Source organism: Gossypium hirsutum, chromosome D11 (assembly GCF_007990345.1).
Source record: "Gossypium hirsutum isolate 1008001.06 chromosome D11, Gossypium_hirsutum_v2.1, whole genome shotgun sequence".
Taxonomy (NCBI): Eukaryota; Viridiplantae; Streptophyta; class Magnoliopsida; order Malvales; family Malvaceae; genus Gossypium; species Gossypium hirsutum.
The window spans coordinates 58,520,211-58,592,299 of record NC_053447.1 but is presented as its reverse complement, the minus strand read 5'-3'; the positions used below and the strand labels follow the sequence as shown (position 1 = coordinate 58,592,299).

Below are 72,089 nucleotides of genomic sequence, written 5' to 3'. Positions count from 1 at the left end.
GAACTTCATATGAAAATCATATAGTGAGAAAACTTATTTTTAGTGACTAGAGGTCAGGGCAGTCTGGTGGTGACACAGGGGAGACTTTAACTAATAAACTGTACTAATTTGCTGAACCAAAAATTCTAAAAATTTTATGGTGAGAAGATATATGAGTCTAGTTTCAGGGAAAATTTAAGGGATTAAATTTTGAGTTCTGTAGCTCAAATTATAATTAATTTAGTAACTGCTGCGCGATTAGACAGATTTGCTGCGAATAATGAAATAAATTTTCAAACCTAGTTTTTATGCTCCGAATTGGTAAGATAAGCTAAGTAATGCCTCGTGCTCGACTTCGGAAACGGTCTCGGGTAAGGGGTGTTACACCACCACCACAAGCCCTGGTTAGATTCAGGCATGATACACTTTTTAGTTATTGGGAGAACCCAAGCACTCTATTTCGGATCCAAGAAACAACTTTTAGAGATATTTTTTCCTTTTATAAGATACAGGAGCGAAACAATCAACTTATATTGATATTGGAAGACCCAAAAGATTCTTCTAATGTATCATTTCTAGGTCCAATAGAATTCATAGGTATAGGAAGAAGCCTTGTCAAATAGAGATTTTTTCTTTCAACCATATTTCGATTGTTATTACAATATATAAGCCAGTCTTTATCAAAAGAATTTTAAGTTTATTAATTAAATTTATATTTTTAAAGAATTTTAATGAAATTTACATTTTTAAATAAAAGTAGGGATTAAATTTGAAATAAAAAAAAGGGTAGAAAACTTAATGTCGTTACTTTAAATTTTGTATTCACTTTACTATACTTTTCATTACTTTTTAGTATTTTAATTATGAGTAAATTACTTAGTTAGTCACTTAATTTTTAGAATATTTGCATTTTGGTCACTCAAGATGAAATTCTTGCAAATTAGTCACTCAAATTTTAGGAGAGTTTGCAGGCTCAATTCGTGGGTATCCAGAGAGCTTACATGTAGCGGTCAACGAGGTTTGGCAGGCGACTCAGAACGGTACACGTGTCTGACATGCCTGAAGTCTGCTCAGAATATCAGTCCTATGAATAGTGGGGTCAAGTCAATGAACAATAAAGTCAAATCATGAATAATGATAATATGTATAAATGTTCGAATGTTCCCTTTAATAAAAGACAAAAAAATTACTCAACAATACCAAATTTCAAGCGAATCTAGTCTTGTTTTCAAAGTAGAATCTTTTCTTCTGATCGATACTCGACCACCTCAAGCACTCATTATTTAACCTTCAAAGAACAATCCAAAGAAGAGGTGATGATTATTAATTTCACTTATGAGGGAAGATATTGAAGAGGATATTGCTACAATCGAAGCCTTCACAGGCGGTAAGCGATTAAAAAGGTTTAAGAACCAAGACCATTCTTATAATAGAACTGGTCGAAGATGCCTTGATTACTTGTTTCCACAGTTTAGGTATTGAAAATTGTCAAGATATTATTTTGTTTATACAAGCCCTAATCCTTATTTTAATTTTATCTAGATCTATGGTTGGTCTATCGTAATTTGATACATTAAATGAAGCTCTTTAAGGCTTGATGATTTTTCTTAAAGAGCTTGTTCTCAAGTGTTTTCTAAATCTTTTTAATACTTTTTACAATTCTTATAATTTATACTATATGTTAGTTTTTATTACATTTTTATGCTTTTTAGAACCGAAATGGAAATTTTATGTTATTAGAAGTTTAATGGTTGATTTGACCTTGGTGATTTGAGCTATTCGAAATTGCAAATAATGAATGCCTTTGATAATTTTAAAATTTAACTATTCAAAATATTAAAACTTTTATTTGTTTATAAGATAGTGATTTTTTCACGACACAGTTATTATTTTATTTATTTACACATTATTTATTTATCTAATCAATATAAACGATTTTATTTTACAGTAATATATTTTCTACAACGAATACTCTAAATATGTCAAGAATTCTTAATATGTTCCTAACATGTCACCCATAGGTTATATTTTGTTTGTTTTATTAAAAACATTGATATTTATGTTGCAAGAATTTATAAATTCTGATAAAATGTTCGGAACATTTCAACCATAGGTCATCCTTTTTCCTCTTTTATTAAACACAGTAATATTTATGTCGCAAAAATTTATAAATATTTAGGGATAATATAATTTTTGATCTCTTAACTTGACAACTAGATCTATTTTGGTCCCAATTTAGATTTAGTTTAGATTTAATTATGTGACTAATGTTACTGGAATAAGACCGAATTGAACGGATTAAGAATTGATCGATAAAATAGTCCAAACAAAGGGATTGAATGATTGATTGGGAAACTACATGAAATTGGTAGAAATCGAAAAGAGGGACAAAATCGACAGTTGAACTAGTTTAATATGTTTTTAAATTTTTATAAATTTTTAATTATTGTTTGTGTTAGATTTGATTTTTCAAATGATTTGATATAACAAGATATTTTCTTAACCAAATTTTGTAAAACTTCGTGTTAAACATTGGAAATTATTTTCAAGTAATCTTCAAATTTAATGCTTAGAAAATTTTACTAGTGTTAAAACCTTCCAAAATTCCTTTAAAATCTAATTTTGATAAAACTTGGATTATGATCTAATAATCTTATTAAATAACACACTTGATCTTTGACACAATGCACTCAAAAGAAATGTTACCCAATGAATAAAAATAAGTGCTTTCAGTTCAGTACATCACATTTACAAGTCTCTTCAATTTATAAGGAACTAATACTTGCTAACATGCTATATCAATTATTATCAATATTCCCTCGAAATAAGCAAGATGGTTAGCATAAAGAATATCTTCAATCACCTTAGGATAAGCCTTGAATTTTCAGGATATACTTCCAAGTTTTACCCGATTTGGTCTAATCCATCGAACTTGGGAAATTGATTGTTTCGATCCAAATCCAAATCAATTTTAAAGATATGTTGCTATGTGTAGTTTTAATATTAAAGATGGATTGACTAACATCCAAAGTATAAGCAAAAATCAAAGCCCAAAGATTTTTTGTTGCCAAAATTTACTACTTAAACATGGTAAGTTTTCTGAGCAAGCAATCCCAGTTGATATTGATCCAAGTACGGCTAAAAACTACCTCAACAATATTGGTAATAAATTTTGCAATATAAAGATCAATAAGAGTAAAATGATAATGCATAATGAATAATAATAGTAACAAACTATTCAGGACTAATAACAAAAATATAAATTTGACATATGATTACTCCATTATTTGAGATGTTTATTTATCGAATTATCAAATTGATGAATTTAAGCACCAAAATTAACATTGAACATGTTGGTGATTCATTCATTAGTCAATAATAATATGATAACATATCGATATAACACCATCTATAAGATAGTATGTTCATAATATTTATTATGTCACATAATATATGATGTTTTTGAAAATGAATTATATTTTTGTGACTTAATATTTGAAAATTTATAAAATAAATTTTTAAACTGAAATTAATTTATTTATGATATTTATTTCACGTGGAATTCATCTCCAATGTCAGCTCAGCCTCCAATGCCTGCAATTTCTGGAAGTCTTTGATTTTTCTTTTCAGCTTTTTTGTTAGCTTCTTTCTTCTCATCTTCAGACGCTCTAAGCTTGCCACACTCTCTGCAGCATCTCTTTCGGTTGCCATCAACGATTCAACCATTACTCCTTTCTCCTCTATCTTATTGGCTAATCCAGTTTTCATCATCTTAAACTGAAGAATTTCTTTTGCTTTCTGCATTATTCAAAACCAGCAACAAACTATTTCACAATTAAACAAAATGTATGTTGAGAATGTAAATCTGTTATATTGGTATTTGTGCACAGTTAGTTAGGAATTTGTTAATAGTGTGTAATTAGCAATAGGATTAGTTACATTCTTTTGTATATATACCACACTATTTGTTCAAGTGAAAAAGCAGTTTTTCTCATTGAATGAATTCACTATTATTCAATCAATTCTTTCAATTTCATTTTCTTAACATGGTATCATGAGCCTAAGATCGGTTTTCCTCCGATCATCTTCGATCTAGATTTTTTTATTCTTTCATTCCTTCATTTTTTCTGTTACCCAGATTTTTTCATTATTTCATTTTCTTAACATGGTATCATGAGCCTAAGAATTCAAATAAATATATGGTTTACCGAACTTATATTATAATTAATGTAATTATAATTTTTGGATTAAAATATTATTATATTTATTTAATTCTTAAAAAAAAACCCTAAAACAAAAGGATATATATAATCCCGTTTTTCTTTGTTTGAGTCTAGCAGCCTTCAAAGAAAAATAACTCTCAAAACTATTTTGGGGATTCCTTTCGTTCGTAGTCAACTGGGTGGATTACGTAGAGGCCGGAATCACAATAGATTGCGGTTTGGTTCGACAGTAGATCAGACTACTCGTTGTTGAGGTGTTGCTGTCTACTTTGAATAAACATTAGGTAATTTCGCAACCTCTTTCACCTCGATTCGTTCCTCACACATGGATCCCTGATTAGGATCGCCGAATTTTTATTTTTCGCTGCGCCATAGGGGTGCCGGCGATCCAACAATCGCCTCACTGGTTTTCTTGCTGACTTCGAGTTCACCAAGAAGAAATCACCAACTGCCAATCATGTTGTTGATTCTTCTGATTCTCCTGATATGCCTGCCTCTTCATCATCAATCATTTCTGCTCCTACATTCACTTCTGAACAATATCAACAGCTCTTGAACCTATTAAACAAGGAGCAATTTGTGCAACCTGTGGCTCACATGGCAGATATATCCCCTGCATTAAATCCAATTCACTGGATCCTTGATATTAGGGCTTCTAATCACATGACTTATATTTTTAATTCTTTAATTCAACCTGTTGCATGTGCTATCAATTCTTTTGTTAAATTGCCTACTGGTAACACTGCCACCATCACTCATATTGGTAATCACAACCTTACACCTCATCACACCCTCAAAGATGTCCTTTACATACATTCCTTCAATTTTAACCCTATCTCCATTTCAAAACTCACAAAAGATCTTAACTGCTTTGTTTCCTTTTATCCTACATTTTGCATTTTGCAGGACCTTTGCAGTGGAAAGATGATGGGGATTGGTAAAGAATAAGATGACCTCTATCTGCTTCTACCTCAACCTTCACCAACTCATACATCTCCAATTGTATCTTTTCTTGTAAAAAGTTCAGATGTTACTTCACTATCTGTTTCTAAGCATGTTTATTATCCTTTGTGGCATGCTAGACTTGGTCACACTTCTCTTTCAAAGATGAATAAAATACATTTTTTACATAATGTTTCTACACATCCACATGATATTCAAACTTGCACTGTCTGTCCATTGGCAAAACAAACAAGACTGCATTTCCCACAAAGTGATTCAAGGGAATCAACACCTTTTACCCTTATCCATATTGATCTTTGGGGTCCCTATAGAATATCAACTCATTCTGGCCATAGATATTTTTTAACAATTGTTGATGACCACACTCGAATGACATGGATTTATCTTTTAAAACTTAAGAGTGATGCCTTTCTTTACCTTAAACAATTCATTACATTAGCCAAAACATAGTTTTCTAAGGTAGTTCGGGTTGTTCGAAGTGACAATGGTCATGAATTCTTCACAAAAGAAGGAACTCCATTTTTTCACTCACTTGGCATCATTCACCAATCCTCTTGTGTCAACACACCACAGCAAAATGGTGTGGCAGAACACAAACACCGCCACCTTTTAGATATTGCAAGAGCATTAAAATTTTATTCTCAAATACCAGTCAAGTTTTGGGGGGAATGTGTCTTAACTGCTTGTTATTTGATCAATAGGTTACCCTCAACAGTGATTGGATTGAAAACAACTTTTGAAATGTTATATCATAAGTCACCAAACCTTTCTCATCTCAAAACTTTTGGTTGTCTCTGTTATGCAACAGTCACCAATTATCATGACAAGTTTTCTCCAAAAGCAACACCATCTATCTTTATGGGATATTCTCAAGTACAAAAAGGGTATTTACTGTTCAATCCTATTTCACAAAAATTTTTTGTAAGCCGAGATGTCATATTTCATGAGTCCATCATTCCTTTTAAAACACCATCAAAAGATCAACCACTCTTTCCCTTGAATGTCAATGCATTTGGTTTCTTACATGATCTTGACTTTCTCCTTATAACCACCTCAATGTCATCACCACCACCACCACCTTCCATCTCTACTTCTCCTGCACCACAACCACCACCATAATTACCCTCTAATCTTCCTAGAAGAAGCACCAGAACCACCAAACAACCTGCCTGGATGCAAGATTACATTTGTCCTGCTTCATCCCCTTCTTCATCATCTTCTACTGCTGCACAAGGTTCGTATTCTATCTCTAACTTCATTACATATCATCATTTACCTTTACATACTCAATGCTTTGCTGCTTCCATCTCTCACATCCCTAAACCTAGAACCTACCAAGAGGCAATTAAACATGATTGTTGGAAAGCTACAATGCAACAGGAAATTAAAGCTTTAGAAGCAAACTCAACTTGAGAGGTTGTTCCACTCCCACCAGGCAAACACCTCATTGGCTGCAAATGGGTTTTTCGAGTCAAGTACCACTCAGATGGCTCTGTTGAACGCTATAAGGCCAGATTAGTAACTAAAGGCTACAGTCAGAAAGAAGGTATTGATTTCCAGGATACCTTTTCACCGGTTGTCAAGCATGTTACAGTCAAAGTCATCATTGCTCTTGCTGCTCTATATGACTGGCCTCTCATTCAAATGGATGTCTATAACGCCTTCCTTCAAGGTGACCTTAATGAAGAAGTTTACATGCAATTACCTCAGGGATTTGGCACTCCAGGGGGCACAGACTGCTCAAATCCCTTTATGGGTTAAAACATGCTTCAAGGCAATGGAATTTGAAACTCAATATGGCTCTCATCAACACTGGTTATGTTCAAAGTAAGCATGATTACTCTATGTTCATCAAATCATCAAGCAGCAAGATTGTGATCATGTTCATTTATGTTGATGATCTCTTGATCACTGGGAAGGATAAATCCTTAATTGAAGACCTACAAGCAACTCTTCATCAGAACTTTAAAATAAAGAACTTGGGTACTCTCAAGTACTTTCTTGGCATTGAAATTGCAATATCAAAAGAAGGTATCATCATGAGTCAGAGAAAATATGCTCTTGAACTCATTGATGATCTTGGTTTAACAAATGCAAAACCTGCAAATACACCCTTGGAGCAGAATTTGAAGCTGACAAGTTTGGAACATGATGCAGCACTAGGTATACAAAATGCAGATGCAGAATTAGAAGATGCAAGTGTATATCAGAGATTAATAAGGAGACTCTTATATCTCACCAACACTAGACCAGATATTGCTTTTGGAGTGCAACACCTTAGCCAGTTTATGCAAAAGCCAAAAAAGGAACATTATGAAGCTACTTTGCGTATTGTGAGATACATCAAGAAAAATCTTGGCCAAGGTATTTTTCTTGCAGCTAAAGGCACAACTGATATACAAGCATATTGTGACTCTGGTTGGGCTTTATGCAACATGACTAGGAAGTCAGTCACGGGATATTGCATCAAATTGGGAAATTCCTTGGTTTCTTGGAAATCCAAGAAACAAAACACAATGTCCAGATCATCTGGTTAAAAGGTTTATTAGCTGAGTTGGGAGTCCAAATTTCAAAGCCTATGTTGCTACACTGTGATAATCAAGCTGTCATTCAAATAGCTTCGGATCCAGTCTTCCATAAAAAAACAAAGCACATTGAAATAGATTACCACTTTGTTCGAGAGAAAATTCAAAAGGGGCACGTTGAAACTAAACACATCTCAACAAATGAGCAAATGGCAAATTTACTCACTAAAGGGTTAAGTATTCCTCAGCACAAATACTTAGTGTCCAAGTTGGGAATGAAAGATATTTTCATCCTCCAACTTAAGGGGGCATGTTGAGAATGTAAATCTGTTATATTGGTATTTGTGCACAGTTAGTTAGGAATTTGTTAATAGTGCGTAATTAGCAATAGGATTAGTTACATTCTTTTCAATATATACCACACTATTTGTTCAAGTGAAAAATCAGTTTTCCTCATTGAATGAATTCACTATTATTCAATCAATTCTTTCAATTTCATTTTCTTAACAAAATGTATGTGCAAATTTATCAATCAGTAATTAATCTCACTATACCAGAATGCTGGATTTGTACAGCTTTTCTCGAACAGCCAACCTAGTATTTCGCCGTTTTCCTTCTGTTTGCAACATCAGACAAAACAAGGTTCATTTAGGATATGTATTTGTACAGTATTTCCAGGGAATTGTGTTCGATTCTGCTTTGAATGTTGTTGAATGATCTGTATTATCTAATATCAAAAGAATAAATTGGATGTCGAAAACAAAGAATGTGACTCACCAGGAATGGGTGCTACATCATCTCCTTGATGAAGAACCCAAGCAAGTGATAGCAGTGCAGGGGTGCATCCATACTTTTTATCCAACTTCTCCATCTGCAAATACAACTTTGTGTTCCTGTCAAAGTTTTCTCCTTGAAACCTTGGGTGAAATGTCTTTAAAGAAGTCCATCAGTAAAAAAAAGGGTACTAATTAGAAGGATTGTTTCCATGCACAATTGAGTATAGATTAAAGCCAAAAAGAACTTGACTGGCCAAAAGAAACAATCGATAAAGAGCTTAGTTTCCGTACCAGAAAACTAATTCCAGGCACAGTTTCCGCAACAGTCCTGCCACCGAAGAAACCACGACCGAGCAGGCTATATGGAACTATCCCAATCCCAAGTTCCCTGCAAACGGGGACACATTAAACTAATTAAGCATTCCTTTTTGCTTGAATTTGAGAAGTAAAAGGAAAAACAAAATCTAAATAACATTTAACAAAGGATATAGTTCACCTTCACTACAATAAGAGATAGGATAGAAATAGAACAACAAAAACCAAAGTTCAAATTCCTGTCAACTTATACTTTTAATGATTCAGTATACTATTTTTCAATAAAACTAGTGTTGGGTTTTTGAGGAAACCTGCAAAGGGGGATTATTTCGTCCTCGCTATCGCGAGTCCAAAGCGGCCACTTCATTTTTATGGCAGACACAGGATGAACAACATGTGCCCTTCTTATGGTTTCAGGGCTAGCTCCAGATAAACCAATGTACTTTATCTTCCCCTCTTCTACCAGCTTCGTCAGTTCTCCCATCTAAAATTGAATTAAGAAAAGCAGCTTAACATCATATTTCCACCGCACAGTAAGCAGTTACAATATCCTCTATTGGTGTTTTAGTGTCGACCCTGTGCTGGTAGTAGAGATCAATGTAATCAACATCAAGGCGCTTCAGGCTAGCCTCGACCGAGGCGCGGACGTGTTCAGAGATACCATTTATTGCAATCCCAGTCGCAGGATCCGACTTGACAATATCAAATTCTGTGGCTAATTGTACATTCTCTCGTGGTAATTGCTTCAATGCCTGAGAAAAGATTGGTTTTTACGGGTAAATACTTATGAAATCATGTCAATAATTTTTTTCAGTTAAACTCTAAAGCCTACACAGTAAAACTCTGCTGGAACTGTGGCAAATATGCTACCTTTCCAACCAATAGTTCATTACTTTTGGGTCCATAGATATCTGATGTATCAAAGAAAGTGATTCCTATGTCGAATGCTTGCTTGATGATGGAGATGTCAACATCTTCAGGGACAGGATAATTGTATATTCCTGTAAGCCCCATACATCCAAACCCCAACATGGAAACCTACAAAATAATAGAATTTACAACAAAAACGAGACAGGAAGATACTGTTTTGAACAAGCAATTGGTTTAACTGAACAAGAACTTGAATAGATCATAGACAAGGGGATCCAGCATCTCAATTTTAGAAGTTTTCTGATTCAAAGTATGTCTCAGGTGTCAGTTAATAAACATAGCTGTACTCTACTCATAAATAACACCTCAGTCTTGAGAGAGTTCACACAGAAGAACAGAGTCTTACCTCAAGCCCTTGAGTTCCCAGTTTCACTCTAGGAATCACACCGCTCTGATTTTGCTGCTCCTCGCCCATCGCTTCTCTCTTGTTCTTGGCTCAATGCTTTTCCTCAGTGTACGGTTGAAAAAACAGGAACTAAAAACTGCTTAAAGGAAACACACTGATCTACGCCATTACGTATGCAACTTTTCTTCTTTTTGGACAAACATTTGCGTAATTATAAATATATTAAACCCCTGTTTGGCAATCAAGATTTGGATAAAAAGTGTTGGAATTCGAATTCCAAATCCAAATCTTTTGCTTGGATATCCCACAAAAAACTGGATTTGGGTTTGAGCTAATCCAAGCTTTATTGCCTCACCCATCACTTTTGAATTTTAAAATTAATTATAAATTTGGAATTTTCAAAATCAAAATTTGATAATAGAGAAAGACAAATTTCTTTCAAAGTACCAAGTACTATAGTATACTAATAAGCGTATTATTCGTGGCTACGTAGACATAAAAATAAATTTATGAGAAATTAATAAAGGTTTTAAGATGTGTATCAATGTCATTTTCTCTAAGATTTTATTTGTTTTCTCTTATATTATGATGTGCAAAAAGGTTATTGGCAAATAAATTTTGGAGATACAATGAAGCACGATAACTGTTTACGTTTTGCAATGACGAAAACAATTCATTGAGTACTGAGCGGAACATAACAATGATATTAATTTTTACAAGAAAAATTTTCAATAAATATTTATGGAACAATCTAATAATATAAAAGATGGTGAAAATAAAAAGGAAATTTGTATATATATTTGTGTCGTACAAATGAAAATTCATTCTTAAGATGTCTCATGTTTCTTCATAGGGATATAATTACAAAAAATAGATAGTTATATTATTAATAATAAACATAATTATTCAATAGATGTATCATTGAATAATCATGATATTCATTATTAATAATAAAGTGATATAATTTTTAAATTTAAAAAACTCATTATTATAAATAGCAACAATTTTTGGTTATAATGAAGTGACATAACTTTTAGTTATTTATAACTTTTTATTTGCAATTATTTGAACACTATATATATTTTGAAGATATTTCAATATTATTTTTGTGTATGTGCGGAAGGTGTATTTCGATGTACTATTTCGAGTTTACGAAATAACTTGATATGTGTAGATGCAATAAGTCTAGTTGCAACAAATTGTTCTTAAAATAGCATCTTAATCATTGCTCTTAACAAACATATTTATAGTAAACTGACTTGCTTCCTTATTTGATTTTATTTTTGGTAATGCTGAACTGACTTCGGGTTTCAATGAACCCTCTATTTATACTTCTAATCCTTCAATAGCTTCAGTGGGTGGAGAGTCCATGGGCTATAAGCATCATAATATTCTGCTGCAGGTTGCGCAATCATTGTTACTTTTAACTTTCAATCTTCTTCTCCTTTGTGGGTGGTATTAGCGAATTTCCATGTTAGGTGACTCAATCTATCTGGTGTCCTGGACCCAGCTATCTCATTTAAAGGAACCACGGCAGTTATCTCTTTTAAGTCTTCTTCTGTGAGCTTCAGTCGTAGAGCATCGATGTTGCTTTCGAGATTTGTTATCTTGGTTGTTCCTACAAGAAGGGTCAAAAATCATATTTCTAATGCAACATCAAAGAAAACAAGGGTCATACAGGATGTGTATTTATACAATATTTCCAGGCAAATCATTCTACTGTGATGTACTTGAAAGATCTGTATTATCTGATACCAAAGAAGCAAATTGGATGTTGGAAATAGGGAAAGACGGAAAGTGACTCACCGGGAATGGGTGCTACATCATCCCCTTGATGAAGAACCCAAGCAAGTGCAAGTTGTGAAGGAGTACATCCATGCTTTTGAGCCAACTTCTCTATTTGCAAATACAATTTCTTGTTCCTCTCCAAGTTTTCTCCTTGAAATCTGGGGTGAAATGTCTTGAAGAGGTTGGAAACAAGTACAAAACAAAAAAAGCTACCAATTTAGAAGAATTGTTTGTATGCAAATCGAGTATAGATTAAAGAAATAAACAATTGAGTTTCCATACCAGATAACTATTTGCAGGAACACTTTCCGCAACGATCCTGCCACCGAAGAAACCACGACCGAGAGGGCTATATGGAACTATCCCAATCCCAAGTTCCCTACATATGGGGACACATTAAACTACTTAAGCATTCCTTTTTGCTTGAATTTTAGAAGTAAAAAGGAAATAAAATTCTAAACAACAGGTAACAGAGGATATAGTTCACCTTCACTACAATAAGAAATAGGATGGACAGAACATCAAAAACCAAAGTTCAAATTGCAGGCAACTTATACTTTTAATGATTCAGTATCCTACTTTTCAACGAAACCAGTATGGGGTTTTTGAAGGAACCTGCACAGGGGGATTATTTCGTTCTCGATATCACGACTCCAAAGCGACCACTCCATTTGTAGGGCAGTGACGGGATGAACAACATGTGCCCTCCTTATGGTTTCAGGGCTAGCTTCTGATAAACCTATGTACTTTATCTTCCCCTCTTCTACCAACTTCTTCAGTTCTCCCATCTAAGATTGAATTAAGAAAAGCAGCTTAACATCATATTTCCTCCATATATTGAACATTTAAACCACGAAAAATAAAGGATGTGTTAAATTACAGCACTTACAGTATCCTCTATTGGTGTTTTAGTGTCGACCCTGTGCTGGTAGTAGAGATCAATGTAATCGACATCAAGGCGCTTCAGGCTAGCCTTGTTCGAGGCGAGGACATATTCAGGGGTACCATTTATTACAATACCAGCTGCAGGATCCATCTTGACAACACCAAATTTTGTGGCCAATTGTACTTTCTCTCGTGGTAGTTGCTTCAATGCCTGAAAAGAGATTGGTTTTTACTCATGGAATCATTATAAAATATGTTGTTGCAACTTGCAATTAAACTCAAAAGCTACACACTAAACTATATTGGAATTTTGGTAAATATGCTACCTTTCCAACCAATATTTCATTAGTTTGAGGTCCATAGATATCTGATGTATCAAAGAATGTGATTCCTCTGGCGAATGCATGCCTGATGATGGAGATGGCAACCTCATCAGGGACTGGATCATTGTAATTTCCGCTAAGCCCCATACAGCCAAACCCCAACTTGGAAACCTACGAAATAATAGATTTTACAGCAGAAATGAAATGAGACAGGAAGATACTTTTTGAACAAGAAATTGGCTTGAGTTCGGATGGAGTTAATAAGGAGTTCAAGCATGGTTTGAAGTGAACAAGAAGTTGAAAAGACCAGAAGGACAAACATCATACCTCGAGTCCTTGAGTTCCAAGTTTCACTCTAGGAATCTCAACACCCTGATGCTGCTCAGCCATCTTTTCGCTTTTATTGTTAAGGCAATGCTTTCTCTTGGCGTAGAGCTGAAAAAACAAGTAGATATATGTGTAGTATTTATAGTAGTCCAGAATCTTGGATAGAATTGATATATAAGTTGTATTTCTATTAGTCCAGAATCTTAGATAGAGTTTGACTGTCAACATTGTGACTTCACTATGTATGTCACCTCAGATGCATGCATCACCCCATATGCAATTATAAGTATATGGAACTATTTTTAAAATTGCAATCTTATTTGAAACTAAACGTTTTTCAATTTTTATTATTGCTGCCTTTAAAAAACAAAAATATATGTTTTAGATTAGGCTTGAAATCGTTGCTTTGTTTTTCATTTTTTATTTTAAATATTATTTTTAATTAAAACTTGGATTTTTAAAAAATTTAATACTATTTAATTTGAAATTGGTGTTTTGTCTAAATTATTTTTTTTCCAAATATTAAATATTAAAAATTACTTTTTTATCAAATCCTAAATGGGTTTATCTAATTTTCATTATAATTCTATTCAAAATCTAAAAAATAAAAAAATAAAATTGACTTTCATTATTAATTTAATTTAGCGGAAAATCACATCCATAATTTTTTAAAAAAATATATATACAAATCAAGGTTTGATTCCTATGCCCGTCTTATTTATTTAGTAGACAATATATACCCATTATTTATTTTCATTATCGATAGTTTGAATTTCAATTTGTTGAATCGAATCACATCAATAATTTTGGAGAAAAAATGTCAAAAAATAAAGATTCAATTCCTATATATATACCTGACTTAATTGTCGGGTCTAAGTTACAAGATGTCACATTTATTATTAGAGCAACTACGATAAAATATATTCAATTTATACTATTATACATTTAAATATGAGCAATGCATGCATATGGTATGATATACAATCATTTCTGGATCTTACACGAGCTTACAAAAGTTCTATTGCTAAACCAACATCAAATTAAGACCAAATCGTAAAGATTTCAAAATCTCGAGTTGACGTCTCAACTTTAAGATTCTTCATTGCAACAACAAGAGTTCGACGAGGCAACGTGAATGTCTATTTTTAAATGATCCATATTAGTACTTATTCCATTCATTCAATCAAGTCAAAATATCATAATTCCATATTCTTTCCTAAGCAATTAACACAACTTATACATACATATATATATATATTACTTCCATTTCACCATTTCTTTCAAATACACAAGTAAATATTATGTTGTATTCCCTTTAACCCTTTGTGACATACTTGCATATACATATGATCACAATTTTGCATCATCTCATGCATTTCAACTATACCAAACTCATCTATTCAACTATTCATTTTGCCCTTACCAAATTACCAATTCTAGCATCTAAAGTTAACAAATTCATACAATATACAAAAGCTAACCCAACCTAGGTACATGTCATATAATGAATAAAAAGAGACTATACAAACATTCCTGAGTCGAGGATCACTGACTGGATGCTAGATCGTGTCCTGAATTTCAAAATTTACCTATACTTGCGTATGGAGGAAACAAATTGTACGTTGAGTGCTAAAGCTCAGTGATACTTTTATGATTCAAGTCACAAAATGAATCTATTCAATATAAGAATTCAATCCAAAATATGCTACTATTCAACTAAATCAATTTGCAAATTCAATACTCAATTGTCATTCTTATACACCATTCCAATTAATAATTAAACTAAACATGTGATATCATGCATTCTATAACAAAATGCCACCATATCCATTTTTCTTTACATATACTCATATAAGAATTAATATGACATTCAATCTCAATTTTCATCTCATGTTATTTAGTCATTCATTTTATAATTCAATTCTCTTTCTCGAGTCTATTGACTCGTTCAATTTCAATTTAGCCCCAAGGCTTGTATAAACCGATCTGCACGATCTTTCACGTTGTATATCAAATTTCATATGAACTCAAATGTACCAAATCCAATCACAATTAATATGAATTACCATATATCCAATCCGTTTTCTTTAATAATAACAATTTGTATTATCAATTCAATTTCAATATCATTCTTCAAGTTCATACTTTATATTCCCTATTAATTGGACTCAGATTTAAGACAGATACACGGATTGACTAACCAACACACCATGTAACACCCCAAAATCGGTCCAGAAGTTTTAGTCTAATTTCGGAGGTCACATTGATCACCGAAGTGGTCGTAGAAAAATTATAGTTTAAAAAACCAAAAACCATTGCAGTACTTAAGTTACATAAAATTCTCAGTTATAAAACCCTGATATTTCAAAAGAAAATACAGTCTCAATGACACTTACGTGCGTAAAACACAAATTTTCGTACCACAGTTTTCAAAACAGTACTTACCATTCATAGTGTTTAATTATAAACTTAGAAATTATTAAAAATACTTTTAAAGCCTGTTTTTAACCGTGACTATCCGAGACCTCCAAATACCGAGTCCAGCATCAAAATTTGAAAATGTACCTGGAAGGGGAAACACTATGGGGTGAGCTAATAAGCTCAGTGTGAGTTCAAAACGCATCTAACAACAGAATTACAGATCAGAAACCAAATAATAGTTCGATAACGAAAAGTACTTACAGAGATACGCAGAAACATAAAGCAAACTTGGAACCAACGTCCCAAACAAACATAACAATCAAAGCACACCAAATCACACACAGAATACTCAATAGATAAACCCGTCAACGGGTCGATACAAAAATACTTATCATCACAATCTAAAATGTCACTACGCTAACACCTCAATGCACGCAGAATCAATCGTAAATTTTATGACGAATAGACAGATTACAGACAAGTAACTCACATCCAGATGCATATGAATGTAGTCAAGTATTAAAAAAACTCACCCATTCAGCCAAAACACCTCTCCGTCCCCCGATCACACCCCAAAAGAGCTGTTTAAACTCATCCAACCAAACACACTACATAGGACCTCGAAAAAAGACCCATCTAACCCTACACACCATGTATGTGGACTAAGCCACTCAGATAATAATACACAGTAAGGTTGGCGTATATACAGTACAGTGCATTATGGTAAACCGCTGTACAGACATGTTGCAGTTTAAACTGTCAGATCAAATAATAGTATGCAACAAAACTGACGTACATACGGTACAGTGCGGTAAACTGCTATACCGATAAGTTTGTAGTTTAAACTATCAGATCATATCAGAATCAGTCTTCCTTTGCTTCACAACCAACCCAAAAATTTACTTATGCAAGTGCATGTATGCTTACAACCTTACAGAAACAATGAACACATCGACAGACAGTCAGACAGAAACAAATATGCACACACTCAGCTAACTAGGTTTAGAATTAGATATCTCACACAACAGTCACAAATAGTACATAAGTTGAAGCTCATATCACAATCTTAACTACCCTTACTAAAGCCTAGTCAAGGGTCGAAACATGCAAACACATTTTCAGATAAAAAACATACACAAAATTAAAATTGGTAACTTAGGGCCACACGGCCATCTGCTCTGGCTATGTGGAAATGTCTAGGCCGTGTAGGGGTCAACACGCCCATGTGAGGGGGAGACACACCCATGTGACAGAACACACGCTCGTGTGGGAGGAGGCACACGGTTGTGTGAGTTAGGGATATGGCCATGCGAACAGGCCGTGTAACTCTCTGTCCAATTTTGCTAAAATGTGGTTTAGGGTGGACACACCCATGTGGGATCCCTAAATCACCAAATTAGCCATACGACCGTGTGGTCAGGCCGTGTAGCACCAAAACACCCAAACCCTAATTCCTAAATGCACACGCCCATGTGCCCAAGGGACACGATAGTGTGGATATCGACTAATTTCCCCAAATTAGCCACATGACCGTGTGGCACCTAATCTTGCCTGGAAACCCTAATTCCTAATTCCACATGGCTGTGTGAAAACACATACGTCCGTGTGGCCACCTGCGTAGTCACGAAACCACACCAGAACAGGCCGAAATTGCCATTTTAGCCATCAAATCAGTCCTCAACCTTTTCTATAACAAAAATATATCAAAATACACAATATTCCCCATACTTCATCAACACCTAAATACCCAAGATCAAAGATTTAGAGGACACACAAGAATTTTCGAAAAAAAATTCACAAATAAATTAGATAATGTTCGAATCCCACACCTGATTCGCAATCAAAATGCTTCGAACTCAATTGACACACGTCGATGACCTCAATACGAACCCGAAGCTTTTATCGAAATATAAATGAATCGATGCAACAAAAACAATCCAAGAAGAAAATGAAAGAAAAAATTGATTGTGTGAAAAAGAATTAAGAGAAGAAGAAGAAGAATAGCAAAAGAAAAATGTGTGACAGAGGAAAAAGAGAATGTGAAAAAAGAAAAACTTTTTACTTATTTTTCCAAAATAATAAAAATACAATTAAAAATAAATAAGTAAATATTTTTAATTTAAAACAAATTGAAGTTGCATAAAAATAATTCCTCAAAACACACATGAGAACTCAAACCCATAACCTTGAGGTACACTAACACTCAACCAACCATCAAACCAGAAAGCCCATTCTGACATTAAAATGTGGAAATTAACCCAATTGTCTGATCTAGTCACTAACCCCTACTTATAAATCTCAAAACTCCTAACCCTAAAATCAGGGGTGTTATACACCAACCTAGCACCGCAATACATCACCAGATAAACCAAAAGAAATATAGTGGCACACATAGTGCATCATTGGACAAGCCGAAGCAATTATATTGGCATACATAGTGCATCATCAAACAAGCCAGAACAATTATACTGGCGCACATAGTGCATCATCAAATGAACCAAAGCAATTATATTGGCACCCGCAATGCATCATCGAATAAACCAAAGCAAATATACTTGCACATAAGTGCATCATCGCCTATAACGAAGTATAAACTCATACACAATCTAATCCTATGGCATGTCAAATATATCCGACTCTACCCGTGTAGTTAACAGGGAAACCATTTTTTAATTTCATCACATAATTCAATTCACATTCCATCATTCTCAATTCACCATTCCAACACATTATAAAATATGTTTCAACTCAATTTCATACCAAATATTATATATCTATTAAATCAAGTTAATTTCTATTTTATTCAATTTAGTCTTCTATCTCGATATACAATATCAATCACCACAATTTGATTCATAAAACCATTATATACTTACCTTATTACTAAATCATGCAATTTAACCTGAATAAGAAATAATTAGATTGATATCGAATCATAGAAATACAAATTGAAATCTCGCGTCACTCGTCGTTAGATCTCAATTTTCTTTTCCTTCTCAACTATAAGATGTTGTTTTTAGGCAATTTATGGCAAAATGAAAAAAAGTTGAAAACTTTGGCTTTTCTTCTTCAATGTTTACAGTTGAATTTAGGAAGATGATGACAATATGTCATCTTAGGCTTGTATTTGTGCGGATGTCAATCATTTTACTATTGAATTGATTATTTTTATTAAATTAATTATAGATAGACATATTTATATTAAGGGTAAACTATTAAAATAGTCAATTTTATTTTTCTTATGTTACATTTTAGTCACTTATGTTTGAAATGTTATGTTTTAGTCACTTATGTTAACATGTTGCAACATTTTAGTCACTGAGCCTTTCATTGCCGTTAATGATGTAACAGTAAGTTGACGTGGCACGTTAAATAACCATTTCAAACAAAAAATTTAGGTTAAATTATATAATTGGTCGCTATACTTTTTCGTTTTGAGCAGATTATTTTTTTCTTTTATGTTCTTTTAACTTTCATTTCTTTTATTTATTTTCCATTCTCTTCTATTCTCCCTCTATTTTCCTCTCTTCTCCATCTTTTTTTAACGTAAAAGAAAAAATTTTAAATAGCTCAAAACGAAAAAAATAGAGACCAATTATATAATTTAACCTAAAATTTTCGTTTGAAATGATGATTTAACATGCCACGTAAGCTGACCGTTACACCATTAACGACAACGCTCAGTGACTAAAATATTACAACACGATAACAGAAGTGACGAAAATGTAACATTTCAAACATAAGTGACTAAAGTATAACCTGAGACAAACAAAAGTGGCTATTTTGGTAGTTTACCCTTATATTAATGTATAAATAAACTCTAATATAATGAAACAAAATAAATTTATAAGTTTTTTTAATACAATTTTTGTTATAAATCACTAATGAAGTTTTGTTAATATAATATTAATTAATATTAATTTAATATATTAGAGAAATATAATATTAATTATTTAATTTAAAATTAAGTATTTATCTAGAACTAAATGTTTGAGTAAATTGAGCTCTAATAAAAAATATTATTTTAAGCATTTTAATAAAAGATTATGATTAAAATAAAAAAGAATATGTTATCACTACATAGATTACCGTACTTAATAAATTTTGATATATTTTATATATGTATCTGGTGTGTAGTTGAAAGCACCAAAAAAAACCTATCCCTAAGAAATAATGAAAAAAATAGTATAAAGGAAGTACGGTCAAATCCTTAGGGACTGGATCGCTATAGCTTTTTGTTTCTCGAAATCCTAGGCGCAATAGTGCCCAAGCAAAACAATTGACCTAGGAAAAAAATAAAACAGAATTAAAAATATGGATGAGTTGAAATTAAATTGAAATCACAATTGTGAAAAGAAATAGAATTGAGAAAAAGGGGTTTTCTGATTAAGGGATTCTAGCCTTCGGTTATCTCGATCCTCCTTTGGTTCAATCATCAGCTTTTAGGTGATCCTTCTCATGATCGAATAAGCCAGCTCCACTTAGGTTATAACCTTACAATCTAAAGGAACCTGACTCTAGCCAACTGTCACTTTTGGGGGACCGTCTTACACTAGATCATCGTTTCTCAATAGCGAATGCCACGCCATTTCGTCTCTTGGGCTCGACAACCTCTGACACAGTAAGTTAACGAACCGGCTGTGCAATCTTCCCAAAACATACAAAGCGGCCGTTCCTTGCATAAGATAAAAATATTTCTTTTGGAAGGACATGGACGGAAGCGTCAGTCCTGTAATGTGGAGAAATGATGAATACTCGTTGAGAAGGCTAAGTGCAGATTCTAAGTCTCATGAACTCTTTTGGAGGAGTTTTGATAACCATTGGCTAGATGAGTTTAGTGACTCATGCTTTTTGGAAAAAAAAAACACAAGGTAATGGAATGAAATTTTATTGAAAAAGAAACAAAAAGGCTAGAGCCTTAGGGGGAAGGACTTTTTTACAGAAGTGATGAATGAATATTCATGTCACTCCATCCCCTATTTATAGTACATAAAAAACCTAGTTTATTCCTATTTAAACTCACGATGATAATGTTTAAAAGATATAATTTGAAATTAAATCTAAACAATATCATAATAATCCTAACAATAATCCTAAAAACAAAATTCAAATTTAAATAAAGTTTTATGTTCATAAATCTCTTCTTTGAAAATTTTCCCCAAGTCTTCTACACTTTGTATTTTCGGCACCATTTCTTCCCTATTTTGCATGCTGACCCATTTTGTCTTTAAATTCACGCTTTTTGCCCCCAAATTTCCTTTTGTCGTCAATTTAGTCCCTACAAAATAAAAAACCATAAACAACCCAAATTAGTAGCATCGTACTCAATATATATATGTAATTAACACATAAAAGTATGTCATTTTAAAGTATTATCAGTATCTTTCAATAATCAGAATTTATTATTAACAATAAAATGCTATAACTTTTTAATTTAAGAGACATAACTCATCACTATAAATAACAACTTTTGGTTAATAACCAAGTGAAATATTTTTTTTGTTCTATAACTTTTCATTTGCAACTATTGGAACATTGTATATTTTGAATATATTCCAACATTATTTTTATGTATATACGAATATCAGTGTATTATGATGTAGGTTTATGAAATGACCTGATATGTGTAGATACAATAACTATATAGTTGCAATAAATTGTTCTTAAAATAGCATCTTAATCGTTGCTCTTAGCAAACATATTCTTAAAAGAACCATACAGTTGCAAGCATTCAACGGCAACTAGCTTGCTTATTTGATTTGATTTTTGGTAATGGTGAACTGACTTCGGGTTTCAATGAACCCTCTATTTATACTTCTAATCCTTCAATAGCTTCAGTGGCAAGAAAGCCCATGGGCTATAAGGATCATAATATTCTGCTGCGGGTTTCACAATCAGCGGTACTTTTAACTTCCAGTCTTCTTCTCCTTTGTGGGTGTATTAGCAAATTTCCATGTTAGGTGACTCAATCTATCTAGTGTCCTGGACCCAGCTATCTCATTTAAAGGAACCACGGCAGTAATCTCTTTTAAATCTTCTTCTGTGAACTTTAGTCGTACAGCATCGATGTTGCTATCGAGATTTGTTATCTTGGTTGTTCCTACAAGTGTCAAAAATCATATTTCTAATGCAACATCAGAAAAACAAGGCTCATACAGGATGTGTATTTATACAATATTATAGGCAAATCATTTTGCTGTGGTGTACTTGAAAGATCTGTATTATCTGATATTAAAGAAGCAAATTGGATGTTGGAAATAGGGAAAGTGACTCGCCGGGAATGGGTGCTACATCATCCCCTTGATGAAGAACCCAAGCAAGTGCTAGTTGTGCAGGAGTACATCCATGCTTTTGAGCCAACTTCTCTGTTGACACCATTTTTTTGAATAAAAACGGGGTCGACTTGGGTTTGAAAATAAAAACGAAAAGGGAGTTGCCACCGATCTTTTTTTATAAGGTGTGATCATATCACCTTGAAAAGTGGTTGTTTTTAATAAACAATTTAATTTTATTAAAACAACGAATTTGGTTCACGAAATTAAAAAAAAACAGGTTTGGGAGTCGGTTACGTACGAGGAAGAATTAGCACCCTCGTAACGCCCAAAATTGGTACCTAGTTGATTAGTTAATGTTTTAACTTCGAAAATTGAGAACTTTGAAGAATTTTAAAAAATACGATCCTTGTATTAAAACGTTTAAAATTTTTAGGAAAGGGGGCATATTTTACGTTATTCGAGAAAGAGAATCATATCCAGTAAGTTAGGACACCATGTCTCGAATTCCCGATACGCGAATGAAAAATGCCTATTTAAAAGATATTTAACTATCTTGGATTAAAAAAAGGGATCACAACTAGTAAGTTAGGACATGATTCTTTTTTAATTCCCGATATCATTTAAAACTTGAGTTTGAAAAGATTCGTGTAATAAAGTTTAAAAGAATATTCCATTGTTTAAATCAAATGAAGAAATCGCAACCCAATACGTTAGGGCACAATCTCTCAAAATATTAAACTTGAATATTGCATTTATTGCAAAAAATCCTCGTCTCGAGAAAACAACGTCATATCCAGTACGTTAGAACAAAACGTATTGAATTCTCGATAACGAGCTTCTTATCATTTTAAAAAGAGTAATCTCGATTATTTAAGTTCAACGAAGAAAGTCGGAACCCGATACGTTAGCGCTCGATTCTTTCGAAGATCTAAAATACCGAATATTACTTATTTTTAAAATTTCTTTTTTGAAATCTAAATAAAAAATGGGTGTAATAGAATGATGATGATAATGTAAGTAAAATAATACAAGCACAACTAAAATGAGCAACAAATAAAATACATAATAAACAAATCAAAGATACATGAAATAATAAATGAATAAAAAATCTAAAGCATTTCATAAAAATAACGAACACTTCAATAAATGAATAAATAAATATCAAATAAAACAACGATAACAATACGAATTATAAAAATGAAATATTTATGTATGTGCATCTATATATTTAAATTATAAATTATAAATTATATGAATGTATATACATATAAAAAAAACAAATATGCATATCTATGTATATATATAAATTATAAAGCATAAAAAACATAAGTATGTATATATATAGATATAAATTGAAAAATATATGCATATGCGTACATAGATATGAAGTGTAAAGTATATATATCCTATAAGTATTTATATCTATATAAAATAAAAAAAGGTTATGTACGTATATATATTATAAATATGTATGTATGCGCATATATATAGATATAAAAATAAAGCTAAATATATATAAATATATTACTAATTAATGTATTAAATATAATAGTAACAAATAAATAAAAGGAAAATAAAATTAATAATAGTAACAACAATAATAATAAGGTGAAATAATAAAAATGCTAAAAAACACCGACTAAATTGAAATAAAACGAAAATACAGGGCTGATTTGAAAGTAAGAAGACGAAAAGGATCAAATTACGACACGCGCAAAAAGGGAGGGATTAAAAAGAGAAATTTTCCCTCGCTGACCAAATGACGCCGTTCCAGTGAAAAGCACGCACGTGGTCGAGGGACCAAATCAAAACAGACACGAAAATTCATGGCCAAAATTGTAAAATATGCGAAAAAGTTTCTTGAAAGCACTACAAAATCGGAAGGACCAATTGTGCAAATAACCCAAGAGCCGAAAACACGCTGATCCTCCCCCAGGGTCAGGTCACCACGCGGGTCAGAGGACAAAACGACGCCGTTTTGGCCTTTGAACCCCCAAAATCAAAACGAAACCGTTTTATGGGGTTATTTAAACCCAAATTTTTTTAAAATCTTCATTTTTTCTTCTCTTTTGAGAAAAAACTGAGAAAGCTCTCTCCCCCTTTCAAATCCGACCATGGTCCGGCCTAGATCGCCGGTGTGCCTCCGCCGTAGCACCACCGTGGGCGGCGGCCGGAGGTGCAAAACCGAACCTTTTTGGTTCTTCTTTTAGGACGGTTGCTTCCAGGCCGTGGATCTAGGGCCAAAACTCATGAAAAACAGACCAAAGACGCGAAAATGGGGGCTAAACCACTCGGCTTCCCCCTCCTCCGGCGCGACTTTTGTAAGAAAGGTACCCTATTTTTCTTTTATTTACTGCCTTTATTTATATATATGTGTATGCGTGAATGAAAATAAAATAGAATAGAAGAAACAAATTTACAAAATCGAAAGGAAGAGCAAACAAATCACCTCGAATCTGTTTTTGTTATTTTTCTTTCTGCTAATATCTATTTTTGTTATAAGAATTGAAAAAAAAGAGAAAAAAAGAGAGAGCCCCCGTTACAGTTCATATTTGGCTTATATAGCCGAAATCCCCCTTGTTCCTATTTTCCTATTTGTTTCTTTTTATTCTGCTACTGCGTGTTTGTAGGTGACTAGCGGCGCAAGTGGATGGGCGGTGATGGACGCGGATGGGACGTCCGGTGGTGAACGAGCGGCGATGGCAGCTGGCAGAGGGCAAGTGGGTGACCCTAGGTGCGGCGCACCTATGGTTAGGGGGATTAGGGTTTTTTGATAGTTTTAGGTTTTTTGGGCCATTAGGTTTTGGCATGTAATTGGGGTTTGGGTTGTATTTGGGTTTGTTTAATTTTGGGTCTACTGGTATGGGCCGGGTAAATTTGGGCTGTACAGCTGCCCCTCTTTGCTTCATTATCGTGTAACGGGAATGAGGCAAAGACTAAGAAAGACCAAATTTGCCCGGTCTCGCCAAGTCTTGACTTATTTTGGAGCTTCTCTTTTTCAAGTAACTTTATTCCAGTCCACTGTGTCTTGTTGCTTCAATCCATTCTACTGCACTTCAGAGAGTTCTGACTTGTAGCTTTAATCTTTTTAATTGCAATGTCAGGGAAGCAAGATTCGCCGTTGTAGCTTCAATCTGTTCCGCTGCACCGCCTGGGAAGTAAGATTCGCCGTTGTGGCTTTAATCTTTTAAATTGCTATGTCGAGGAAGTGAGATTCGCCGTCGTAGCTTCAATCTGTTCCGCTGCATCGCCTAGGAAGTAAGATTCACCATTGCAGCTTCAATCTTTTTAATTGCAATGTCGGGGAAGCAAGATCGCCGTTGTAGCTTCAATCTGTTCCGCTGTACCACCTGGAATGTAAGATTCGCCATTGTAGCTTTAATCTTTTTAATTGCAATGTCGAGGAAGCAAGATTCACCGTTGCAGCTTCAATCTGTTCCGCTGCACCGCCTGGAAAGTAAGATTCGCCATTGTAGCTTCAATCTTTTTAATTGCAATGTCGGGGAAACAAGATTTGCCGTTGTAACTTCAATCTGTTCCACTGCACCGCCTGAAAAGTAAGATTCGCCATTGTAGCTTCAATCTTTTTAATTACAATATCGGGGAAGCAAGATTCGCTGTTGTAGCTTCAATCTATTTCGGTGCATCGCTTGGAAAGTAAGATTCGCCATTGTAGCTTCAATCTTTTTAATTGCAATGTCAGGGAAGCAAGATTCACCGTTGTAGCTTCAATCTATTCTGCTGCACTGCCTTGGAAGTAAGATTCACCATTGTGGCTTCAATTTTTTAAATTGCAATGTCAAGGAAGTGAGATTCGCCGTCATAGCTTCAATCTGTTCTACTGCACCGCCTGAAAAGTAAGATTCGCCATTGTAGCTTCAATCTTTTTAATTGTAATGTCGGGGAAGTAAGATTCGCCATTGTAGCTTCAATCTGTTCCGCTGCACCGTCTGGAAAGTAAGATTCGCCATTGTAGCTTCAATCTTTTTAATTGCAATGTTGGGGAAGAAAAAATCACCGTTGTAGCTTCAATCTGTTCCGCTACACCTCCTGGGCAGTAAGATTCACCGTTGTGGCTTCAATCTTTTAAATTACAATGTCGAGGAAGTGAGGTTCGCCATCGTAGCTTCAATCTGTTCCGCTGCATCGCCTGGGAAGTAAGATTCGCCGTTGTAGCTTCAATCTTTTTAATTGCAATGTCGGGGAAGTAAGATTCGCCGTTGTAGCTTTAATCTGTTCTGCTGCACTGCCTAGAATGTAAGATTCGCCGTTGTGGCTTCAATCTTTTAAATTGCAATGTCGGGGAAGTGAGATTCATCGTCGTAGCTTCAATCTGTTTCGCTGCATCACCTGAAAAGTAAGATTCGCTGTTGTAGCTTCAATCTTTTTAATTGCAAACTATGATTTCTTCAATCTACTTCGCTGTCAGTTCAGAAAAACAAGATCTGCCATCTTCATTGATCTGTTCTTTGGGGAACATGACTTGTATAATCTATTTTATGACCCTATTTATGCCTAGAGATTATGATCAAAATGAATCAAAATATCATGGCTAAATGTGCGTGCATGAATGCAAAATGTCATGAAAAATGATCCCTCGATACTTGAGTTGTTATTGCCCATTGTTCAATAAAGCTTTATTGCCAGCACGTCAGAATGCTATCTTGTCCGTTTGGTAATGCTCATCTCTTACTTGGTCGGATTGCCCCCACTGTAATCTTCAAGGTTCAATCCACTGGATGCAAAATTTGAATCATCTTTCTCCCTCTGTAACCCAAGGATAGAAAGACCTGGCCTTTTCTCGATCCTCTGTTATTATCATTCAATGATACAGAATGTGAAACTCTTTGGTCTCCTACACCATTCCCAGGGTGTCATACCAAATGTTTATGCACCATTGCAAAAATTTTTCTCCAAGAAAACCTCTTCTCATTACTCGGTGATTATTGCTTGTTTGTTCATTGAAGCCTTGGCATCTTGTGATTTTGTTCAATCAATATTTGGACAACAAAATCTGAAAGGATAGTCTTTATTTAGACTATTCCTTCTTAGATATTTCACCCTTTAAACTTGGTGTGTTCTAAACAATAACTCTACTTCAGGTTCCTATATTATTTAGAAACTTCTAGAGTAATATGCAAAACTTCCATTGTGAAAGTAACATTTGTCCATTAATCATTATTCCAATGCAACATGCTTGCAAAAGGGGTTATAACAATGTATAAGAATAAAGATGGTTCTGAGCATAGCTCAAAATGAATAAGTTATCAAAAATAGTAAAGGAGGATAATAAAGAAATTGATTGGGAATGTATATCTTGGAAAAGAAAAAGTATTCCAAGAACAACAAATTCAATATAAATAATATGAGAATTGGGTGCCCTAGATATCGCAACTTGAACTTCTCTGTACAAACTTTCTGAAGACCAATTTTGAGTATGACATGTGTTTAGGAGATCTACAGTGCTTTGTTAATGCCTCAAGATGTCGCCTGCCCTTTCCTGTTGATTCAGGTATAACAAGACTACTACATGCCCCAATCTGATCACTTCATGCCTCATTCTGATCAATATTTGAGCCGCCCTTTTCGGGTTTTCAACTCAAATCCCCTTTGGCCTAAGGTGCCCTTTGCGGGTTTTCCCCTTAGCCTCTCCATTTTTACTTTTTCATTTTTATTTTTCATTATTTTTCATTTTTTGTTTGACTCAAAGTACCCTTTGCAGGACTTCACCTTGGTCCTTCCTTCTTCTTTAAACGAAGTGTTTCTTAACTGAATCCGAGTTTATAGGATTAGCAATCTCACTCAGGATCAGTGCTCCTCTGAAAATGGTCTTCTTTACAACATAGGGACATTCCCGGTTTGGCATTCATTTCCCTTTAGAATCCTTTCATTAAGGAAGAATCTTTTTCAACATCCAGCCCTCTCGTGGAATTCTCGTAGACGAGCCTATTTATTATGGGCTCATATAATTTATTTATGGTACATCCGACCTTGATGAATAGCTTTTAACCCTTTTCTTAGGGCCAACTGATCATATCGCGATTGGATCCCTCCAACAAACAATGAGGGGATTTTAATAGGTAAAACTACCTCAATCCTGTAAACGAAAAAGAGAAGTGTTGCCCCAGTACAGATGTTCGACAAGCAATGAGGGCAATGGTAATTTCTCATGCCAGTCCTTGTTCACCTCTAGGTAATTCGGTGACAAAACGTGGTGTCTGCTTCTGAATTAATTTCAGACCTTAGTTATCGTGCTATTATTTAAGTTCAATGCATTTTCCAATACCATCCTCTCTAAAATTCTGTATCGGTATAGGATGACCTTGATCCATGAAGTAGCCTCTCAAAAAATGATGCAATGCCCATTAGAAGTCTTCTATAATGGTGATGTCCATGCCCCATTTTGCTAAAAATTTGAGTCGCCCTTTTTCGGGTTTTCAACTCAAATCCACCTTTGGTCAAAGCGCCCTTTGCGGGTTTTCGCCTTGACCTCTCCTTTTTCTTTTTCTTTTTCTCCTTTTTTGACTTTGATTTTTTCAATTTTTTTATTTTTGATTTTTTTTTGAGTCTAAACTCATGGTATCAGGCAAGTCTTGGTCATGCTTTTTGATTATAATCAATGTTATTTTAAAGTCTTCCACATAAGATCTTCTACTTTCATCTTGTATGTGAAAAAACATTATTTGGTACCAGATTTCTTTTATAGAGCCCTTTTGAGACGCAGCTACGACAGAAAACTTTGGATCTTCCTCTTTAATCAGGATAAAATCCCCCAACATCTTGAAAGGATGGAAATTTGACTTTAAATGGGCAAAGCTATGCTGACTTAACGAGAGAGGCATTGCCCCGACAAAGAATTGCATCGTTCGCACTGCAAATTTCTGACATTGTGCTGTTGTGCAGGTTTCATTATAAGAATCGAGGCACACCCTGGTATGATCATACAAAGACATCTTTGAACTCTAGAGGTAACTCAACAAGGTCTTGCTTCATCTCTGTGGTCAGGTAAATTCTAGTCTTCACCAAGCTCACAATTTCTAATGATTCCTTGAGAGGTAGGATCTGTTTATCCTCTTGTTCTACCATCTTCAATAAGTTTGGAGATAAGCTACGATCTATGCATTTCCAAAGTCATGAGATCCGTCTAAACACATGCCTCACTCAAGTGGAAAATCTGAGTTTGCAGCAGTTTCATTCATGTCATTGATATCTGAGGACTCATAATAAGTACCAAAGAATATACAAAAGAATGTATAATTTTATGAATAATTATTTATACAATATGATTATGAATGAATGAATGATATGGAAGAAAATCCAAAAGAATGAAATAATCAGAAATAATTATTCAAAAAGAATGAAAGAATATTGGCTCAAAAAGGAATGCGAAGATGTATTTTATTAGAATAATGACGTTCAGACATTAGCCTATTTCACAAAGGAATTTCTATCACTTTTAGGCTAAAAACAACAAAAATGTTCTGAACATTACTCTAAATGAGCTCTAAAAACTACAAGGATTTCTACAATTCAATTGCTTAGAACGCTCCCAAATTTATAAGGGCGGACGTCTAACAAGGTCTTTTTTCGTTTGTGTCTTCATGTATGGCCTTGGTGTGAACGCTTCCTAACACTTCTTTGTATATCACACTCGTCTCGTCATCAATATGATTGGGTAGGGAATTTTATACATTGGAGGTCTCATTGAATTTGACAATGCCTATTTTAATGAATCTTTCAACTAGTTTCTTGAAGGCAATGCAATTCTCTATTGAATGCCTCGTAATTCTCGCATGGTAGTCGCGTTGTGTGTTCGTGTCATACCATTTGGGATACAGAGGCTGTATGGGTTTTAATTAATGAGGAGCAACAACATGCGCATCGAACAAGCTTTGATACAACTCCTTATATGACGTCAGAATTGGTGTGAACTGGAGCTTCTCGGTACCTGGTTTCACTCCAGATTCTTGCTTTAAAGGACTCTGATGTCTGGTGGTTTCTATCTTTGGCCGGCCCAAAGTGATTGGTTTTGAGTGGCCCTTGTTATATCTGTTTGCATTATCCCCCTATTCCCCTTCTTCCTTGGGGCCTTTATAGTATCTGGGTACTCTGCCCTCACCTGCTTCATTTCTACTGGATCATCACGAGCTACAAGAAAATTGTTCCTCAATTTGGATCTTGGGGCCCATCAAGCCACTCACTGGTGCTGTTGTACCAGTTTGATATTGTTGAGATCTTATGGTAAAGAGTGCCCCTTGTGGGTGCCCATCTGGACCTGGACACTTGTCGGAGTACAATCTAGGATATAAGCAAAATCCTCATTATCAATCCCAATGTGGTCTATCAAGTCCTTCCTTTTTTTTCTAACTCTCCAGCTAGCAATCGGTTGAACTGGCTCATCATAGTTCTCTGTAATTCTAGCATCTGATCTCTCATCTCCTGTTGAAATTTAGTCAATTGCTCCTGCATCTGTATCTGCATTCACTCTAATCTCTCCAACCTTTGGTCCATTCCTTTAGTTTCTATTCGGGTACCGCAAGAATGTTGGTTTTTCAGATTAGCTGAAATAATTTTACTCAATTAAGGTCTTTTAATGGTCGTTAATGCATATGATGTCATGTAATGCAAATGTATGAAATGAATGCAAAAAAGAGACGTTGATTTTTGGTTCAATTCTATTAGAAGAACTTTACTAGAAAACAAATCTCTTTACATAAAGCGACTATATATATATACAACTTTGCCCTTATATTCCAAGACAACGATTCTTTTCTTTATTCGCGCGTTAAGATAAATCTCACAAACTCTTCAAAAGGACGTCTCTTCTATCTCCATTTTGCTTGATTCGGGTCGCGACTCGTTAATCATTCATCCTCGTGACGCTCATTGGCTTCCCTTTAAGACAGTTCAGCGGCTCTCGAATAATCTTTGTCATCTTGAATTCTCGAGCAACGGAGCAATGGTCGTGTAGTCTTCTATTAAACTATCATCCTTCTCTTATCACGTTTTCTTGAACCATATTCGTACAACCGTATTATTATCCACTTTATCAAGAAACTCATTTCCTTATGACAAGCTCTCTATTTAACAACCGAACGTGAATCAACACCTCTTTTTATAATGCAATGCAATCATAACAAAAAAGAAAACAGGTTAGTACAAAGCAAAAGCAAGCAAGAATAAATAGAACACCGATTCGGGTGAATACTAGGGGTTTGAAGTGGTTCTACCTAGGGTGGGCTCCTAAGGTTCATTACATGAGGTTTGGCTCTAAAGTAAGGGTACCCGAACTAGTAGATTCCTCGATCTTCACTCATTATAGGCTCATATAGACCGAGTTCGGTTCAGGGGACTACATTTCCCTATGGCTGCACAGAGATGAAAATCTCACGAAGACATAGGTACGGATGTATCCCGAAAGCGATCCACTATCCTGCACGGAGGTGAAAAGCTCACGAAGGAGTAGCTTCTCACTCCCACTTAAAAGGGTGTGACCAAAGGTCATGCAATGCAATGTGCAGAAAGATGCCAAAATTTAAGCCAACACAGCAATCATAAACCACAATAATGAAAATTGTAATAAAGACGAATGAAATGCAATGAAAGGATCGTAAATTTAAACCAAATTTTCAATTTTCAGCAAAAAGACAAAAAGTAATCAACTCGTGGCTTGACTCTCTTATTTTGGGTCCCCAGCGGAGTCGCCAAGCTGTTGACACCATTTTTTGAATAAAAACGGGGTCGACTTGGGTTTGAAAATAAAAACGAAAAAACGGGAGTCGCCACCGATATTTTTTGATGAGGTGTGATTGGATCACCTTGAAAAGTGGTTGTTTTTTATAAACAATTTAATTTTATTAAAACAGCGAATTTGATCCACGAAATTCAAAAAAATAGGTTCGGGAGTCGGTTACGTATGAGGAAGGATTAGCACCCTCGAAACGCCCAAAATTGGTACCTAGTTGATTAGTTAATGTCTTAATGTCGAAAATTGAGAACTTTGAATAATTTTAAAAAATATGATCCTTGTATTAAAACGTTAAAAATTTTCAAGAAAAGGGGCATATTTCACGTTATTCGAGAAAGAGAATCATATCCAGTAAGTTAGGACACCATGTCTCGAATTCCCGATATGCGAATGAAAAATGCTTATTTAAAAAATATTTAACTATCTTGGATTAAAAAAAAAGGGATCACAACTAGTAAGTTAGGACATGATCCTTTTTTAATTCCCGATATCGTCTTGAGTTTGAAAAGATTCGTGTAATAAAGTTTAAAAGAATATTCAATTGTTTAAATCAAATGAAGAAATCGCAACCCAATACGTTAGGGCACAATTTCTCAAAATATTAAACATTGAATATTGCATTTATTGCGAAAAATCCTCGTCTCGAGAAAACAACGTGTCATATCCAGTGCGTTAGAACACAACGTATTGAATTCTCGATAACGAGCTTCTTATCATTTTTAAAAGAGTAATCTCGATTATTTAAGTTCAACGAAGAAAGTCGGAACCCAATACGTTAGAGCTCGATTCTTTCGAAGATCTAAAATACAGAATATTACTTATTTTTAAAATTTCTTTTTTGAAATCTAAATAAAAAATGGGTGTAATAGAATGATGATGATAATGTAAGTAAAATAATACAAGCACAACTAAAATAAGCAACAAATAAAATACATAATAAACAAATCAAAGATACATGAAATAATAAATGAATAAAAAATCTAAAGCATTTCATAAAAATAACGAACACTTCAATAAATGAATAAATAAATATCAAATAAAACAACGATAACAATACGAATTATAAAAATGAAATATTTATGTATGTGCATCTATATATTTAAATTATAAATTATAAATTATATGAATGTATATACATATAAAAAACAAATATGCATATCTATGTATATATATATAAATTATAAAGCATAAAAAACATAAGTATGTATATATATAGATATAAATTGAAAAATATATGCATATGCGTACATATATATGAAGTGTAAAGTATATATATCATATAAGTATTTATATCTATATAAAAAAAAGGTTATGTACGTATATATATTATAAATATGTATGTATACACATATATATATAGATATAAAAATAAAGCTAAAATATATATATTACTAATTAATGTATTAAATATAATAGTAACAAATAAATAAAAGGAAAATAAAATTAATAATAATTAATAATAGTAACAACAATAATAATAAGGTTAAATAATAAAAATGCTAAAAAACACTGACTAAATTGAAATAAAACGAAAATACAGGGTTGATTTGAAAGTAAGAAGACGAAAAGGATCAAATTGCGACACGTGCAAAAAGGGAGGGATTAAAAAGAGAAATATTCCCTCGCTGACCAAACGACGCCATTCCAGTGAAAAGTACGCACATGGTCGAGGGACCAAATTGAAACAGACGCAAAAATTCATGGCCAAAATTGTAAAATATGCGAAAAACTTCCTTGAAAGCGCCACAAAATCGGAAGGACCAATTGCGCAAATAACCCAAGAGCCAAAAACACGCGAATCCTCCCCCAGGGTTGGGTCACCGCGTGGGTCAGAGACCAAAACGACGCCGTTTTATGGGGTTATTTAAACCCAAAATTTTTTAAAATCTTCATTTTTTCTTTTCCTTTGAGAAAAACTGAGAAAGCTCTCTGCCCCCTTTCTCAAATCCGGCCATAGTCCGGCATATTCGGCTTATTTAGCCGAAATCCCCCTTGTTCTTATTTTCCTATTTGTTTCTTTTTATTTTGCTACTGCGTGTTTGTAGGTGACTGGCGGCACAAGTGGATGGGCGGTGATGGACGCGGATGGGATGTCTGACGGTGAACGAGCGACAATGGCGGCTGGCAGAGGGCAAGTGGGCGACCCTAGGTGCGGCGGGGCTGTTAGTTTGCTGCCTAGGGTTTTTATTTTTTGTTTTGGGCTGCGGGTATTTGGGATGATGGTTAGGTCTGGGCTTGGGAGATTCAGGTTTGGGCTAGGTTAGTTTTGGGTTTTTGGTTTGTAACTGGACATTTTTGGACATTTAATTATTTTTTGGTTTTTATTTCTTTGTGATTTTGGGCCGGGCAAATTGGCCTACTACATAGATTTTATTTGGTTAGTTGCCAAACTATGTTTTATCATTTGTATTGCTGAATTTTTTTTGTTCAAATAAATAAATAAATAATATAAAAAATAAAAATAAATTGACTGGGCTTGAATAATTAGTTTTATATTGTGTTGAAAAACTCATTTTTATTATTTATTTCTTGTTGATGTGAATTTTTTTAATTCAACATTTGATTTTTTCTAGTTTGGCAACTTATCAACTCAATTCTCGATTATAACCAACTTTTCTGCCTTTTCCATACCCTTAACCTAAGCCTCATTACAACCTTGTAAGGACATATTGATTGGTGTGTCATATCATTTTTATAGTGGTGGAGATTTGATTTTCATGAAAGCTTATGGTAATAACATTTCTCATTTGACTATTGAGTGCATTATATTTAAACCTTAAACACTTTGAGTGCTTTGAGTGATCTTAAATGAATATGTCAATCCTTATTTATTTTGAATTTAAGGTAATTATTTAGATAAGCGGAGACACCTACATTTTTGTGCTTTAAAAATTTTGGCTTGGACTGCTTGAATCTTTAGTATCCTTTTGGTTGAATTTCCAATGCATGATTGTTTTCAAATTATCTTGAAACATTATTGATGAAAATGAAAAATTGTGAGAAGTTAATTTGAATGTGGGTTAAGAATTTTGCTTGAAGACAAGAAAATGCTTAAGTGTGGGGATATTTGATAAGTGATAAAAATAACATGCTTTAGCCTCATTCTTAATGCGTGTTTGGATGATTATTCGATTTAAAATGGTGAATTTTTTGCTTCTAATCCTTTAAATTCATGTTTTTATACTTAAGAGAACATTTGGGAGCAAATGGAGCAAAAATCTAAAAATCGAAGCAAGTTTTAGGAGTCACACGTGCTAGGCCATTCCACATGAGCTGGACACACGACCGTGTGAGCCACATGGGATGCCACACGACCATGTGCTAGACCATGTAAAAATCACAAATTACACCCCAAACATGAAAAAAATGAAATTTTTAGGTTTTTCAGGAATTCTAAAACCTATAGATGACAAAGATAAGAAGATGAGAGTAAGTCGTCATAGAAGACTGAAGAAAACAACTTGAAAAACACCATTGAAGTCAACTCTGAAGCAGATATCCATCAAGATTGAAGATCTCCTCTTGATTCCTTTAAAGTTTATTATGAGTTTTTTTGTTTCTTGTGGTTATACTATCTTCTGAATGTTTTTATTTGTGATTATGAACTAATTTTCTAAATACCTAGGGGACAGGAACCCTATGATGAATTTTGTCTTTTGATTTCTATTTTACAAAATAAATACTTGAATCTTGTTCTCAATTATGTGTGCTTAATTCTTAGTTTAATATTTTTAGACTATTAATCCATGTTTGATATGCTTAAATAAGATAAGGAAAAGTCCCTATTTAAGAGTAGATCTAGCATAATTGAGTGGAGTTGCATGCAATCCTAGAGATAGGATGACATAAATCTACCAGGTTAGAGTCAAATCTAATAGGGGGATCCATAGATCGAGTTAAAGCTATAATAGGGGTTTTCATTAGAAAGAAATTTCAATTAATCAACCTAGAGTTAGTTGCTTTTACTCTCGAAAGAGATATTTTCATAATTTAGGGATTTCTATGGATTAAGATATTAAGTAAAGAAATTGTTTAATTCAGATTTATAACGATAGATGAAATCCAGGTGGATTCTTTCCTAGGTATTGTTTTGCTTATTGGTTATTAATCGTTTGTTTTCCTGATTCGTTCTTTGACGTGTTCTTTAGTTAATTAATTTAGTTGATTTCAGTTTTAATCACTCTCTCCAATTTGTCGGTTAAATAATAGAAAGACAGTAATTACTAGTACTTTTAGACCTTGTGGGAACGATATCTTTGCTCACCGTAGCTATACTATAATTGATAGTTGCACTTGCCTTAGTCAGATTTGTAGTTAGTTTACTATTGCAATCAAGATTCAACATATATATTATTAAAATACCAAATCTTATAAAATCTTAAGAACAAATCATTTGAAAATAATAAAAACTTAATCAATATATTCTCAATGATTCAACACAATGAGATTCTGATACCACTTATTGGAACCATAAAACTTTGATATAAAACTTAAAACTGTAAACTAGGATTTGTCATGTCAGATCATCGAAAAAGTTACATGTATGTGTAATTTGGGATTATAACCCTAATAGATAAATTTTCCACATTAACTTTATTTTCTAATCAGCTTATCATTAATTAGAAATTATTCAATTAGTCACTAGAGTATCTGCACATATTTGACCCATACTTTATTTAATAACTAAAGCCTAATAAAATATACCCAAATAAAGTCACTTTTAATTTGGGCTAATATAATAACATGTAATTAATCTTATTATATATATGTAACATTCATGTTTTTCCAGCAAAAATAATATAAAGAACTCTAGAAACAACCTTCAAATAATCTTCCTTAAATTGAAACTTCACCATGAAATAGGTCCATGCGTTCAACCGAATTTGACAGATTCCATAACGAGTAAATCTTATTCAATAAGGCGTTGAAGTCAATCTTCCGACCTAAAAACTTTATAATCACTGTTTTGGATCAATGAATGAACCCTTTCTAAGAACTTTAAAGATGGGATCCCATCGGACATTTCCATAATGAAGGGTATCTTTAAAGATGGGATCCCTTCTTGCACAACAATATCGTCCTCTTCCTTCTCAACTGGTTTTTCTTCATTGTTAGTCCCTGCTTGAAGAAGGGTATCTTTGAAGGAAAAGGTCCCAATAACAGATTGATCCGGTAACAAATCATCCTCGTCCGGAGGGTCATGTTCCCTTAACCGTGCCTTCTTGGTGGTGCATCTAGCCATGATCGACTGTGAAATTCCTTCCTTGAAAACCTTTTAAAGAGCGAAAAGTAAATAATTATTCGTCTTAGAGCAAAAGTTCAAAATTTTATCGTTAACTTTTGAAATTAATTTGGATTTTTGCTTATCCAAATAATTTTTTATTGAATTTAGTTTAGTTTCGGTAAGTGTTAGTGCATTTATATTAAATTAAGTAAAGTGACTTTGTTAGTAAAAAAAGAAAGAAAGAAAAGAAAAGTGACTTTGTAATATTTTTTATTATTTACATATTAAACATTTTAATTTTAACAGCCTGTTTGGTTGAATGGAATGAGCCATTCATTCAAGCTTAATATGTTTGGTTCATTGTAATATATTACAGTTGAGTTTGTTTACCTCACTGTTTTTCGAAAACACCGAATGTCATTCATTACTCCCACCACTAAATTGCAATTACACAAACTGAGGAATAAAGAAAAAAAAACATAACCTATCATTATTGCCCTTTACCACTCTCCCTCACCAAGCACCTCAAGCCACCACACCCCTTGTCCTATTTCCTTATTCCCGTTCGATTTCAGGTATTTTATCTTATTCTTTTTTTATCCTTTTTATATCTTCCATTTTTCTTCTTTATTATTTCTTATAAGATCTTTGATCTTTTCCATTTTCTATCAAAATAAAGATCTGGGTATCTTTCATTTTGTGATTTAGTGTTTGATTTTCACTGTTTTTTACTTCTGGATATTTTTTTAGCCATTTTTATTGTATTTGAATTTGTTTTGAGGAAAAAATGTAGTTCTTGAGTGACTATTTAAGCTTTGAGCATATCTACTTGTTTATGTAGATCTTTTCATCTTTTTTTTTGGTACTTTAGATTTAGTAAAACAAAATAGGAATTTACTGATTTCTATTTGGTTATTTGGTGACAAATTAGCCATTTTTAAATCTAGTTTCACTGTTTTAAGCTTGAAAGTATCTACTTGTTTGTATAGATTTTTTTTCCTTTTTAATCTATTTTTAGTAAAATAAAATGAGGCTTTACTTTTTTTTCCCTTCTGAACTAGGCTTTTCTTTAGTGACAAAATAGCCTTTTTTTGAAAAGGAATTTTTTTTTGAAAATATTGAAATCAACATTAGTTGAGCCTTTGTTTCAATTTATGATTTGGATTTTGCTTAGTTCTTTCATTTTGGGTGATTAATTAGAAATTTCCTTGTTATTGATGTAACACCTTAAACTCGACATAGACGTTATGGCTGAATCTGGAAGAACTATATTAATTTGTTTAAAACTTTTGTTTTAATCAAACTTAGTTGTGCCTTTCAAAAGTATAAAACTTGGAAAAACTCTCGTAAACGTTTAGAAAAGCTTAAGTCCGAAAACACTTATTTCAAATCTCGAAATTTAATTCAATTTTGCTTGCTTTGAAAATATCAATTTTGAGCAAACATTTTTTGGTTAATGCTAACATTTGTTAAAAACTATTTATTTATAGAAAAACACTTCAAGGTTTACTTAATTTGTAGCAGAAAACTTTTCAGAATTTTAATTTTGTAAACTGAAATTCATTTTGTTAACTCGTGTGATTTTGCAGTTTCAGGTTTGAGAATATCAATTACCGATGATTTAAACAAAAACCAAAACAAGCAAAAAAAAAACAAATTATAATCTCAAAAGTCCAAAATAGAAAACTATGAAAATCGCCATATTTTACTTAACTGAGAAAACAATTCGAGCTCCTGCACACCGTCTGATCCTAAGTCAGAAGACCACCTGAAATATATTAAACAAATGGGTGAGCTAGGAGCCCAGTGTGTAACTCGACCCACAAGTAGAATTTTTATTTAAAAAGCGCATATGTAAATGTCATCACAAAATTTTACTTATAATGTACAAACATCATATTAGAATGTTGTATTACCATAAACATATATCAGATCATAAGGTCATATTTCCAGTCATATTTCAGATCAAAGTATCATATTTTCATAAGCATATATCAGACCAGCATGCCATGTTTTTAGAAGCACATATATCATATCAAACCATAACAAATACAAAAAACGATCCTACCCCCATCCGCTACACATCAACTCCGTCCAACTAATCACACCAATTAGGACTACAAAAGTCCATCCATCCAATCACACCAAGTCATGATGGTAAGCCACTCATATAAGTGCAACTGAGCTGTCGAACAAAAATATTACGGTTGAAACCTCCCAAACCTGACATAGACGTTATGGCTAGATTAAGAAGGCTACATTAGCTACCAAAATGGCTAAGCTAAGTTACGTTACTTTTGAAGACCTTAAATAAACTCATTTTAGGGAAAACTATAGTTTAACTTTGAGTAAGCTTAAAAGCCTTCATTCATTAGGTTGTGTATACTTAGGATTCATTTTGTTGTTGATGGTGTTGTTTTAGAAAAATCGTTTGTTTATTGCTCTTCTTTAAAGAAAACTCAAAGTTAAACTAATGCAGTGAAAAAGCCATTTTTCAAGTCATTTTGGAAGCTTAGTTGCCTTATCGATTTGTTTATAAAAAACAATTCCTTTGTAGTGCGGTGAAAACTAGGGAACAATATCAAATTTTACTTAAGCTCGATATCATGCATTATCTGGTTATTATGCTTGAGTAATCCATGCAAGCAAAAATCCTAAAATAAAAGTTAGCAAGCCACAGGCAAGAAATAATTAAAAATAAATTTACAAACCAAAACTAATAGAAACTGATTAATACTTATTAAAAATAGTCCGAGGTCTAAGGTGATTCTCTAAATGTCGAGTCCAGTCCTAATTTCGAGATTCACTTGAAAATTTAAACAGTATTAGGGAGTGAGCTTATGAAAAGCTTAGTGTGAGTCGAACACTTATTTAAACAAACATAAATATCGAATACAGTGAAACAAATTATCTTTAATAGAAAAAACAAAATCATCATAGGAATTTCATATCATAATATAACCATTGTCAAATTGATGTCAAACGGTGTATGAGCATGAGTTATCATTCATTCGAGTAACAATCATTAATTTTGATACCATTCAATACAAAAAAATACAATACGTAGCATAAATCAATAACATTCAAATATTTCGTGCACATGATGCAATGCAAAAAGGTTCCTACCCATACCATTTGCTACAGACCACGAGTTCCCCAGAATCTGTCATTTGAACTCAAAAACATTATGGGCTTAAGCCCGTTGTGGTTAAAACCACCGATAACAATATGCAGAAAATTCTTCCAGTAAAAGTGCAGACAAGCTACCAGTAAAAATGCGATAAATTGTCATTCCCTTCAGTACTCCAGGTGCAGTGCACTAACTACGAATAATGCGGACTTTATATGCCGCCATTACTCCATGGAACTCCTCCATTAACCACAAAATCCCAACCCAATGCATATACAATATGTAACACAATCTCATACATAATTATATATCAATACTTTTCACATTCATTCAACATGCTGAACATTTTCTCAATAATCACATACTTTAAGTAAATGGAAACAATGTTCCAATCTTTCAAATTACCATTGTGTTGGTATCAATCAATATCATTCAATTTCACATACTTTACGGATTTTCATTGTGCATATATAACACCTTTTTCAGTACACAATATAACAAATATATCATGCATTTAAATCATACATAAGCTTAATATAGCAATACATGTATCATTCAGTCAAACATTCTCATATCTCAAAACTCAAATATGCAATTACAAATTCAATCAAACATTCATACTATCAAACTAGCAATTTTGCAAACATGTCAGTCTTTTAAAGCTCGAAACATACTTGGTTCAGCCACTCACAAAATCAATAATTTGGCTATTAAACCAATCCAATAAGCAAGCTAATTGATCAAATATAACATGTTATTTAACATTTTCAAACAATTTTATTAGTTTAGGACCCAGACCTTATTCTTCACTTCCTCACAGCACACTAGCGAATGTCCTAATTTTCCTTAATAATTTCTTAAACGAGCCTAAACCAAAATTCAGTATAAATTCAATAAATTTACCATTAAACCATCCCCCAAACACCCACTTATGAGTTCAAATCGATCGTTGAAATTATAACTATTTTATGAATCCAAACTAGTTAGATTCTTTACATTGTATCGATCCAAACCGTACGTACAATCGTTCTTCGCTTTTATGGATGATTTGGGGCGTTTGGCTCAGCACCTAATTCAATAATATACTGGAAAATAAGTAGCTAATTAATGATTAAATCCATTCATTTAATCAATTCATAACCTTTACCCAACAACTATGTTGAACTAACAAACTAGTTACCCTTAATTGCACTTATGCTTCACGATTTGTGGGTTTGAAATGGCCAATCGATCAAGAACGTTTTTACCTAATTTAAATGGGTTTAAAAGCTGATTAGGAAGGTTAAAGAACTCAAATTAAGTCTGGAAAAATATAACCAAGAACCAAGCAACAAAACAACCCCTTTTCTTCCCCATAAGTGCACGCACCACCACACACAGTGACTAAAATTGGGGCTAAATTTTAAAATGGTTTGAGATATCATTAAAATCTAGAAAAAAACCTTTGAAATAATTTAAAATCCACCAAATTCCATATATAGAAATTTTGGTTTTTAATTTTCGAGATTAATCAAGAAATTGAAAAGAAAAGAGATCTTACCCAAGCTAGTTGAGAGAAACGGTAATGACACTTTCTTGGCAATATTCAGGATCGATCTTTGGGTTTAAGATTTCATATTTGGAGCTGATTTAGATGAGGATAAATTGCAGCAATATATTAAAGGAGATGGTGCACAATCTTGATGCAAAAATAGGAGGAAAGAGATGGTAAAATGGGAGGTGTAGGCGACAACAACAATGGGAGAAATAAATAAAATTGAAGAGAAAAGAGGAGAGGAAGAGGGTGAATGGCTAGGGTAGGAAAAATAGAATTAAAGGCTGAAAAATATAATAAAACTTGTATTTATACTTAGGTTTCAATGGTATGGATGGCACACACATTAAAAAAATAAGGGATTTTGCATAATTGAATTATTTCGTAAGGGAAAGGATTCAAACTTGAGACCTCATTTAATTTCCATGCTCTCTCATATTTCTTTTAGCCATTAGGCTTTTTCCTCATTCTTGAAATAATTTTGCAATATTTATTGGCATGTCACATACTAGGGTTTAAGGCAAAATTTACAAAATAATAAAAATGATGCGAGAGAAGAGATTTGAATTTAGGTTTCAAGGAACATTTCTCTAACACTTAACCAACAAACCAATACCTCATTTATTTCCTAAAAATGCATAGATAACCTTAAAAATTAAGGCATCACCACTCTCTCTTGCTTCACCCGATTCTACTAAACCTCAATTTTTGGGATGTTACAACGGTAATCTGCCATAATCAAATATATGTGGTCAAGCCACTACAATTGCAGTCAAACTGTCATAACTGATATTGCAGATAAACCACCAAAAGATGCAGTAATACTGCCAGAATCACACTTCCTCCATCATATATCATATCTCACCCCAATGCCCATGCAAATACTAACAGACATCATATGCACATATGACATACATGTTTTTCACATCAGAACAAACTAAAAAAATTATCAGATTACAGATCATATACAAATTTCACATTTTAAACATGCAATTGTAACACATATCCTTATCACATACATTCGCAAAATATTAGATTTCATATTTTAGAATCATATTTAAGCCAAAGGGACCCCACGGAATGTCTAATTACGAATTTCAAAGTCTAACGAGCCTAAGTGGAATTTTTAGAAAATGGACCCACATGCCCGTGTGGCCCACATAGCCTAAATGGCCCAATTCGTGTGTCCCACATGGCCTGGAATACGATCTAACACATGCAAATTGGATTAAAAAATACATAGGTACTAAATTTAAAAAAACTATTAAACTTAGATACCGAACAGTATATCAAACCTATATTTATTTACGTGAATTTAGAAGCCTCCGCAAATAAAGCCCAAAACCTATTGATATTTAAACACATAAAATTCAAACATTTTGGAGTGATAATTAACTTTTTCAGAAGTCATCAAATAAGAATCTATTTTCTTGAACTTACGCAAATTAACACTAATGTTTATAATGCCATGAAAAATAAATCATTTATGCTTTATTTTAATTTCATGGTTATTCAACATAATAGTATTATAAAATTGACTCCATTCGTCAATATGTAGAATGGTTTACTTTAAAATATTTAATACAAATGTAAGTATAATTTCAAAAGTTTAAGCCCAATTTTGAATCAGTTGATTTTTTGTTTTTGATGAAACACATGGTTGTTTGTCCCAATAATACTTCTTCCTGGTTCCCCTGTATAAAAAAAGTAATGAATTTATTTAACAGCAAAAGAAACTTACACCGCGTGACACACACAGTCTGGCATATGACACACGGCCTTCCACACGATCTGGCACATGGTTGTGTGGCATTAGACAGGCCAGTTTTTGGCTTTTCTCCGTTTGTTATTTTTCGAGTTTTTTGTTACATACCTAATTTGATTTTGATGTGAACGCAGTCACGAGACTTCTAGTACTACTAAATGAATAGTAACTAAGCGAAGCTTACGTTGTTGGAGGAACACCAATTGCCTCTTAATCTTGTCCTAAAACGTATCAAATTAATTAGTCAATATAATACACAAATTTTCGCACCACAACCTCGAAATTCCAACAACTCAAACGCCCAACAAACATTTTCAACAAAAGAACTGAATAAAAACAATAAGGCCATACCTCTACGGATAGAAACTGACCAAACGGAAGCAATAGAATCAAAACCGATTGAAAATGATGGCAAAAGGAGAAAAGAAACCAAGAAACAAAAAAAAAAAAAAACAAAAAAACAAAAGATGAAGTGCAAAACGTGAAAAGAAAGAAAAGAAATAATAATAAAAAACAAAACAAAACAAATGGGAACATGGGAATAGGGGGAACTTTAGGAAAAGAAAAGAAAAGAAAATTAAAAGAATAAAATAATATACATCCTTTTTTTAATAAAATAATTAAAACAAACTCCATACTTATCCAAAAAAAATTTTCTTCCGAATTTAAAATAAAAACATAATTTCCACTTTGCACACACGGTAACTTAAATAGAGAACCAAAAGATGAGCTGACGCCCTACCACAGAACCATTAGGCTTATTTTTTTCTTAACAAAAATAATATATAAATTAGATGTTCAAAAATAAGAGTTTAAGGGAAAAAATAGAAAAAATACAAGGAAAATGATTCAAACCCAAAACCTCACACATACAACCACACCACTTAATCATTGAACCAAATTAATTCACTTAACAAAATTTTCACAATCTTAACTAAAAATCAGGACGTGACCACTTTTGGTTTCACTAATCCAATTTCTTCTAACCTGGTTTTTGGGATGTGACAATTGATTTTTTAATGATCTCTTGTAGAATCTGAGTTGTTTAACTTACCATGACATGCACATTGCGCAAAATAAATTTTCAATCCATGTTAAGAAACCATATTGTGTTTTGCATCAATATGCTAAAGATATCATCGAATGGATTTTTTTATTCGAGCTGACGGTTGGCATATATACAATTATCTTGGAATTTGGTATGAAGTGCGAATTTACTGGTTTCAGTTGCTTTTCAAGCTTTCATAACATACTAGTTTTATGTTTCTTTCTTTCATAGGGCTTCTCAATTTGCTGCAAGGATTAAATTATTACGTATGTGTTTTATAATTGTAAGAATGTTTGTCTCGTCTAAGACTAAACAAGTCCTTTGGATCTTTAGATGTTTGTTGGATTTAAGACTAAAACGATTGAACAATTAACATTATCTTTTGTGCATGTTTTTATTACCACAGATTTATGTTTAATGTTTAAAGCTTACACTATGCTTAATTTTTCCTATACTATCAACTATTGTCAAATCTTAGCTCAAATCAATCATTTGCTCTTTTTCTGAAGTCAAAGTGATTTATGCATAAAGTTTCAAGGCTAATTGCATTTTTAAGGAAAACATATAAAAAAGTTCATGTACTATTAACGTTTCGATCTACCTCCTTTATTAGCATTTATGGATGAATTTACTATTTTACCTTAATTGCCCTACTAAAATAGTTGTCTCACGTTCAGATATATATCATATCTTCCTTTGGCACACATTTATGAACGAGGTTATCAGGTTGCTTTAACATATTTCAGAGTTGTAGTTGGATTCTACCAAAGGGTATGAGAGTAAACCTAAACACCTTTCCTCTTATATAAGATCTTTGGTTGGTTCTATGTTTTTCCTTAAACTATTTTTGGTCCACTTTTGGATTGCATACTTCAAGCAGCTAAGTCAATGAAATCCTGTACGTCTTGCTTAATGTAAATTCTAGAAGAATTTTTTTTATCTATGATTGTTTAGATGTTTATCATTAATTTTGTGAATCCTACTTTCTCTAGTTTGGAACTTTATACTGGATGAGGGTCAACTTCTGTTTAAGAGCTAACTAGTCTTAACATAATCTATTAAGGCTTTTTCTTATTTCTTTTGTTGAAGATGTCATGTTGTTTACAAATCCACATTACTTATAACTCCATCTTATCAAAGACATCAATCTTACCATTTTTCTCCTCTCTCTATCTTTGGCTGAATTTTTTTTACAGAGCACCCCTTTTTCTCTTTGGGTGAAATGCAATAAATTTTAAACTTAGGGATTAAGACATATTGCAGACAATACATTTTATTTATTTGCAGTTATGGAAGTAAAAAGGCAAAAATGGGGAGCTTGGATGAATTGATGTTGGTTTATTAATTCAAAATCAGTAACTCTTTGTTGACATTTTTCTTTTTATAGTCGAGGCTATGCACTTTTGGGTATTTATGCTACGCCAACTTAATCTTTTTGTACTTTTAAGGGGCCATCTTGCTCATTTTTTGTAATGTACAAGGACCATTTTGTTTATTTTTCAAATAAAGGGATTGAAATGCAATTCAAGATATAAGACAATGACTTGTATAATATTTTTACCATTGGTAATTCATTTTACAACTAGTGGGATTAATTTGTTAATAATTATATGGTAATTCCCTGAGTATATATTTTATGAAAGAAATATTAATTTGCATTTAGCTTGTCTTTTTTCTTCCTTTTATATAGTAATCCATATCTTAGTTGCTAAGTTTTAAATCTTAAATAAAAACTAAATCTTTTAATTGGCCCCAAAATCGAGGGCCATCCCTGGCGCTAATAATGAGTGTAACCCAATCAATTTCATGGGCTATTCACTACACCAAAACAGGTTTTTAGCGGCGTTTTTTAAAGCCTTTAGCGGCGCTTATTAGCGCCACTAAAAGTATTTGCGGCGCTTCCTAAAGCGCCGCTAAAATTGCCGCTATTGACAATGCCACTATCATTTGCGGCGTTTATCTTTAAAAACGCCGCTAAAGGTCATGTTCTTTAGCGGCGCTTTAACACAAACGCCGCTAAAGATCATGTTCTTTAGCGGCGCTTTATACACAAACGCCGCTAAAGATCATGTTCTTTAGCGGCAATTTTTCACAAACGCCGCTATTTGTTTGGTTGCTTTTAGCGGCGCTTTTTTAAAAAACGCCACTAATTTTGGGGTTTTTGAAAAATTAAAATTTTTTTTCAACCCTCCTGTAGCAACAAATCAAAAGCAATCAAATCTAAACCAGCCAATAGCAATAAATATTTATATAATATTTCAAATTAAACGAATATTATAATATTAATATCAATATTTTATTATTTTCACAAAAATGTTAAAATGATAAAAATATTTATACAATACACTATGACGACGGAGGTTGGGAGTGCTGAAACATTTTCATCATACTCTGAAGCTGTTGTTGGAGTTCGTCGTACTTTCTGTTCTGCTCTGCTTCTCTCGCTGCAGCCTCTACTTCTCTGGATGCCGCATCAGCTTTAAGTTGTCGCTGGAGTTCTTCATATTTCTTTTGAACCTCTGCTTCTCTCGCTGCCGCATCCGCTTTAAGTTGTAGCTGGAGTTCTTCATATTTATTTTGAACCTCAACTGTGGTCGCTTGCATCTGAGCCATCTGGTCTTTTAACCTGTGAACTTCAGCTTGAGCCTGACTCCCCGAAGGCACGTATTGCTGCAAGCTGGATCCAAAATATTGGGTTGGGCTAACAAAAGATCCTTGAAATCGAACCCGGCCATACCTTTCAGGACCCATAACTTCAGTAATAATCCGGTTATCAATGTCTTCAAGATGAACAGAACTATCACTAGAAGCAATCGCTTCGTACTCCGCCTTTTTATTCTTTAGTTTCTCCTAATAAATAAATCACATATTTAAGAACACAATATATATGAAAAAAAAATGCAACACAAGTTAACAATAGTAGCATTACAAGCAATGAATTAAACTATTAGAAAATCGTATTAAATAAACGTTGGAGTTTATAGTTTTTGGTTCTTTTAATTTTATTTATTAATTCACATTATCTTGAAATATTTTAAAATAATTTAGTTATCTTTAAATATCATTTTTAAAACAACTATAATTTTTGTTCAAGACATTATTATTTGCTAAGTAAAGAGTCGATTTTGTTGAATGAAATTTGACAAAGAAATGAATTTCAAGTTTTTTACACGCAAAGACATTTTTAATTTCTATTTTGTGTTTTGCAAAGATTCTTAGTATGTATTGTTCATTTTTCTTTGGCAGTGTGTTATTGATTCCTCCACCCATAGCTGAGCCTCTTGTATTCATAGAATCATTGTAAGTTATTTTGCAATTAAATTCTTTAATTTTGTTTTACTATTATTGAGATTAGTATTAAAGAAATGTGACCCTTTTACTATGATTTAAAGATATGTAACACTTTAATATCTTCCACTAATGGCTCATCTGCCTTTAATGGTACAAAGTGAAAGGCGTAAAAAAATTGGTCTTGCATTGACAGAATGAATGAAAATCTGTATAGTTGTGAGTTAGTTCTTAGTTACATTGGGTGTCGTCCATAGCCTACATTCTTATAAACCAAGGATTAGATCATATATTTTAGATTTTTATACACAACAAGTGTAACACCCCTAACCCGCCTCCGTCGCCGGGTTAGGGTTATAAAGCATTACCGTTCAATTATAAATCATTTAACATTACAACATAAAATAAATTAAGTTTATTGTAAATTAATCATTCATATGCATTTTGTCCCTAAATCGATCATTCGAGGCTCGACTAATAGCTTAGAAGCAATTCGGGACTAATTTGAAACAAAATAGAAGTTTTAAGAAAAAGTTTCAAAATTTGGAAAATAAGGGCCACACGACTGTGTGACATCACCCCCGGCCGTGTAACATTCGAACAAGGGACATACGACCATGTCCAAGCCCGTATTCTCACCTGTGTAACTCACTGAGTTGCCTCACACGCTCATTTGTCAGGCCGTGTGCTAAGCTGTGTAACTCTCTGAGTTGCCACACACGCCTGTGTGACAGGTTGTATAACTCACTAACTTGAAATATTAAGAAACTTTTCAAATGACACATGGCCGTGTGACACCCGTGTCCTAGGTCGTGTGAACCCAAAATTTACCTAAAATCAAGCCATTTCAAAACCAATTCATACCTAACCATTCAAACCATTTGGGCACACATTTAAGGGATTCAAACATCATTCAAACACACATAAACATGCCATTTCAAACCTCCTAAATCACCTAACCAATATGCCATTCAAATCAACCACAATTGTATCAAAACATCAATTACCATAACATGCCAATATTGTCATTTTCCAAACATAATAACCTAGTTCAATTAACTACCACACATGACCATTTATAAGACATCAAAACATACCAAAAGAGCCTTATATACAAGCATTTGAAAATGACCAAAATGACATAACTTGGTGAAATGTTAAGGTTCTCCAAGCCAAACATAAACTTCAAGGCACATACATACCAAATCACCATTAACACATTCACAAAATACCATTAGTAAACAACCTATACAAGCCATTAATAACCTTGGCCAAAACATTCAAAAACTACCCCATTGGTTGTTTGATAGCATGATAGGTCTTCGACGAGCTTTCAATCGATCGAGCTTTCGATAATCTATAAAATAAAGGAAAGTAATTATATAAGCAATGAGGGCTTAGTAAGCTCGTATAAACTTAAACATAACTTAACCATTGCAAATGTCATAAGTTTATTATAAGCCTAATCAAGCATCATCAAGCTCACATGTTAGTAGGTTCATCAACATCACATATAAGTTCATTTATATCATAAGTAGATTTTATAAGATACATTATATATGCATCAACATTTTCATAAAGTCATGATTCAATCCATTTTCATACTTACCAATTTATTTCCTTTTCTTACGCGTTGAACCATCTAGAATTACATCAGATACTCGAGAAAGCTCATACATAGCGTGCCTTTACAATAACTGTAACATTTCCTTTACATCAATGCTAACACAAGCTGTGAAATGGGCCTGCTCACATGAGCGATGGGTCAGAATGTAAGCTACACGACACGAGCTATGGAGAATTTGCAACAAATGCAGGACCAACACCTGAAACATGAAATCCCTAATGACATGTCATTTTTATCCTAAGAATTTCAAATGTTCAATTGGGACTCGTTATCCGTCAATTCATCATAACATGGATACATTATATTCATAGATTCATTTATATTAAAACAACATATTAAACATTCAATTTAGCTAACATTAAATGATCACAGTTCATACGAACTTACCTCGATAATTAAGGCATAGAAGTAAAGTCGAACTAATCTTAAACTTTAGCTTTTCCTCGATTTAAGTCTGGTTGTGGTTTATCTGGATCTAAATAAATAATTCCATTCAATTAAGTACTTCTAGAATTCAATTTAATCCATAATTCATATTTATGCAAAATACAAAATTGCCCTTAATACTTTAGCTTTGTACAATCTGGTCCTTAAGCTCATAACTTGAATATAACTCATTTTAACCTAAATTCATGTTAACCAAATGTTACAGGGAGCCTTGAAACAACTCATAATTATCAACAATTCACAATAAATTCCATGGATTTAAACTTTTAACAATTTAATCCTTAATTACAATTTCACAAAAAAATCGCTTAACAAAACATGTTTGTTTTACAACCAAAACCAATAATCTATAAACTAATATCAAAACCTATTCAAAACATCCATGTTAAGCTAAAACGAACTCAAAAACATAAAAAATCACTAAAAACATACCATGCACCAAAATAAGCTTAGTCAAAACAAGCAATCAACAATGGAGTTTTTCCCCACTTAAATTGATGATGGAAGAAGAATAAAAAATTATACATGTTTTAATTTCTTTTGTTTTAAGCTTATTTACTAAATTACCATATTAACCTTATTACTACTTAAGAATTACATTAACATCTTGCCTATGCTCATCCACTAGCATTTATTATGGTATAATTACCATATAAATCCATTAACTTTCATTTCCATAGCCACTTAGCCTTTTTAACTAATAGAATTCAACTTTCACACCTTTTACGATTTAGTCCTTTTCACCTAATTAACCAATTAAACATCAAAATTTTAATACAACCTTAATAAAATCTCGTAAACATTAAATAAATATTAAAATAATAACTCATCAAAATTTTGGTCTCGAAACCACTGTTTCTAACATCATTAAAAATAGGCTGTTACAATGAGATTATGTGAAAAGACTTGTATATGCTAGTAACGAGACCTGTATTGAACAAGTTAGGATGAATAGAATTAGTTTTTTCAAACTATGTGAGATGTTACAAAATTTAGGAAGATTGAAGTCGTCAAGGAACATGCTTGTTGATGAGCAAGTGACAATGTTTTTACATATCATTTCTCATCACCTTAAAAATTGAGTTATCAAGCATAATTTTAATAGTTTCGGGGAAACCGTTAGCAAATCATTTCACAATGTTTTAAACATTGCCATATGCTTACAAGATGTGCTATTTAAAAAAGACAGAGCCAATTACAACTAATTCTAAAGACCCAAGGTGGAAATGGTTCAAGGTATTGTAGTGAGTTCCATATATAGCTCGTACATAATTTAATTGATTTAGATTTAAATATAGTATCCTAACCCGAGGTTTTATACATGTGATATAGAATTTTTTAGGTGTTTTAGATGGAACCCACGTCAAGATTAGAGTTCTAAAATTTGATAAACTTAGATATCGAACGCGAAAAGGTGACAGAGCAACAAATATGTTAAGTATTTGTACACCTGATATGCATTTTGTTTATATTCTTCTTGGTTGGGAAGGTTCTATTATTGATGGACGGGTTCTTCGGGATGCCATTAGTAGGAGACATGGACTAAAAGTTCTTCATGGTAAAGTGTAGAATTGGAGGAATTTGAATTAATTTTTAAGATAATACTTTTTTGGGAAAACTAGCCATGATAAATAGATTTTTTTATTTTTATAGATTATTATTATCTAGTTGATGTTGGTTATACAAAATGTGTGGGATTTCTTGCGCCTTTTAAACAACAAAGATACCATTTGAATTAGTGGTGTCAAGGTACCAGCCAAGAACTCTACAAGAATTTTTCAATATGAAACATGCTTCAACGCACAATATTATTCAAAGATGCTTTGGGTTATTAAAACATAGATGGGGGATAATTAGGAGTCCATCATTCTATCCTGTAAGTGTGCACAATAGAATCATTATTGCATGTTGTTAGCTCTATAATTTTATTTGAACCTATATGAGTCTTGATCCTATTGAAGCGAAGTTGGGAGAATGACTACCTAGTAATGTGATAGATGACTATGAATCGAATATCGTAAATATTCATCCTTCAGATACATTGGCTACTTGGAGGATGGAACTAGCCAATCAAATGTTCCATGAATGGTAAGTATCTAGAAATTAGTTAGGTTTATTAAAACATAGTAGAATGTTAATTTGTTTATATTGTTTCATGTATCTAGTTAATGAAACTTTGGTGTTGTTTGAATTGTCTTTATGTATTGTACTGGACTTGTTGCATTACAATTTCAATTTATTTACTTTATTCATCATGTGTTATAATTTTATAAAGTGTAAACCTTCTAATTCATAATATCGAACCTAATTTTAATTTGCATTTTTCTTAACATAGTTATGTCAACCTTTTCACAATCAAGTGTTTCTTCCCAAAATTCTCGAGGAACCAAAAAGAAATGGTTTCTAGAAGAAGATGTTACATTGGTGGCCTGTATGGTTGACTTGTACAATGTTGGAATCTATAACGCAAATACGGGATTCAAGACTGATTATTTAAATAAGCTGGAAAGAATGTTAGAAAAATTTTTACCTCATGCTATGTTGAAGGCTAAATATAATCTTGAATCAAGGATTAGGACATTGAAAAATGATTGGGCAATCATTTACCTCATGCTTAGTTGAAAAGACAATAGCGGCTTTGGTTGGGACGAGTATAGGCAGATGGTTGTTGTTGAAGATGCTGTGTGAAACTTATATATAAGTGTAAAAATTATTTATTATCTTTATTATCTTGTTTTGACCAAATTTATATCTATTGTGGATTCATTATTTTTTATAGGGTTATAAAGCAACCTAAGAATTCAGACATCACAATTTCCCTTATTATGACTAGCTTACTTCCACATATGCAAAAGATCGAGCCACTGGGAAAGATGCTTAAATAGTTGCAGATATTGTTGAAGAAATAAATGTTGAGGATATAGCTACTGCAAATAATCTTGAAAAAGGAAACAATTACCATAGATGCGAAGATGATGTTTCCTTGGATGAGATGGATGCCTCACCTACACAATCGCAATCGTCAAAGTCAAACTAAGATGGTTCCACATTTTCAAAGAAGAAAAAAAAATTTTGATGGAAGTGAACAAATTTCTACTTCAATTACTGATGATGCCATGTTATTGGGGGAAAAACATAAGGACTGTTGGCCTTGAATTAAATAGGAGCATTGCCTTCGAGAAAGTGCTTCAAGAAAGTGCTCAAAAATTATATCCGACCTTATATGAAGTAGAAGGATTAATTAAGGATGGGTGCTATCCTGTGTTGAGCAAAATTCCAGACCATCCAACGCAAATGCTCATTTTCTTTAGTCTACCTTCTTTTGTACGATTGAAATGGGTGAGAAGATTTCTTTCTAACCATTAAAAATCATGGTTGTGTTGTGATGTTTTCGTAACTTTTTGCATATGTAATATTTCGATGGTATAATGACGTGATAGAATGTCACATACTATTGTAACTTTTTGATGTTGTAAAATTTAACATATAGATTATGGCATATGTGCTAATGACATCATGTAACTTTTGTTAATGTATGAATATTATGTTTGAATGTAAAATATAATTCTCAAGCTATTTATTACTTCTAATCTTTTGGTTTTCAGTTTAGAAGATAATTTAATTATTTGCGTCGCTAGTGATAGTTAAATATGTATTACAGTTAAAAAAAAAATAAAGTAGGTTATATATTATTTTTATAATATTATATATTATGATTTTTATTAATTCATATTTTAATAATAATTATATTAAGAATGTTATTAAATTATATGTTATTTTATTAAATTGTATTTAATAATAATTATGTTAAAATGTGATTAAATTATTTATTATTTTTATTAAAATATATTTAATAATAATCTTATTAAAATTTAATAACAATAATAATCATCTACTTAAAAAAATTCTTCTAAGGGTACTTTGGTCATTTAAATCTTTTTTCTTATGTTATTACAACATCTATTCCATCCAACCAAATACAAAAATACTATTATAATTATATTCCATTCCATTGAATCAAACAATTGAACTACTGATCACAGCTCTATTTCATTACAGTCTTATTTCATTCACCCCAACCAAACGTGGTATAAATATTAAATAACCGTCAATCAATTTATTAATTTAGTGATAAAAGATTCCCGTTAGTTTAAAATCTTGATTGGCACATTAAATCTATAATTCAAATATCAACCACTCAATTCTTCCACTCTTTTTGAAGAATGATAGTGTTACTAAATTATTAATAAATTTATATTTTAGTTATTCAATTTTAAAAAGTTACAAAATAGTTATTAAATTAGTTGAAAGTTTTTATTTAAGTCACCAAGTTATTAAAATCATTGCTATATAGCTTTCTTTATTTGCACCGCTTGCACCAATCGAAAGCTCTCATTCTCCTTATCTTTTGTAGTTCAGTTTTTTTTTTATAAAATAACTTTGAATGTTACAAATCTGCGAACTAAAATCTAAACATATTTTTCTCCAATCTCCTACACTAATTTTCAAATCGACTAAAATCTTAGTAATGTTCTTCTACTCATTGATGGGTACTGATTTACCATACAAATCGTCAAATCGACAAATTGTCATTTAGAGCTTACTAATTGACTTTAAAAAGAAAAATTTAACAGTCCAATAAATTAAATAAAAACTTTCAAATAATTTAATAATCATTTTTTAACTTTCTAAACTTGAATAATCAAAATGTAAATTTTCTAATAATTTAATCTACGTAGTTTATCCAATAAAAACCATTAAGCACCTCACATGCTAATGAAAAAATGAACTGAGGCGGCTAATCTCTAAATTTGGCCTTATCTTCTTCATTAACATTTATTTGTAGCCGCCCCCCCCCCACATGCCTTGACAAAACACTCCCCAAACAATCACCATTCCATGATGTTATCTTAATATATATATAAAACATGACGTCTGCTAATCTGAGTTCTAAGGTCATTTTGGTAATAATAAGATGAACATAACTTAGTATAAAACCTTGACAAAATTATAAGCAGAGTATACTAAATCCACCCCTTCGAAAAAAGAAGAAATGTATAAAGCTAAGTTTGTGATGCTGTTTGTGTTTTTGGTTAGCTTAGTAGGAGCAACAATGGGCGAGCAATGCGGTCGGCAAGCTGGTGGGGCCTTATGCCCTAACAACCTATGTTGCAGCCAATATGGATGGTGTGGGAACACCGATGATTACTGTTCACCGGCAAAAAATTGCCAGAGCAATTGCAGAAGTGGCCCTCCTCCCCCTACAGGAGAAGGAGCGACTGTGAGATCTACTTACCATTTCTATAATCCAGACCAAAATGGATGGGATTTGATGGCAGTGAGTGCCTATTGCTCTACATGGGATGCTAACAAGCCATATTCATGGAGGAGTAAGTATGGTTGGACTGCCTTTTGTGGCTCCGTTGGTCCTTCTTTCCCGGCTGCTTGTGGGAGGTGCTTGAGGGTAAGAAACACAAGGACTGGAGCTCAAGAAATAGTGAGGATTGTAGACAGATGCAGCAATGGAGGGTTAGATTTGGATGTGGGAGTTTTCAACCGATTGGACACTGATGGAGTAGGTCATGCTCAAGGCCACCTTACTATTAGATATGATTTTGTTGATTGCGGCAATGGCTTCAATCCTTTACTTGCTTCAGTTATTGATAGTTAGCAATAAAACAGTTCTTGCTGTTGAATTATGTGCTACAAATGCCGAATAATGTGAGAGCATATGCTGCTGTTAATTTTGATGGCTGTCTTAATAAAATTTCTGGTGTTAATTGTTTGTTCTAAGGTATAAATAATTAAATTTCTGGTTTTTGTAATGTTGAAAAACAAAATATTTTGCATATAAATAAAATTAATATCTAAGTTTCAATCATACTCATCCTTTGAATTTTTGCGAGGTAGATTAATGAAAATCTTGCAAACTGGCAGCCATGATTTTCATTTATCTCAACTACCTCGCGAAAATTCAAAGGATCGCTTTTTCACATTAATAAAGTTTTGAAGATACGCTATCATTAAAATTGTATATTTTCCGATGCATCAAACATAAATCTTTTATAATAAATAAATAAAGGAATAAGTGGAAATTCACTTTTATTTTTCTTTAAGTAAACAACACCCATGCAGTATTTAGAAGAAAAAATATATATCTCAAATGAAGAAAGAAAAAGAAATTTAAAATTATTATTTGATTTGTATTTGAGGCATTGAGAATTTATAATTCAATATACATTAATGAATTTTAAAAACACATCATAAATAGATTAATGAACAATTTTTAAAATAATTAAAAATAAAATTATTATTATAATTTTAAGAGATGAGGATTGGTGCTAAAAAAAACATGGAACGCTACTTTTAGCCACATATTATTCCATAAAAAAATATTCTTTTATCATGTAATTTGGTAGGCTAATTTTCTTTTTTCGCATTAACAATATTTGTGACAAGAAATGTTTGTCGAGAAAATCACAAACAAAAATTTAATAAATTAAGATCTATCATGTTAGATCATCAAGAATAAATCAAGAATAAAATTAAATGCGGAAGCATACCTCTGAACCCGTTGTTAGAAATTGCCCAAAAGATTTTGATCTTCCAAGAAAATAGTTTTTTATAACTCTATGATAGGGATAGAAAAGAAATACGAGATATATCAATTTCTTTGGAACTATTACCTCTTTTAAAAATAACTAATCATTAAATCAATTTTGGGCATTTTTAATTTGGCCCCTCATCAACTTATAAATTCTACTTGTGATATCTACACATTATTTCCATGCCATTTTAATACCTATGACACTTATAACATAATTAGTCACTTAAATTTGTGTCACACTTTATAATGGAACTATACATTATATATATGTGCCAATAATTGAGGATTTTAATCCAACAATCTCCCACTTGGGCAACATATGTTTCCTGATAAATGTACAACCTTATGAGCTCAAAATTTTCTATTATATAACAAGTTTTCTATAACAATCTCGTCCATCAACTATATCCATATAGGATCAAAGCATTTTTTGTCATATTAATCATGACTAAACTCATTAATGGTCACATATACAAATATAATCAAATGAAATAGATCAATCATGGATGTGTATAATGGAAATTACATGAAATGTGAGTCAAACATGTCTATTTCTAACTGGTTCTCCTTAACTTAAGTGATGTCAGTATCAAAATAACAAAACAGAGTGAATAAATTGAGTACTTCATTTCTGATAAAAAAATCTAATACATAAATGTCTAAAATCAAACATAAATAAAATAAAATACAAACTCCCACTAAACCATGATGTCCTCAAATAATATAACACCCAATATGCTCTATGGATATTTGTCCACTTTGCACTCTCTCATTCACAACTAGGAACTTTATGTCTATATGCTTTGACTTAATTGAGCTCCTGCTGTTGTTAGAATACATTACTGCTAACTTATTGTCACAAAATAATTTGAGTGATATTTAAATGTGCAACCCAGTGACAGTTTCGCAACCGTATTCCATGGTTTGATGCCTCTTAGTATGCTACAAACTCTGCTTCCATGGTGGAATAAGCTACAAGTGTCTGTTTGACACTTTTCTAGGATATAGCTTCTCCAGCTAATAGATAAATATAGTCTGATGTAGTTTTCCTACAATCTTGGCACCCAACAAAATTAGAATCAGAATACCTTACAACCTCCAAATAATCTGATCTCTTATAAGTGAGCATGTAATTTTTTCTTTAAAGATACCTCATAACCCTCTTGACTACTATCCAATGGTCCATACTAGAGTTGCTTAAACATTTGCCTAACATCTCAACAACGTATGCAATATCCAGACACATACATACTTGAGCATACATTAGACTCTCAACAATTTATGCATAGGGAATCTTTTGCATTTCCTGAATTTCAAGGTTACTTTTAGGACATTGAGTTAGATTAAATTTATTCCTTTAGCAATAGAGGTGTCACTTGGTCTACAACCTTATATGTCAAACCTTTTAAGTACCTTATCGATATAGCTCTTTTGTGACAATCCAAGAATACCCTAAGATATGTCTCGAAGTATCTGAATTCCTAAAATAAAAGAGGCATCCCCAAGATATTTCATCTCAAAATGCTTAGATAAAAACCTCTTGGTTTCGTGCAATAAGCCTATACCATTAGTGATAAGAAAAATGTCATCGACAAGAGAACCAAGAATATATATTTACTCCCACTGAATTTATGAAACACATAATCATCAACAATATTCATCTCAAAATCGAACAAGACAATTACTTGATGAAACTTGCGGTACTATTAACGAGAAGCTTGTTTGAGCCCATAGATGGATTTTGTTAATTTGCAAACCATATTCTTTGGGTCTCTTGACTCAAACTTTACTGGTTGCACCATATAAATTGTTTATTCAATATCACCATTGAGAAACACAGTCTTAACAACCATTTGATGTAACTTAAGATCAAGATGAGTAACAAACTTCATGATTACTCTGAAAGAGTCTGTCAATAAAACTAGAGAGAAAATTTTTGTAAAATCAATTTTTTTCTGAGTGTATCCCTTAGCTACAAGACACGCCTTATACCTCTCCACATTACCATTTGCATATCTCTTGGTTTTAAATATCCATTTACAACCAATTGGTTTTGCATTTCAGGTAATGGGACAAGTTCACAAACTTTATTGTCTTGTATAGACTATTGCTCTTCTTGCATGACATTAATCTACTTTTGAGAATTAGAACTTTTCATGGCATGACGAAAGTTGGTTGGATCATCTTTCATCATTCCATTGTCATCCTCATCTTCTTGGAGAAATACAACATAATCATTTGAAAAAACATTTCTCCTCTCTTTCGTGAACCTCCTTAATGGCATTTATTCTTAAGGTTGTTGAGTTTGTTCTTTTGGAACAATTACCTCATCTTGAATAGGGAGTTGTTCAACATTATCTTGTTGAGGTTCTAAATTAATTTCTTGATCAATGATAGGTATGGGAAACTAAACATAGTCAAAAGTGATAGCAGGAACTGAGTTAAAATCTAATTCCTCCTCAAAAGCAATGTCTCTAACCTTATTTCTCCCTCCAAACTCAACATCTTTAAAAAATGTTACAGTTCCCATCTCAAAAATATTCCTAATTGTGGGATCATAAAACTTATAGCCCCTAAATTGCTCAAAATAACCAATAAAGTAGTTTCTCACTATTTTGGAGTCCAATTTCTTTTTATGTGGCCTATAAAGCTTTGTCTTAGCTGGACATCTCCAAATGTGAAAGTGCTTTAGACTAGGCTTTCGACTTGTCAAAATCTCATAAGGTGTTTTTGCAGCTACTTTAATGGGTACTCTATTTAGAATGTAAACTACTATCTTTAATGCTTCTCCCTAGAGGGACTAAGGTAAGGTAGAATAAGCAATCATGCTCCTTATCATATCCTTAAAAGTCCTATTTTTTCTTTCAACTACACCATTCATACTAGGTGATTTTGGCATGGTGTACTGTGGGACAATATTGCATTCTTCTAGAAATTTCACAAATGGTCTTGGATGTTGTTCACTTGAGCCATCATATATTTCGTAGTACTCACCACCACGATCAAATCTGACATTCTTAATCCTTTTGTTGAGTTGATTCTCAATTTCAGCTTTATAAGCTTTGAACATGTCCAGAGATTGAGATTTCTCTTGAATGAGATATAGGCACCCATAATGTGAGTAGTCGTCTATGAATGTTATGAAATATTGTTGAACACTTTAGGATGTCATAGAGAATGACCCACAAATATTAGTATGAATTAATTCTAAGACGTATGAAGATCTATTGGCACCCAATTTATTGGTTTTGGTCTATTTTTCCATGATGCAATCGACATAGACATCAAAGCCTATGAAGTCAAGGGACTCTAAAAAGCCATCAGACACATGGTGCTCAACTTTACCTTTTTATATATGACCTAAGAGCGCGCTTATGCCATAATGATGTCAAAATTTCCTTATTTAATTTGTGTTTAATACCATATGATTTTGCATACAAGGTTTCATTATAGGATGCAACTGAATCTAACAAATAAAACTTGTCATAAGCATTTAAATTACTAGTTCCAACAATATTAGAATGTAAAGGAAAACTAAACTGATATTTCCAAATAAACAAAAAATATCCAAATTTGTCTAATAAAGAAGTAAAAACTAAATTTTGTCTAAAAGACGGTACTACAAGAGTGTCTTTTAAATCTAAATAAAAACCAATTCCTATTAACAACCTAAAATGCCCAATTGCTTCCATTTCCATCAATTTTTCGTTACCACGAAAATGTGTCTTTCACCATCACATGGCTTTCGGTAGTTTAGACAACCCTACATAGAAACCCTTATCTGAGTAGTACCACCAGAATCTATCCACCAAGTGTTTCTGGGTACTAAAGTTAAATTAACCTCATAATAAACCAAATTAATAATTATATCTTTCTTTGCACGCTAGGCGTGATACTTGGCACATTCTTTCTTCATGTGTCTAGACTTGTTACAAAAGAAACAACCCTATGTAACTTGCTATTGTTTCTTTTGAGCTGGACATTTAGCTACTTCATTATGATATTTTCTTTTCTTGCCCTTGTCTTTAGAGGCACTGGCCAAATGAGCACTTTTAGACTTATTATGCTTCAAACTTTCTTCCTCTTGTAATGAGAAATGAGCTCATTTAGAGTCTATTTTCCCTTTTGATAGTTGTAACTAATTTTGAATTGATTAAACTATGTAGGAAATGATACCAAAACCATAAGAACAAGCGATTCCTCAAAAAGCTTAATCTTAAGCACATTAAGTCTTGAAGCAACATGGAACATCTCTATAATGTACTCCCTCGCATTTCCTTGATCATTATACTTCATAGACATTAAATAAGTTGTGATGTCATCTCAACTATTTTTGGCAAAATGTTTCTCAATTTTGTCAAGGAAACCTTTGGCTTGAGTAATCTCTCCAGATTCTATGGCCTTAAAGGCTTTTGGAATGTTGTGCTTCTTGATCATTAGACTCATGCGGTTTGAACAATCCCACCTCTCAAAATCCCTTATAGCATCATGAGTGCTTACTGAAGTGAGAGGTGTAGCTTGTTCTTCCCTTAATGCATGTTTAATCGAAATCATAAAAGAAATTCAACCAAATTGGTATATAAAGGCACTATACACATGTTTTAATTAACCTATTTTTTTACTCAACAAGATCCAAAGTTGTATAATCAATATAAATTCATGAGTTTCAATCGATATTCATCAACCCAAAATTTTAATATAAATAACCAAAACCTAAAAACTTCAATATGAATCTCAAACATCAATATATATAATCAAAATATCAAATCAAAATATCAAACCCATGAAATTTCATGAACCAATCATTCCAAGAAGAATAGAAACTTAATCAATTCCCAATTATTAGACATAACGAGGCTCGGATACCACTTGTTAGAACAATAAAAATCTGATATAAAACTTAATAAACCAAGACCTTTCATGTTAGATCATCAAGAAAAACACTAAATACGGAAGCGTATCTAAATCTATTGTTGGAGATTGCCTAGAAGGTTCTGATCTTCCAAGAAAATACTTTTTCTCTTAAGAAAAAAATATGAGATATATATTTCTTGGGGACCACTATCTCTTTTAAAAATAACTGATTATTAAATCAGTTTTGGGTATTTTAATTTGGCCCTTCATCAAATTATAAATATTACTTATGGTATCTACACATTATTCCATGACACTTTAATACCTATGACATTTATAACATAATTGGTTACATAATTTGTATCACACTTTATAATAACATTATACATTATATATATATATGCCCATAATTGAGGATTTTAATCCAACAAAAAAAATCAGATATGACTAAATATATAAATTTTAAGAACAATAAAGTTAAGTGTAATCCATATAAAAAATAAATTTGAGAGTAATCCTACAAAGTTGTAAGGAAACTTTGCTATAATATAAGGATCCTGTTAAGAGTTTTGTTGATATAAAATGTTTTACCTAGAACTCTAAGAGTCATTAGTAGATGTTTGAGAGCATTTTAAAGATATTTGAAAGTGTTTTCATTAAGAGAGTTGAGTGTTTGAAGGCAATCATGAAGATAAAAGGAGTTAATATAAGAGAGCTTAGAGTATGTTTGTCTAGACAAGTGTCTTACATTGTAAGGTTAGTGGTAAGATCATTGAATGCTGATAGTAGGATCATGAAGTGTACTACTAGAATACAATCTAATTACACATGTAAAGTTAACAAAGATGCTAGAGTTGTGTAACTCAAATTTTAAGAGATTGCTTGCAAGTCAAGTTAAACAAAATATATTTTCTTTCTAGAATATTTAGTAGTATAATATATTTAGCATTTATTAGCATAATATATTTTACATTTATTAGAATTAGGCTTTTCAGCCTATAAAAATATGTAGTCGAAACTCCTCTTGTATCATTAAAATTCGAAATTAGTAAATTTTCTCCTCTTCTACATGTGGTTTTTTTCCAAAAGGGTTTCCACATAAAATTTGTGTGTTCTATTTTTTCTTTACGATCATTCTACATTGTCATTATCGACGTTCAGTTTTAACAAATTGGTATTAGAGCTTTTTCAACTTTCTTGTTTCGATCACAGTAATGACGATAATGAAGTATGATATTTTGCTATTGGATTGTAACACCAAATTCTCATTATGGCAGATAAAGATGTAGGCATTTCTTGCGTAAATGGATTTGAAGGATGCCTTGCTATGGTAAGATAAGATGCCTTCGACATTGGCAGAGAAAGAGAAGAAATGTAAAGATCGAAAGGCTTTAACATAATTACATTTGCATTTGTCAAATGAAATTCTACAGGACGTTGAAGGAGAAGACCACCATTACGTTATGGCAAAGCTGCAGCAACTATGCATGTCGAAAATCCTAACTAGCAAGTTTCATATGAAGTAACGCCTTTATGCTCATCGTTTGGAGGAAGGTGCATTTATGTACGAACACTTAACTGTGTTTAAAGAAATTATCTTGGACCTAGAGGCCATAGAGGTTCAGTACAATAAAGAAGATTTAAGGTTAATTCCACTTTGTTCATTGCCCCCATCTTATTTAACCTTTAGAGATACGATTTTTTATAACCACAAATATCTCACAATTGATTAATTCTATGCTTTATTAGCATCATATGACAAGATGAAACATCTTGTGCCTGGATCCAACTATCAGGAAGAGAGTCTTATTGTTTGTGGGAGACAAGATCTAAGGGTAGATCAAGATCTTCAAACACTGTAACTTCTGCAAGAAGAAAGGGTCAATTAAGTCTGAGTGTTATAAGTTGCAAAATAAGATCAAAAGGGAGGCGATGAATCAAAAGGGAAAACAACCAGAATAATCCAGTGAAGTTGATGTTGTAGAAGACTATAGCAATGGTGAACTCCTAGTTGCTTCTGCCAACAACTGTAAAGTGAGTGAGGACTGGATCATTGATTCTGGATGCACTTTCCATATGGTCCTAATCGGGATTGGTTTACAACTTATGAAACAACATCTGAAGGTGTTGTTTTGATGAAAAATAATGCTTCGTGTAAAATCGTAGGTGTTGGAATGATTAAAGTTAAAATGTTTGACTAAGTTGTCAGAACACGTAGTGACGTTTGACATGTCCTAGATTTGAAGATAATTTTGATTTCGTTGAGTACTTTTGAATCAAAAGGGTAGAAATACATAGCTGAAACTAGGGTTCTGAATATTTCCAAAGGTTCCCTTATTTTGATGAAAGGGTAGAGAAAATTGTCAAGTTATATTTTACGGGGTTCTGCTGTTGCTAATGATACAGTCGTCGCTTCCTCTTCCTTGTCAAATGATGATGTTATTGGACTTTGGCATATGCGTCTAGGGCATATGAGTGAGCACAACATGGTAGAATTGAGAAAAAGAGGATTTTTTGATGGGCAAGGCATTAGTAAACTAAAGTTCTATGAGCACTGTATTTTTGGGAATAAACAGAGAGTTCAATTCACTAGAGGAATCCATAACACGAAGGGAATGCTGGATTATATTCATTCTGATCTTTGGGGGCCATCTAGAGTGCCTTTAAGGGGTGGCACTAGTTATATGTTGACACTTATTGATGACTTTTCCAGAAAAGTTTGGGTGTTCTTCCTAAAGTAGAAAAGTTATGTATTTTCTGCATTCAAGGCTTGGAAAACTATGATCGAGAAGCAGACATGAAAATAGATAAAACACCTCTGCACAGATAATGGCTTGAAGTTCTGTTTTGATGAGTTTAATGACTTGTGTAAATCAGAAGGGATCGTGAGACACTTGATAGTTCATCATACTCCATACCAAAATGGTATTATAGAACGGATGAATAAAACTATCATGGAAAAGGTTTGATGTATATTATCTAATGCTAGTTTGCTGAAGTTGTTTTGGGCTAAAGCAACCTCTATTACATGTTTTTTTATTAACTGGTCTCCGTCCATGGCCATTGAGAAAAAGACTCCACAAAAAGTATGGTCTGGTAATCCTGCTGAAGATTTTTGGGTGTCCTGCATATGCTTATATTGATAATGAAAAATTGGAACCTAAATCTATTAAATGTATTTTTCTTGGTTATAAGGCTGGTGCTAAAGGATATAAGTTATGGTGTCCTAAAAATAGAAAAGTTGTGATTAGTAGAGATGTTATTTTTTATGAAACTGCTATGCTACCTAACTTACCTCTTAAAGACTTTTCCAATAAAGACTAGCAAAGTACAGGCACACATGTGAAGCAGGTGTAGCTATAGATTAATCCAGAATCTACAACAAAGTCGACTCCTCATGTTAATATAGAAACCTAGAGTAGAATTGCTTATTCACCACAATATTCTATTGTCAAGAATAGACCTGGAAGAGAAATTAAATATCCAAAGAGGTACACCGAGGCTGATCTAGTTGCTTATTATTTAAACGTGTTGAAGATATATATGCAAATCAAGAGTCATCTACTTATTCTGAGGCAGTTAGCTGTGAAGATTCAGGAAAGTGGATGTTTGTTACGTAAGAAAATATGTAATCACTCCATAAGAACAGAACGTAGGATCTAGTAAAGTTTCTTAAGGGTAAAAAGGTTGTTTGTTGTAAATGGGTGTTCAAGAAGAAAGAAGGGACCCTAGGAATAGAAAAACCCAGATATAAAGCAAGGCTGGCTGCAAAAGATTATAGTCAAATTTTAGGTGTAGACTTCACAGATGTGTTTTCTCTAGTTATGAAGCATTGTTTGATTTGAGCCTTACTTGGTATTGTAGCCATGTATGATTTGGAGCTTGGGCAGTTAGATGTAAAAACAATATTTTTACATGGAGAACTTGAGGAAGATATTTACATGCAACAACCAGAAGGTTTTATAGTCTCAAAAAAGGAGGACTATGTTTGTTTGTTGAAAAAAAATCCCTTTTATGGCTTGAAATAGTCACCAAGACAATGGTATAAGAGGTTTGATTCTTTTATGACTACTCATAATTTTAGAAAAGGTAGCTTTGACAGTTGTGCTTATTTTAAGAAAAAAACATTGATGGTTCTTTTGTTTATCTACTCCTATATGTTGATGACATGTTGATAGTAGCCAAAGATGAAAGAGAGATAAGAAATGTCAAAACCCAGCTTAGTAGAGAATTTGAGATGAAGGATTTGGCAGCAACAAAGTAGATACTTGGGATGGGAATCCTCAGAGATAGAAATCATGTACATTGTACCTAAGTCAGAAAAGGTACATTGAGAAAGTTCCTTACAGGTTCAATATGCAGAATGCCAAGCCTATCAGTACTCCATTAGCAACCCACTTTAGACTTTCATCGACTTGTCTCCACAATCAGATGAAGAGATTGACTACATGTCACATGTTCCATATTCCAGTATAGTGGGATCTCTCCTGTATGCTACGGTTTGCTCAAGTCCAGATTCATCATATGCAGTTAGTGCAGTTAGTTGATACATGGCAAATCCCGATAAAGAACACTGGAAAATAGTTCAGTGAATTTTTAGATACTTACGAGGTATTGCTAATGTTTGCTTACAGTTTGGAAGAACTAGAGATGGAGTCATTGGGTATGTTGATTCTGATTTTGCTAGAGACCTTGATAAAAGAAAATCTCTCACCGGGTATGTCTTTACTATTAGAGATTGCGCAATCAGTTGGAAAGCCGCTTTGCAAACTACAGTTGCTTTGTCTACTACTGAAGCTGAGTACATGTCCATTACAGAGGCTTGTAAAGAAGTTATTTGGTTAAAGGGACTCTTTGGTGAACTTTGTAAAGACCTTCAGATCAATATAGTGTTTTGTGATAGTTAGAGTTCCATCTTCCTTACGGAGGATCAAATATTTCGTGAGAGAACAAAACACATTTGGTATCATTTTGTGCATGATATTATTGCTCGTTGTGATATTATTATGAGAAAAGTTAGTACTCACGATAATCTTGCAGATATGATGACTAAGTCACTTCCTATAACCAAGTTCAAGCATTGCTTGGACTTGGCTGGTGTTCATTGTTCAAGATAAACCCTTAAGGGGTTTCATGAAAGAGGTGGAGAACTTATTTGTTGAGAATTCGTGTCAAGGTGAAGATTGTTAGAGTTGTGTGACCCAAATTCTAAGAGATTGCTTGCAGTTCAAGATAAATAAAATATATTTTCTTTCTAAAAGATTTAGTAGTATAATATATTTAGCATTTAGAATTTGGATTTGGATTTTTCAACCTATAAATAGATGTAGTCGAAACTCCTCTTGTATCATTCGAATTCGACATTAGTGAATTTTCTTCTCCTCTGCCTGTGGTTTATCTCGAAAGGGTTTCCACATAAAATCTATACGTTCTATTTTTTTTTCTTTGTAGTCTTTCTACATTGTCATTATCAACATTCAATTTTTAACAGTAGACTTATGATATACTTCATTAAATATGATATGAGAAAGCTATGCGTAGACCTTGATGTGATTTAATGACAGCCCATGTGGTAAGAATATAAGACTTTATTTTTTCATAATTGGTTTCTGCCGATGCGTAGGGAGGAAATATGTTGACAATAGCTCTTATAGAATTATTTGAAGTCCTTGATAGTGATAAAGCTAGTGGTGTTGATATTATAAGCTTAGCTTAAGTCTTTTTGTTTTTTTCTTCATAAAAAAAAATGTCTCCAAGTAAAAGAAAAAGCGAGAAGGAAGAAAATAAAATAAAAACTATTAAAGTGTGTAGGTTTGATGCACTGGAAATATATAATTTTAAACATTATTAATGAATTAAAAAATACACATTATTAATAAAATTTTTACATCATTATTAAACAATTATATTAAAATAAATAAATGGCTGAGATCAAAGAATTTTCCTTTTACAATAAAACCTTTCTTTTCTTTCACAATTTCCACGACAAACATTAGAAAATCCCCCTTTCCTTTTCCAGTTTCAACTGCATAGCAAAGTAATAAATTTTTCTACAATAAAACTTTCAAGCTCTCTTTCAGTTTATCCAATTCTGATTTCATTACCCATTGCCTTTGATGAATCAAATTTCTTTTTATTTTTATTTTCTCTTTTGCGTTGAATAATCAATCAAATCTACTGCCAAAAAAAATCATGCATGACACATTTGGACTACTGCTAAAATTGAGGTTTGTTCATGAGGATGAATCGCATAAATTGTTCTGATATGACCAAAGTTTATTATCAATTGCTATGCCTTTGTTTTGTTTGAAGGTCGATAGTTTGTCGTTCCCCCTTTGTATTATCAAATAAAGGCCGCAAGTCACCTACCAAAAGGATATTAGGCACAAAAATTAAATTAAGAAAGAAAGCTGTCAAAAAAGATATTCAGCAAAACACAAATAAATTCAAGAGCCAAAGCTAAGAAATAACAAGTTTACAATGAAACAATAAAACCTAGGTCTACACATTAAACCCAAAAATTTAGAACATTTTTATATCTATTTATATTTATATTAATTGCTTTACTAATTTAGTGTCATATTACATCAACCATGCACCATACAATTATAAAATTATTAAAACATTCTTTCATATACAAATTTTTATGAGGATATTTTTTTTATTTTTTCTATATAATAAATCAATAAAAATTTGATTATAATAAAATTTGGACTCAAAACACCATGTACAATTAAAATTTAAATTTATCATTATAACTAAACCATCACTCAAAGGGCAAAATTAGAATGCTTAAAGCTATGGTCTACTAATAGCACATTTTTACTCTGCTTCTAGTAACATGTTTTTATTCTGCTTCTAATAGCACATTTTTTTAGGAAAAGTGGGTTTCTTTGGTTACGGTTTTCCTCCTTGAAGTGAGGTGTGAATGACACGATGTACGGTGACAGAAGCGATATGAAGGGTGAGATGGCGGCTTTGTCTATTGATGGTGGGGGGATAAGGCTTGGCAGGTTGATTTGGACGAGGAAGCGAATGAGAGGGGAATCCATGTGTTATGGGTAGCTTCCTGACTGCAAGCGTGATTCGGTTCCAAGCTATGCGCACTACCCTAGCCAATCTATGGCATCCACTTGGGGGAATGATGATTAAAGATCTAGGGAAAAAGTGGTTTCTCTTCAAGTTTTAATATGAGATTGACATGGACAGATTCTTGGAGGGGAGTCCTCGGACTTTTAATAATCATTTGTTGATCTTCCATAGATTAAAGGTGGGGGAAGATCTGTTGTTGGTACCGTTGTTTTGGGTGGATTTTTAGATCCAAGTTAATGATCTTCTAGCGAGTTTGATGTTTGAGAGGATGGTGAAGCAAGTTGGAGATTTTCTTGGGCAATTTTTAGATTATGATGCTAAGCCTATTAGTTTGAGTTATTGTAGCTATATGAGATTCAAAGTACGGATTCATGTAAGGAACCCGCGGAAGAGAAGGAAGAAGATTGTTTTGGATAACAAAATTGGTATGTATGCTCGGTTCCAATATGAAAGAATATCAGTTTTTTGTTTTTTTGTATGGTCAATTGGGACATTTGAGAGATTTTGCTAACCAGAATTATTCACGGAAGAGAAGAATTGGCATTTGAATGGGATCTCTCAATTAAAACAGTTCCAAGATAAGCAATAGTGGCGTCAAGTTGTTGGTTACGTGAAGATGGGGAGGGTCTGCAGCTTGGTCATATGGAAAAATCGATCAGTGGTAATGAGGAGGATGGGCAGGGTGTTGAGTATGCCATGTATTTCAGTCAAATTTGAAAAATAATCTTCTAATTAAATTTTGTTTTGTTTCAGTCGAACTCTGATTAGTCTAGATTATTTACCTACGAATTTTATTATTTAATCTACGAATTTAGCCTATAAATAATCTTCTAGTTAAACTTTTGGAGAATTCTGTGTTTATGTTTTTCGGGTTATTTGTATTCGGGTTTTGTGGTTTAGTTTTTATCTTCATCTTTTGTACTCTTCGTTCTTTTGCCAATATAGTAAAATTATCTTTTTTTGTGATTTTTTATCCTCTTTGGAGGGATTTTTCCACATTAAATTTGTTTGTTCAATTTTTCAATTTATTCCTTTATTTTTTATTTATCCGTTACTTAATCAGGTCGATCCCCAATAAGTTGTATCAGAGCTAGTTTAATTTTCATAGATCAGCCCATTCAGAGATGACAGTAACAATGTTTGACATTGAGAAGTTCGATGATGTAACAAATTTCAATCTGTGGCAAGTTCAAATGATGGCAATTCTAGTTTAGACCGGCCTGAAAATGGTCATTACTGAGAAAAAGGCTAAGAATTTAGATTAGACAGAATGGGAAGAGCTTGATGAAAAGACATTTTCCGCAATCCAGTTGTACCTCACGAGTAGTGTAATATCATATTTTTTTAGTGGTATAAAAAATATTGGTTTCGGGACCACAATTTTGATATGAGAGGTCATGTTTATTAATTAAGTAATTTTTATATAGTTACATTAGGGTCGTATTATAATTTGGTTAAGAAATTTTAACGTTTGGATAGCTAATTAGTAAAAAGGATTAAATTGTAAACATTAAGAAAAGTTAGTTGCTATTACTAAATTGGGTTAAATAGCTTTAGTAATTTAATTTGGTGGCCTTAAATGGTAATTAGACCACCACTATCTATGATGGACGGTAATGGGTATTAAGTTAGCTTAAATGAATATTTTATTAAAGGACAAAAGGTAAATTAATAAATAAAACTTAAGAAAAATGATAAAATAATGCTATCATCTTCCTTAGTGCAATGTTTCACCGAAAATTAAAGAAGGAACCACCATTTTTATCAAGCTTGAGGTTCGGTTATATTCATAGCTTGCATGTAAGTAATTTCCAACCCGTTTTTGTGATTTTTATGTTTTTGGAATTGTTGCAACTACATCCAATTAAACCATAGCTTCGTTTTTGAAACTGCCCAATATTTTTTATGTTACCATTGATGAGTTCTTGATGTTTTTGATGTTAAATAATATATTTGAACTATTAGTTGTTAATTATGAGTAATTTATAAAGTGGTTTTGTTAGTTTTTGAGTAAAGGTTTAAATTGATTAAATATTTAAAGTTTCATGGAAAGTACATAATTAGTGAATAATGGTGGTTTGCCCTAGTTTAGAATGAAATTTGGTTAGCCTTGGGAAGTTGTAAAATTGGTTAATTTGGAAATTTTGAGTATAGGGGCTAAATTATGATAAATGTAAAAGTTTGAGGAAAATGTGTAATTAATGAAAAGTTAAGGGTCATATGCATTAAATTGAGTGTGAAATATATGTGAATTTAATAGATTGTATTTAATTATTATTTTAGATCAAGATTTGAATAAAAAAGACAATAATCGTGGAAAAAAATTTTGCAGAGTAGTGCCTAGTGTGAAATCAAAAGTGGATAGTAGGTAAGTTCATAGTATAAAAGAATTATATTATACAAAATTTAGTATTGATTTTGTTTTGTGTTAGTTAATTTATATTGAAGATGAAATTGGAATAGTTATTGATGGTATGTTTAAGCATTACATTAGTTGAGAAAATTGATGAATTTACAAATGATGAAATCTTAAGGTGAACATGAAGTTATTGGTTATGTATAGTTATTATGGAAATGCATATAAAACGAAAGTGATAAATTCAATAAATTGCCTGATTGAACGTAGCAATCGCTAGGATATGGTTGGCATGCCAATAAGGTTAGTATGTGCGCTTGTACGGGTTTGCACTTCGGTGCCTCTATTTGTACTTCGATGGCTCTAATCGCACTACAGTTCCTCTACTTGCACATTCGTGCCTCTTTGATGCTTTTGGTGTGGTGTAGTTACCCGTGTATCTGGTTCAAGTTACTAGTTCATCGGGCCATGTGACAATTGAATTATAATCTATCTATGTGTTAATATGTATTACATATTCATAAAATTGTTATGTGTGAAATAATGCTATGAAATGCTTGGTTACATGTGTGAATTGTTAATTGGAATAAATGTGGTTTATGGAATGTACAAGTCCATTGAGGTGGAAGTCATTTTATATGTATAAATATATGAAAGTTACTAATATGAATTGGTGAACTTCGATTTGTTGATCAGGATACTAAGTTGTCTCTTAAAGTGTTTATTTTAGATTAAGGTAAGTTAATTTGATGTTAATGCTATGAACTTACTAAGCTTCTTTAGCTTAGTTGTTCTTTTATGTTATTTGTAGTTGTCAAATTGGAAACTGACTGAACAGATCGATTTGAGAACTCACACTATCCAGCTGACGCGGTAGCTTTTGTATTTATTTTTGGGTTGGGGCATGTATATAGGCTCTTTATTGTTCATATGTCAAATGTTGTGTTGTGATGTTATATCTAGTTGAATTGTTAATCTTGAATGTGAACATAAGTTAGCTTTGGGTTAGATGAATCTTTAAGGTTAATATTTTGTAATGGTGTTTTGTTTTTGGTAAGCTTTTATGCATGTTTTTATTATGGCCAAAATGTTTGATGAATGGAAAATGAATAGATGGTTAATACTATGAGAAATTTGGATTAGATCATTTGAATAAGTGAACTTGGTTTGAGGTGCCTTAGAATGGCATATTGGTTAGTTTTAGGATGGATAAAGCTTTTGGCAAGAATTCAATTTGCTAAGATGAGATTTTTTACCATTATTAAGATAAGTATCGATACTTTGGCATTTGGT

At 32.7% G+C, this 72,089-nt stretch overlaps 4 protein-coding genes across 6 annotated transcripts; 1 reads left to right on the top strand and 3 right to left on the bottom strand.

Moving 5' to 3' along the window:
- Positions 1-3,309: 3,309 nt before the first annotated feature.
- Positions 3,310-10,369, bottom strand: LOC107926758 (perakine reductase). Of its 3 annotated transcripts, none has more exons than XM_041104591.1 (8): positions 10,058-10,369; positions 9,652-9,819; positions 9,327-9,533; positions 9,093-9,265; positions 8,758-8,854; positions 8,468-8,621; positions 8,245-8,306; positions 3,310-3,777 (listed from the first exon to the last, which is right to left on the bottom strand). In XM_041104591.1, the coding sequence occupies exons 1-8, from the start codon at positions 10,124-10,126 to the stop codon at positions 3,532-3,534; spliced, it is 1,176 nt and encodes a 391-aa protein (XP_040960525.1). In that variant the 5' UTR covers positions 10,127-10,369; the 3' UTR covers positions 3,310-3,531. The 3 variants fall into 3 exon arrangements, with proteins under 3 accessions (XP_040960525.1, XP_016713177.1, XP_016713176.1); XM_016857688.2 differs by having other exon boundaries at positions 8,468-8,561; positions 9,357-9,533; XM_016857687.2 differs by having other exon boundaries at positions 3,311-3,777; positions 9,357-9,533.
- Positions 10,370-11,259: 890 nt separating this feature from the next.
- LOC107926759 (perakine reductase) lies at positions 11,260-13,481 on the bottom strand. Its single transcript, XM_016857690.2, has 7 exons — positions 13,381-13,481; positions 13,057-13,224; positions 12,735-12,941; positions 12,461-12,633; positions 12,128-12,224; positions 11,864-12,017; positions 11,260-11,675 (listed from the first exon to the last, which is right to left on the bottom strand). Exons 1-7 carry the CDS (start codon positions 13,441-13,443, stop codon positions 11,488-11,490), a joined length of 1,050 nt encoding a protein of 349 aa, XP_016713179.1. The 5' UTR covers positions 13,444-13,481; the 3' UTR covers positions 11,260-11,487.
- Positions 13,482-21,707: 8,226 nt separating this feature from the next.
- On the bottom strand, positions 21,708-22,179 carry LOC121223207 (perakine reductase). Its single transcript, XM_041104328.1, has 2 exons — positions 22,077-22,179; positions 21,708-21,901 (listed from the first exon to the last, which is right to left on the bottom strand). Exons 1-2 carry the CDS (start codon positions 22,177-22,179, stop codon positions 21,708-21,710), a joined length of 297 nt encoding a protein of 98 aa, XP_040960262.1.
- A 32,722-nt stretch (positions 22,180-54,901) lies between these two features.
- On the top strand, positions 54,902-55,680 carry LOC107926776 (pathogenesis-related protein PR-4). The gene has a single exon (XM_016857704.2). The coding sequence runs from the start codon at positions 54,941-54,943 to the stop codon at positions 55,556-55,558; it is 618 nt and encodes a 205-aa protein (XP_016713193.1). The 5' UTR covers positions 54,902-54,940; the 3' UTR covers positions 55,559-55,680.
- Positions 55,681-72,089: the final 16,409 nt, after the last annotated feature.

Coding starts and splice junctions, on each gene's coding strand:
- LOC107926758 (XM_041104591.1), bottom strand. CDS start 10,126: ATGGGCGAGGAGCAGCAAAATCAGAGCGGTGTGATTCCTAGAGTGAAA. Junction 9,266..9,326: donor AAACACCAATAGAGGATATT/GTAACTGCTTAC, acceptor ATTCAATTTTAG/ATGGGAGAACTGACGAAGCT. Junction 3,778..8,244: donor TGTACAAATCCAGCATTCTG/GTATAGTGAGAT, acceptor TGAATAATGCAG/AAAGCAAAAGAAATTCTTCA.
- LOC107926759 (XM_016857690.2), bottom strand. CDS start 13,443: ATGGCTGAGCAGCATCAGGGTGTTGAGATTCCTAGAGTGAAACTTGGA. Junction 12,634..12,734: donor AAACACCAATAGAGGATACT/GTAAGTGCTGTA, acceptor ATTCAATCTTAG/ATGGGAGAACTGAAGAAGTT. Junction 11,676..11,863: donor TGATGTAGCACCCATTCCCG/GTGAGTCACTTT, acceptor CCCTTCTTGTAG/GAACAACCAAGATAACAAAT.
- LOC121223207 (XM_041104328.1), bottom strand. CDS start 22,179: ATGGTGTCAACAGAGAAGTTGGCTCAAAAGCATGGATGTACTCCTGCA. Junction 21,902..22,076: donor TGATGTAGCACCCATTCCCG/GCGAGTCACTTT, acceptor TGACACTTGTAG/GAACAACCAAGATAACAAAT.
- LOC107926776 (XM_016857704.2), top strand. CDS start 54,941: ATGTATAAAGCTAAGTTTGTGATGCTGTTTGTGTTTTTGGTTAGCTTA.